The 71,886-nt window shown below is 47.9% G+C and overlaps 1 protein-coding gene across 1 annotated transcript; it reads right to left on the reverse strand.

Annotated features, from left to right (window-relative positions):
* Nucleotides 1–17,346: 17,346 nt before the first annotated feature.
* Nucleotides 17,347–32,325, reverse strand: LOC149357241 (uncharacterized). Its single transcript, XM_089576547.1, has 4 exons — nt 32,257–32,325; nt 30,444–30,606; nt 18,109–18,246; nt 17,347–17,453 (listed from the first exon to the last, which is right to left on the reverse strand). Exons 1-4 carry the CDS (start codon nt 32,323–32,325, stop codon nt 17,347–17,349), a joined length of 477 nt encoding a protein of 158 aa, XP_089432673.1.
* Between the last annotated feature and the right edge of the window lie 39,561 nt (nt 32,326–71,886).

The following is a 71,886-nucleotide window of genomic DNA, read 5'->3' on the forward strand; positions in this document are numbered from 1 at the left end:
CCGCACTTTAGGTTAGCAAAGTGCCCTCCTGAATTTTTTCGTCATTTCAGTCAACCAGTGATCCAAGCTATCACCTAGATTCGCGAGCTTCGCTAATCAACGCGGACACGATTGGTTCTGTGACAGTATCACTGACGTCCATATGACGGTCGACCGTGACGACATCGTTTGGTGGAAACCCAGTTTCGGTTTCGGTTTCCCGGTTTCTGTTCTTTTGAAATACTCCTTGTTTGTATCTTGAAAAACGGTTTTCTCTACCGCAATGAGTGCTCTCTATGGTATGGGCTGTGATTATCAACTCAAACTGTAAAAAAAAGTAGTTGGCCTTTTTTAGTTTTTTAGGGTTGGCCGACTTGCAATATTTTCGATGTCCTGGGATTTTCAAGTTTGGCTGTGCCCTATACTTAGTCTACGGTGTTAATTACGTCACGACCCTGTAGATCGCATTCATAGAACGCAGGGAGTCCTCACTCCACTGCTTGCGCGGTGGTGCAGTGGCTAAGCGATGCGCCACTGCCCGGCAGGCGGGTGCTTCAAACGCAGCCACCGGTGGCGTTTGAGAGACCTAGGTTTCTCTTCCCCAGCTCCCGTACGGCTCATGCACAGGCCACACGAGAATTAACTAACTGCATCGATTTTTTTAATTAACTTCAAAGCCATATACCACGGGCTGAAGGTAACCCACAACCCAGAAGATAGAACGCCACGTGCCATAGTGACCAGGATTGGATGACGTCACAAGATCACGTGACCTCTCACGACCGATCGGAGAATTTCGTGGCAGAACTTCTTTGCGAGATGAGAACCTAAATGCTGTCGCATTGACAGTGTCGAACGTTAAAGATTTTTAAAGCTTACCGATGGTAATCTGTTGTTTGCCCAGCACCTTCAAGGGGCACCTCTTAAAGGTGCACTGAAGAGGATTCTGAACATGTCTTTTTGCCGCGGGAACTCGATCCACACGTTCCTAGGATTCTTAGAAACAGTGACTTATTGCCCTGTGTGGCCGATTTCCTCAATTAAAACGAATTAACGTCCGGCTTCCGCCTTTTTTTTTAAATTCTGCCTCGTACGGTGGGTGGAGTCGACCAACACGTGGAGCGCCTTTCACCCAGTCCCGTGGAGGCTTTGCTTTCGCTTTATTTTGTTTTTTAGGTTTCCATGAATAAATTGTTTCATTCGCAGATAATATAGCCGCAAAATAAGCCCGAAGAAATAAAAATACGCGCGGACTATTTGCTACTACGGACTACTACGTATTACTCCGCCGATGGCAGAGCGGCAAGCCGCCGCGGGACTGGGTGAAAGGCGCTCCACGCGTTGGTCGACTATGCCCATCGTACGAGGCAGAATTAAAAAAAAAGGCGGGAGACGGACGTTAATTCGATTTAATTGGGGCAATCGGTCACACAGGGCAGTAAATCGCAGTTTCTAAGAAAGCTCGGAACGTGTACATCGAGTTCCCGCGGCAAAAAGACAAGTTCAGATTCCTCTTCAGTGCACCTTTAAGTCACGCAAAGTTACTGAGTCTCTGGGTAGATGTCGGAGCCAGTCAAGCACCTTTCAGAGGGACAGAATGATGACACTGATGAAGAGCTGTGTGTAGATGGACAAGTAATTTAACGACGGTAAGATGTGCTAAATGAAAAAAAAAATACATCGCGCAAAAAGGATTACACACGACCTGAACCGGGTGATCAGCTGTGGTGGAGTGTGCTAAAAACTGGCATATGCATCCACCGGGGAAATGTTTTTGGATCGCAAGGTGTTTAATTTTACAAAGCGACTCAGACTATGGGGGAGCCGTAGTGAAGGTAGTGAGGGCCTCCGGAAATTTCGATCACCTGGGAATTTTTAACATGCACTGACATCACACAATACGCGGTTCTCTGGAATTTCGCCTCCACCGAAATCCAAACACCGTGGCTGGGATCGAACCCGCGGGTTTCGGGCCGGCAGCTGAGCGCCACAACCACTCAGCAACTACGGCGGCAACTGAAGGAAACCCCACAAGATAAGGTATTCGGCCCAATACTGGGAATATATTGCCAAAGGCCAATTCTGGAAAGGACTCGAGTGAAACCATCTATTTGCAATAATGAGCCGATTACCTTGCATTTGGGAATGCACTTTTCACTTGGGAGTGCCCTTGGGAAGAATGTCACTTTGTATAGTACAGGGAACTTCAGAAGGGCGTCTAGCATCCAAAAGGGAAGCTCCACACTTTGAAACCTGCGGTTCTAGCACGCCTAGAAGTAGGTTCATGTGCGTCCAACACGCACGGCCTATTCTCAGCCTTCACTCTTCAGTGTTTCCTGCTCATTCTGAGTCAGGCGATCAGCGCTTCCACTTGTGCAAGGGCATCCCGTGTTTCCTGTATGTCTCCGCTCAGATTCTCAAATGAGACATTTTCAATATCTACCGTGTCTCAAAGAGCGGCTGCTACTGCATCGCGAAGAGGTACGCCGCCACCTACTATACTACGATGACGAGAAGCCTAGCAGAGTGTTATTCAGTCTCTACGAATAGCTATCGCCAAATCAATTGATTTAATTTGATTCATAAGCCGAGAAAACGCAGGAAGCCATGAAACAACCACTTCGCGTTTTGTTTATTCCCTTGCGTCGTATCTCAATATTCTTTCGTTTGCATGTTTCTATGAGTGTTGCAATTTTTTTTCGTCCCAACATTGTCGCTAATGTTTATTATTTTATTCTACCGGATTTACGATAATCTTGTTTTAGCACAATGCGGAACGCGTTTGTGGCCCACCGCGCGCAGGCGGCACGCGTCGGCGCACGCCTGTGGTTCAGATAGGCTGCAATGACGTGGTCTCCTGATGTTGCTGATGGCCTTTTAGCCCTGATCGCACTCAATTGCTGTAGCCAGGGTGGTGAGTGCAGTCTTTAGTTGGGTGTGGAAGTGTTCCACTAGGCCGTTCATCTGTGGGTGGTACGCGGTGGTGCGCAGGCGAGTCGTGCCGAGAATGGGAAGAATCTCAGCAAAGAGATACGACTCGAACTGTATGTCGAGGTGCCTAATGATTGTAGACGGATATCCAATAAGGGCCACCCAGGTAGAAAGGAGAAGCAGATGACAGTGGAAGCCGCAGTATCGGGGTGTGGTGTAGCTTCAGGACTGCGTGAGTAAATAGGCAGGTAAATAACAGTATACGCTTGCAAGGTGCAAGTATTCCGGCTAGATTGATTTGTACCATATCAAGGCGTCCTTGGGGGGGGGGGGGGGGAAGAAAATAAGTTTTTTTTAATTCTGATCTCGAGCCGACACTTTCCCTTTACTTCGCTCCCAAATGTATTTACTTATGCTTATTATTTTCGAATAATTTCTTTTACCCATCACCTTTTTGTGTCCTTAATTTTCATTCAAATTTCAGCAAAATCTCTCAAAATTCGTCGCTCGTTTTCAGCAGATTCTTCAATTTTAATTTATGAGCCGCTTCAGATAAGCCTGAATGAACCCTGTTTTATCCTCTTTGGTTCTGCGCCAAACCTTGGCCAATACCCCACCGTGGGTATGTGCCATGGCTTCAGAGGCAACAACTACAACAACCCGAAGCCCGAGTCTTTTTTTCCACGCAGCTCGTGACACTTTCTCTTCATCGCGCGCTCCCATCCTCCAGAGGTGGCGCTGCTACGGAACATTCTGGGCTGCTGCTTGAGTGCTCTGGTCAGGACGAGGAGACGACCGGCAAGGGCATCCTGACTCACCTGGAGGTGCCACGCATCTTGCACCGGCTGCTGGCGGGAGCCTGGGGCGTGCAGATGCCCATCTCAATGCTAGTGGCAGTGTGGCACGACGTGGCGGGCCTGGTGTTCGGCCACCTGCTGCTGCTGTTCCTCATGCTGCGGTCCGGGGCGCTCCCAGACCACCGGGTGAGCGACGGCTGCCTGGCCTACCCGTACACCGCCCTCCACAACTGCTGCCAGCCGGCCACACTCCAGTACTGCCACAACAACGATTTCATACGCCGTGACATAAAACCGGAGAACATCCTGATCGGTTACAGAGGTGTGCTCAAGACAGCAGACTTTGGCTTGTCCATCCATGCTCCGTCTTCAAGGCGTGAAACCCTGTGCGGTACCATGGATTACTTGCCACCCGAAACGGTTGACAACAGCGTCTACGACGAGCAAGTGTATCTCTGGGCTCCAGGTCTTGTAATCTGTGACTTCCTTGTCGGAAAGCCTCCTTTTGTGTCTAGCTCTGCAAGAACTACCTATGACAGGATCCGACGTGTGCACATACAGACCCCTGCTCATGCCTCCGATGATGCCAAGGAACTCATTTCTACTCTGCCAGGGAAGGAACCGAAAGACTGGGCTAGGATGGAGGAAGTGATGTCGCACCCATGGATCACAAAGAATGCAAAGTGCAGTACCTCATAGATGAACCTTCCTAGTGGACTTGTACATGTGTGCTAGCCTAGCAGACTGCTCCATGCTGCATGCGCCTGGGGAGCAGGCATCTGGCGAAGCGGAGACAAGGCATTCAAGAGGAACATACTTGAAAGTCAAATCTGTATGCTCGAACAGACTTTCGACTTCGTTCCAACTGTGGACACGCGTCGGGGATTCATACCGAAAACAATACGTTCGTAATATACTTTGGTAATTAATACGTTTGTAATTTTAAACACAACTTGTATTGATGTATTCACTAAACGTGTAGCACGGTTTATGGAACCATGATTTGGGAGCGTGCACTGGTATGTACTTCGATATGGCATGCATGAGTCATTGCATTGAGTTTCTGAGTAGGTTGCATTGAATTATCATATCGGACTAAACTGATTTAAATTGCAACTACAGCCTTTTCTGGCTCCTATGAATTTATTGTAACTTTTATGGTACTTTCTCCGTAGGTTTCTGGTCCTGTTGTGGAGAGTTCATGAGCGGGGTGAATGAATTTTAAAATTTCCGCATTTCCTGGCCTCCATTGGGGAGATTTCGCAGATAAATGTGCGTGTGTGACGTCGTTTCTCTGGACGCATGGCCATCGATATTATTGTGTTTGCTGCTCAGAATTTAGAGCCGGCTTTTCTTCATTCGAGACAAATACTGAATCGATCTCTCACTTAGAGTCGCTAGTTTGGGCAATCAACGCCCAAACTAGCGGTATCAAGGATGGTTTAAGGGAGTGAACGGGTGGATGCGTACGTATGCTCGCTTCTGCAAGAGAAAGAGTTGAAAGGTGCAGTCCTTCAATTTTTTTTCGCGCCCTTTTCCTCGCGCCTCGGGACGAGTGAACTTGGCGCGTGAACCCACGCAGGCCATACGCAGCGTCGATCTATTCTTCAGCCCGCGCGAACGCAAGAAAATGGAGAGAACTACGTTCGACAGCTTTAAAGTCGTTGGTTACTGGGCGGGTGCTTCCGCCGGTATGGCGGCCCGCTGAAGCTTCCGTTCTTATTGGCTGGGCACGCTTCATATGTTGACAACTAATCTACGCGTGCGCTTTGCACCTTACAGCAGCGCATATCCACTTCCTCGTGACGGTGTAATTGTCTTTTATTGGAGTCTTCCTTTTTCTTGTTCGCCCCAGCGTGACAACACATTTCAAGTTAAGCAAACAAGGGAAGGAGCACCTTTTGGTGACGGAACTGGCATTTACTGCGGAGGCGAATACCGGCTGTGTCACGTTTTAGATTGCCAAATGTTCCTCTCGTCTCAGCGCTTTGTTTGTTTTTTTTTCTTATGTGATGCACGCAGCATTTGTGGAATATAGCCTTGCTACCCAAATGTCGAAAAGCGACGTTGGTCTTTCGGGAGCAGAGGTATGGAACTACGCGAGCACTTATCTGGTCCCCACCCGTGTCAGTAATGGCGAAGGTCATTCGTACTGTCACGGCGTGATCGCAGCGTCGAGATTTCGAGACTTCTGGCTTCTCCATTCTCATACCACGAACAATGATCCTGGATACCTCGGGACCACGTACCGCTGATCCAGGCCATCGTGTAGTATCATGTGAGCGCCTGCTCATCCGCGACCGCGCTTTTAATCGCACGACCGCTGGATACTGAAGAAATGTGAAGGAAACATTGCGTATCGCCGCGCCACTTCGCCCGTGGTCGATGGTAGTGTTTACACCGAATGCATGACGCGGGCGTTTCGGCATGCAGTCAGCCTTCCCTTTGATCGGACGCAGTTAGCCTTCCTGATAGCAGTGGCAACATTACAGTCGTTTTTAATTTGAGGAGCGTGTTAGCGCATAAGGCTACCATTCGTTATACGAGGCTTAACTGTGGTAGAGACGTGTGGAACCGCTGTACAGCCCATACTGGAACATACCAGCTGCAGGCATTCAGTACCAGAGCGCATGCGCAGAGAACTCGGAGGCTCCTGCGCGCAGGCGCAGGTGCTCGGAGCCCGTGCACGGAGGTGGGACGCTTTGTACCGCTGTCAGGTCGTCTGACTGCTGCCAACCTCCAGCGCCGCTAACTTTTGTCCGAGTGCACAAAAAGGCACTGCCGTGTCGTACTGAGTTTCAAGGGGGAAATGGAGCACAATGCCACGAGGTTTTCATTCTGTATACGGTGCGATTGCAGGTCTCTTTGTGACCCCGTCGACATCTCTTCAGCAGCGGGAGACACTTTCATTGCTGGAAAATACCGACGTAACGTTTTTGAGCCCCCTCTGCACCGGTTCAAACTCACAAGTGTGGTGACTACATCGAGTCGTCTGGAGGCTTTGCTTCGGTTTTTATTGGACTTTTGGGTTTTGTTGTCGTCTTCCTTGCGTGATAAAAGTGCACTGGCGCTGCTACTGCAAACCCTATCTTGATATCTGTGTATATCCCTTCATTTTCTTTTCCATCGAAAGGAAGACAACAGGGCTCTAATGTGTTTTACCGCACAAGGCAGGTTATGGTTCCTGGCGGATAGATTTTCCATCGAGGACGGGTGATGTGACCAAAGGCCCTTTTTCAAGCATTTAGCCCCAGGAGAGCCGAAGCACGAGCCCGGGCTGAATTCTGAACCCATTAGAAAAGTGGTGGGACAGTGTTATACGGAACAGTCTCGGAAGGGGTCTGCAGCTTACAATTCGTAGCGAGGTGCTGGAAGCGGTAAGGGAATACGGTCTTTAGGACAGGTAGTGGCCGCAGATGCGCATCACGATATTAAAATAACTGAAATAATAAGAGTGGGGCCAAGCACATTTCGCAGTTTCTCTAAAAGCATGAATAAAAGCTAAGAATATTCATTCAAGAGAAATGTATATAACAGCTGTATCTTACCGGTAGTCCACTCTGGGGAAAAAACCTCGAGGCTAACTAAAAGGATTCAGCTTGCAAAAGTGTGGAAAGGAAAATGATAGGTGTAACCTTAAGAGACAGGAAGGGGACGGAGTGGGACTGGGAACAAGCGCATGTTATGGGTATCCGAGTCGAAATCCAGAGGAAGAGATGGGCTTGGCTAGGGAATGTAATGCGAATGCAAGATATCCGCTTTCCAGGTGACCGTGGGCAAACGTGCGCTTGCGTCACGATGACGCTCTGAAGACGTCTCCCGCAAAGGCTGTCAACGCCTTCGTGAGACCAAAAAGAGAAAGAAGTTTTACAGATAAAGCCTTTCGTTTATTTTCTGCAGAAAAAAAAGGAATGCTTTAGAGCAGTGTCTCGCGGTTCCTGCAGCGCCAGCATAAAAGGTGCGCAAAATAAAAAAAAGCTGCAATTACTGTGCGCAGTGTTCCGATAACAGGAGAGAAGTTAGTTTAGAGATTTCGCAGGCAGCAAGCAATGCCGCTCTTTGCTGACCGGAGGTCGTCACTGCGTCTGGCTGTTTCAGTATACGGCAGCCTTAGTCCACTAGTCGTGTAGCGGGTGAATGCACGCCAAATTATCCTCTCCCGCCTTCTTTCCCCTCGAGCTAAAGGTAAAACGCCGGGCTGGACGAATAATCTGGCCGGCTGTGGTTTGCCATCGGCGATCGGTGGCTGCAGCGACCGTCATTTATCACTGTTATGGGGAGACCAGTTCCGTAATTCAAATTTTTATTTAAGTATATGTCTCGCAAATACAAAGTGCTAAAGGAGTGCACGAAGTATTTTTGTATTTATTTCGAACCACTTCGCGAATGGTGCATATTCACATTGCCTCTTTACTGTGGCGTCTGATGCCCAAGATGCCAGTTTTTTTTTTGTCTTGTTCTGTTTCTCGGCAAAGGGGAAAAGCGTTGAAAAGCCTTTTGCAGCTGCCGGCAGCCCATCTTGCAACTCACTCACTTCTGCTGCCGCTCACTGTCGCAACCCAACTCACCACCGCATTCGGCGTTTCGGCCAATCAGCTGTCGTCGAAAGGGACGTTTTTTAAAAAAATAACTAAAATTTGGAACATGTGCGCAGGTGGCCAGACCAGATTAGGAATTTTGTAGGAATAGGGTTCATAAGGTTAATGGAGGAATATGGGAGAGTCCTCTGTGCTGCAAGTGGATGCACTTGGGTTGAAAATGGCGACAAAGCCCCTGAATGTCTGGGGCGAATTAGGAGGCTGCAAAGGGACCCAGATCATAAGCACTGCAATGGCACCAGAGAACGGCAACACACGACGACGCCTGCGAGGAAATTAGGGAACAAAGCATATGGTGTACGAACTACCTAATTGTTCAGGATGAGAGGCTGGATTATAATGGGTTGTTATCGCGCACTTCACGCTGTTGTTCTACGTACCAAACCTCGATGTATACGATACCAGCTGATCAAATATAAAGCTGATCTAAAGCTGATCAACACCGTACCTTGGCCAAGCCTCCCGCGTGGGTATGTAACCTATGTTTACTGAGGGCAAGAAGAAGAAGTAGAAGTGGACGCGCTTCGCATGGGCTCTGCCAACAAGGCAAATTTCCTGCGAAAGATCCCTTCAATCTAGGAAATCATAAGCATACAACGATACGCTACCCGCCTGGCAGCAGAAGCTGCTCGACTATATCGTTGCTAGTCTTCCAGCTGCGACGCTGCCCCTCCGGGTCCGCACGCAGGCGTCCGGGGAGGGGCAGCGTCGCAGCTGTTTGACTAGCAACGATATAGTCGAGCAGCTTCTGCTGCCAGGCGGGTAGCGTATCTTTGTATACGCCTGCGTGCGGACCCCCCCCGGACGCCTCCGTCCCCGGACGCCTGCGTGCGGACCCGGAGGGGCGCGGGTCTTTTTCTGGCGGAAATAAAGTTTCTTCACTCACTATCGAAACCGAATCGTCTACAACCGGTGATGATCCCGAATGGAACGCTATGGATGCTTAAGCAACCTACCAGGTTTAACCAAAGCTAAACCTTAGCAACTTTTTTTTAGCCGTTTTCTGAGATGTTTTGTCCCATCCACTTTAAAGGAGGTCCGTTTTGTCTGGGTTCCAGGCCATGTAGGTATTCATTCAAACGAGGTGGCTGATTACTTAGCAAAGTCAGCTCTTGACGGATCAGTGACTTATCCCGTCGCGAATTTCAGTCTGCTGGCGATTTCCAGGTTTCAGTGGTTCTAACACATATCAGCCAGGTTACGCGATCCCTTGCTAAATAGCACCGATTATCAGCACTTAGCATATAATTGGAACGTCCGTTCGTGTAAAACTAGCCTGCGTGAGGTATCAATGACGCGGTAGCGGTGCAGGATTCGCAGTTTCTATTTATATCTCTACAGATGGGGGTGGTCACCGACAAACCTATGCTACTCATGCGGGGACATTGAATCTGTAGACCATTTTCTGCTTTACGGTTCAAAGCTCGCACTTCAGAGGAAGATTTACCTCGAAGTCCCTCTCTCTAGGTTAGGGCTCTCGATAACTCTGCCAGTGTTATTATTGTTCGGTGCGAGGGATTTGCATTGGGTTCAATTTGTGGGTTTCTCCATGATTACATAGTTGCAACTGGTAGGTTTATTTGCTCTTTTAAAATTCTTCGAGCACTTCTTTTTCACCAAAATGCGGTTTGGTATTTCGCTTTAAATATTCTTCAGTCGTTTTTCGATACATTTTTCAAATCTCACGCTTGGCGCTAATATCTTGCCGTAATCGCCTATGCAAATTTCCTTCTTTAAGCTACTACACCTTGACCAATCCCCCCATGTGGGTATGTGCCATGTTTTCAGAGGAAAAAAGAAGAAGTAGTGCAAGGGTATGTTACAGTTTAACACATGGCACGGGATCGGCTGCGGCAATAGACTGCTCTTGTACAGTGACCAGCGAACCTCATGTTTTCGCGCCGCGGCTGGTTCGAATGTCAGTCACGGCAATATTTATTAATTCAAAATCAAGGTCAATGTTTCAGTAGCCCGGCTTTTGCAGCTTTGGTCGTGCAGTAGAGGTTTTGGTCTAAAATCACAGCGAAATTTACAAAACAATACATTAGGAACGTTAAAACCAAAACTGATAAGAAGAATAAAAAAATGGCTGCTTGCTTCGGATTCATGCAGTCCCAACATTCCAGTAGGAGGGGTCCCCGATCGCTTGTAATTTCTGGTGACGGGGGAAGGGGGAGGGGGGGAGAGTCCGATACCCATCGAGACCCTCCTGACGTTAAGCACTGCATTAACGAAGTGCGCAGTGCCGCGGCAACACGCAGGATGAAAAAAAGTTGCTAAGGTTCAGCTTTGGTTAAACCTGGCAGGTTGCGTAAGCATCCATAGCGTTCCATTCGGGATCATCACCGGTTGTAGACGATTTGGTTTCGATAGAAGCGCGGTGCGCCCGTCTAGCAGCGTCTTGAGCGCGCCGCTTAGCAAGGCGCTGTTCGCGTTCTTCATCTGTCTGCGAAGCCAGTTGTCGTTTTCTGGCTTCGTCAAGCCGACGTAGCCTTCCTTTCTGTTTATCAGGCGGCATAACGACGGAGCCGACAAGCGAGCGAACGCCTCTATACCCCCCCCCCCCTCGTTCTCCAGCCTCCTCTCCACACTCCGCAGCTGGCGAGAGCGTATCTAGTGAAGCAGCGCTACGGCACAGGGCCAAAGGGGAGAAAGGGACGAACACAGCGCTGAAATAAAGTTGTACAGCATGAACTGGTGGGCGAGTTGGTCTGACATATCTGACATACCTAGAGCGCGGCGATGGCAGCGCCTCGCGCCGCCCTTCAAGTTCAAACGTGCCTCGCGGACGCCCCGACGCGAAGGGCTGAAACCGGTCGTAATATTGCTTTCGCAATAAAATTTGTCACAATCGTTCTCTTGCACAGCCGCCGCTCGGACGTACTCCGATTTTGTTGTCTGGGTCAGTCAACCTTCACTGTTGGTTATTTGATCTTTGCGTCACATGTTGTATAATCTGAATAATGGAAACGCAGGCTGTTTTACAAAGTATTTTGCTGTACATTACAAATGTAAACGTCTTTAGCCTAACGTCAGGGTAAGTTGGAGATAGTGGTAGCTAAGGTTGATGCAGCAACTCCTCCCTGCGTGGCGGGAAAATTGGCAGGTTCCACTGGAAAGAAAAAAAAATCAAAATCATTTTGGCCTTCACAAGAATCTTTCTTGTGTGTTTTCAATGTCATCAGCTCCAGAGTAACAGTATTTTAGTTTTCCGTTTGCGGTAATCTAGCTGGAAATGTTCGCTGTTATAATGTTTCTATTTAGAATGTACCAGTGTTCCGATCAAATTAATTGTATACCCCCCTATCGCGACCTTCAAAAGTGGGCTAACGGTATGAAAAATACATGAGTAAATAAAAAGTCATGAGCACTTTCAATACCACTGTTTTAGATCTAATTCAAGACCATTGCTAGATTGAGCAATTACTCCAATTTATCTACTTGATTCGCTTGCAGTGAGGAACTGAACGACTGGCATTGGCAGAATCTACTTTCCGCCCTTTTGTATGGGCAGTGGTTATGAGACGCCTTAATTAATTTGCTGTTTGCTTTCCAGGATAACGATGTAATCTATGGGCTTCAATGTCAGTGTGTCAGCCTAAAGGAGCCTCCCATAACCTTTCTTCGACGCTTGCTTTGGGTCGTGTCTGCGCGCAGCTTAGCTTCACGGCAGATCAAGAAGATGTTGTGAAGCCGCCCGCACAATGCCCATGGCAGGATTCTCAGCCACTTAAATTGTATGGCACTCCGCCTCACAAGCCTGCTTTTCGCCCAAGCGGTCACGAAATGCTCACTCTCGAAGAGAAAGTTCCGAATCCCTAAGAACAAAACCAATGACGGTACGTCTTTTTCAGGGAGGTAGTGTGGCAATCTCAAGAGCATCTCCGACAGTTTATCCACTTGTTTTCTTCGGATGTGTATAGTAAAGTGTGCCAGTTTTTATATCCATGCTCCGCACCAGGAGTCAACCATTCAATTTCTTCAATTGGGTGTGTATTACATTACATTTTCTTCATGTGCTCTCAGTGACGCGTACACGGTACCATCTTTGCGCAGCTCCACGAATGAGAAAGCGAAGGGGGCTAGTTCCCAAATAATTTGAAGTCTGGTGAAATCAATCGTTTATTAAGATGCCTTTTCTCTCTTAAAAAAAGAAATCCAAGAAGCAAAGATTTCAATCAAATCGAGTGATTGATCGCCCTTTTTATTCATTGGCGCAGTTGTGTGCTGGGTATTTTGGCTTTGTTGAAAAGTTCGGGAGATAGTCTCCTGAAATAAACAGTGCTATATTACACTCCAGAAAACGCAAACCCTCCTGGCAATTTCCGCGGTTTCAATCAAATTTTCGTTCTGCATTCTTGGCTCGTCAGATCACAGCTATTGTGTTTCAACTTTCTGTTCAGTCATTTTTCAGAAAGGAACGGACAGGGTACTTGTTGAGAACTTGTTACGAGGAACGGCTCCTAAAGAGCGGACGGGCAGAGCTTGAATTAACATGCAGAAACCGATCACTGATTGTCAGCTGCTGTCATCAGCTTCAGCCTAACTACGTATACTGCACGACAACGGCCTGTCTCATACTCCCCCACCCCTCGTTCATCCTGTCCTGCGCCTGCTACAGCATCTGCGAAAGCTTCCTGTCTGCCGCACCCTGCTGTGATTGCCTCACCTTGCAATCTATTAGGCTACCCTAAAGGGCCATTGGTTACTTTTTCTCCGCATTGCATGTACTGCTGATGTGCATTGTCTTATCCTGATTTCGACTAGGACATAAACCACCGTTTGTTCTCTGAACCACTCTGCTTTCTTCCGGTTACCTAACGTTACCCCTTTCGCTTTCCTTTCCGTAGGTGGCTGCGTGGACCTCAATTTAATCTAAAGCTTATTTTATAGCTTCCAAGTTTCTGCCCAATATATCAGTGTTGGCAACCTACAAGTGTTACTTGTTTTACTGTTCAGAGATTTTTGCAAGATGTTATTCTTGACCGGAGGGTATTATCTAAACACACTTGATCCTGTTCTTATTTTCTTTGGTTTTTCTCTCTTATCCTCAGGTATGCACTAAATACTTGCCCTAGATAGATGTGTTTCCTCAATACTTCTAATACTTCGCTGCCTATTACAACCTATTCTTCCCCGAATTCCCTATTTGTTGACTATTGCTTCAGTTTTTTGCCATGTGAAATTTTAGCGCCCTCATTCTGCTTTGAGTGCTTAGGTTCTTAATCATGCACTCTACTCATTTGCGCAGTTGCGCAGGAGGGCAATGTCACCAGCAGATCAGAGATTACTAAAATTTCGTACGTTTGCTTTTATCCCCAGCTTTTAGCAATGTAATCCAATAGTAGCTCCTGTAACACACGTACCATAAGACAATGCAGAGAGCGCCCCTTGGCCTGGCGTCCTTTTTGATTGGCTGTTATTACATTTACTATGGAAAACCATGGCCTCTATAGTCCTCAAAGATACTGCAACAGAAGCGAACAGATATATCTTTGGAACGACACGAAGTAAACTAAACACTCCCAGGATTTTCATCCTGACGACTGGCGGCTATGATTTAAAATTACTGTGGAACTGACTGATGAACACTCTTTTGCACTCCCTTCTAATGTGTTCTTCCCTTTCTTTTGAGGCAGGAAAAAAATTGAATCTTCTTTGCGTGACTGCATTCCAATATTTGGTTTAGTTTTAGCGACTCAGGCCATGAACGACGCCGTATCGGAGGGCTCCGGATAAATATTCCGACATTTATAAGAATCCATAGTGACGTAGCTGTGCTCTGAGTTCAAAAAAGAAAGAAGACTTCAATGCCTGAAAGTTGGAGCGCTTAAAGACGAGGCTGGGTGACGCCGCGAAGAGTTCCCAACAAACACAAGAAAGGTGCGCCTAGAAAGGATGGAATGTCCCTGTCCCAGTACGATGTTTCTCAAACGTTTCCAGACCATAGAGGCAAGACATAGAAACACAAGCAAAAAGGCAGTGCTCCCACTAAAGGTCTAGAAACGTTTTTTTCTGGAGTTTTAAGCAGCAACAAAAGCGTGTTAATGGATTTTGGTCCCAGAAAGGTAACTGGGCATAACATTTTCGGGACCAATGATTTTCAACAAGAAACAAAAATCGACTGCTCGCGTTCTTTTCTCTCTCCCTCACGCCACAAGCTGCGGCGAGAGGAGGTTTTGCTCTTTCGCGCGTCGTTTTGAGAGATGAAACGGCAGTTTCAGTCGAACAGGCGAAGGAAGCAGTTAGCCCCGCATCTCTCTCGGCGCATGCGTTTCTTGCACGTGGGCCGTCGGCTCCATGCTGCAGGCTGGTGACAGCGGTCTCCATTTTCATCGCGCCGCCGTAAGCGGCGGTCACGAACTTTCCCGTCTTCTAGCGTTTCCCCTGCTGCCGTCCAACTGCAACATTGTGTGGTGGCCCCTCCAGGCATCTCCGGCTATCGGCGCTCCTAGCTGCGCCGCTGTCTAGCAGAAGTACAGTAATGGCCTCCCGTCGCTCGCCCGGCTTCCTCGCTGGACGGAAGCCATTTTGCGCGCTGTTATTCGCGCTGCCTCAGCCGTTCGAGCACAAGCCCCAGCGCGCGGCCGTTCTTGCTCTTATCACTACGCCAACTGGGCTGTCGTGGACTTCGTAGCTAGGGATTCACGGCAGTTTTCCCGCGCATCTCGGCGTGCCCGTACCATTCCTTTTGGAACTGATGCAGCGGCGGCGCATCGCAAGTTTTTTGCGCAGCTTCACGGCCCTACTGATGCTGCTGTTCGAGGCGGCGGAGTTCGTGGCAATAGGCGACTCCTCATACGCACCTGCATTCCTCAGCGCCTCCGACGACTCCAGCGCGTTGGTGGTGGAAGCGTGGCCCTCAACTACGGTCATAGGCGGGAAGGACCTTCGGAGACCCACCACTCTCTTTCTGCGAGTGCCCATGGATTAGCCTGATCTACCTACTTCGCCACCGCCCACCCATCCTGTCGCAGCGGTGTAGTTTGTGCAGTGTTCGCGTGGCTATATTTACTCTCCCGCACCGGATTAATCGTGCCTTGATCTCGACTCCCACGCCGGACTGTGCCGCATGCGCGGTCTGCCGCACCATGGATGCAGCGCGCCACCGCACCTGCCTCAAGACGTCCCCCCTCCCGCCTAGCTTCAAGCAGTCTTATCCCCACACTTAGTCACAAGAAAATAAAACTCCCAGGATCGTTACGAGGGTGTAACGCGTATGTTTGAGCGTTCGCTGTGCTGTGAGAAGGCGCAGGACAGAAGGCTGCGTTTAATTCATGGTTTCAGCTGTTGCAGCCTCCCATTTCATCCCTGGGTTTCCGTAGGCAAAGTTGTCAAGGTATGTTGGTTTATTTTATTTATTTATTTAAACATACTGCAGGGCCTTTTCACACTTTTTTTTTATTTTCGCCTGGTAGAACTATTTTTTTTCTGTTTTGATAACATGTCGCTGAAGCTTGTTCCGAGAGAGGGGGGTTTCAACTTGAAGAAAATCCATGACCTGAAACTGCGTGCCTGCAGCGTACGCTCATCTCGCCTTTTGTTTTGTCATCCAAGTTGCTCTCTACGTACGTTTGCTTTTGCGTGTGCATATCTGCTTTTGTAGCCCTTAGAATACTTGTTTAAGGTGTATCAACTTCCAACCCATGTTCTGTTTTACTTTCTTCATTTTGCAGATTTCTCAGAGCTAGAGAAAAAGTGGCAATCATTATATGCATGGCGCCGTAGTGTTATGTACAAATTGTGTATTAAAAAGTGCCTACGTTTGCGTCTGCTGTTTGTATTCATTCAACTTTGCGCCGTTGACCGAAAGTTTTGTTCAGCACGTACTTTCAATTCGTCTGTATTGTTTTTCTTTGACTTGCATTTTGATTGTGGTGGTGTATAGTGCTGTTGTCGCCGGTATACATGGACAATAAATAGGCTACAAGTCGCATGGGCGTCCGGAAAGGGTGGCATGGGGGGGGGGGGGGCGGTCGCCCCCCCCCTGGAATTACGGATATTATTTATGCACTAGTTTCTTTTTGGTGCTAACCTACCGCCGCCCCCATCCCCGGACTTCAGGTGCCCCCCCCCCCCCCCCCCCTGGAAAAAGTTCTGCGGACGACCTTGACAAGTCGTGCTAAGAGTACGGCTAGTAAACTGAAATGACTTCTGTGTGGTGCTGCTATTTGTTCTTATATGGGCAAGATGGGGTGACTTTTTGAATTCATATTTCCTTTGTGTGTAAAATGCTAGGACATTTCACAGTGCGGAACAGCCGAGCCAGCACGCATTCACACAAGTGGACAGGTGAATTACATCACCTGTAAAGTAAGTATGCGCCTGAAATTTGGCAAATATGTGCGCTTGGATGCTTGCAGGCTGCATGAAAAAGGAGGAATAATTTTATTGAACCAGAGCCGAGAAATCGAGCATTAACCTTTTGGGGCTTTCCATGGGACGCACAACTTTTTGGACATCGCCAGTTGTGGGGACGTTTTTTGGATGTGTTCGGGAAAAATGAGCACCACCTGGGGAGATTACAAATGTCCCGATGGGTTATTTTTGGGAGATTTTGAGGAGGTTTTGTGTTTGTTGGGGGATTGACTACAGTTTCCACATGCATAGCAGAAAGGATGTCCTCCTCTTCTGCACCCTGCACAATGTGCTTCCTACATTGATCGCCATGGGCAGTTTTTTGTGGTTGTTGCTATTGTTTCCTGTATTTCGGCAAGGCGAGATCTCATCAAACGTCGTTGCTCAGAGGATATCTGCTGTTCTGCAACAGAATGTGAGGTCACATCTTCGATACCAACCACTTCTGCCAGATTTGGACGCAGTCTAAATGCAAAAAAGCTCGTTTGCTAAGGTCTTAACATGCTTCAAAGAGGAGAAATATATGTGTAACAAAGGAGCTGTCCCCACAGTGAAGAGCGTTTGCGGGTATACATCTACTAATATAACAAATCAGCCATTTACTATGATTTACATCGCTGCAGATAATGATGCGCCGAGACAGTTTCATTCTGAATTAAAGTGTACAGAAGCCACCTACTGCACTACACGGACTTGCGAGGCCGCAGAGGGTAGCAGGGGCGCTGGCACTGGAAATACCGCTCGACGCTCTTCTCTTCTCCGCCTTCCAAGTCCTCCCTGCGTTTGCAGGCTGCGAGAAGTTCCAAGGGTTACTGTCTACGCGATCACAGTGGAATGCACCTCTCGGCTCAGCTTAGTGTTCTATCACAGCGGAAAGAAACAATGTGCCTTTCGGTGGAGTTACTTATCCAACGTGCAGAAAGCGAAATACGTTCGTAACGTAAGCCAGCCTCTGCCCCTTCCACGGCCAAGGCTCAGGAGGCCACGGCGCGGCGAACCGAAGCTTCCAGGAGAGATTCTCGCATATTGAAGGAACACTGAGGCCAAAGTGATCTCATTTTTGTTCTAAGGGAAAATCCATTCTGTGGCGCTTTCTGGCAACACTGATGTTTGTCTGCGATTAAAATATGTATTTATTACGGAGAAGATTAAATTTAAATGTGAAACTTTTTTCCTTCCACTCGACTCAACCTAAAGACGTCGTCTAAAAGCGACTCCGTGATCCCCGTTCGAAAGTTAATGGTGGCCTAGCCTAGCCTCTGAGATCCAGAAAAACACTGTCTGGTGGTGGTGCTACCTGTATTTCGTCCTCTGACCTATTCTAGCTGAAAAAAAATCTTCGGGTGCAGTGAAAGTAGTCTGTGTGCCCTTACAACACGGTACGGTGCTCTAGCAACTACGATTTGCCCTCTGTGTCCATTTCCGGTAGGGGAGCATGTGCTCACCAACAATTCGGACGAGGCACCAGTCGCAGCACGTGCACTTGTCGTCGAAAGAAGGCGACTTCATGGCGCACACGCTGTCGTTGAAGGGACCGCACGTCGCCTTGGCGCAGAGGTTCTGTGCACAGAGCAGGTAATTGTCTGAAAAAGAGGAGGGGAGTCGCTTCCTCAACAATGGTTCCCGCCTGTGCAACTGCAGCAACGAACGTTGCCACTGCAGTTACGTAGGTTCTCTTCCATCAGCTATCGGATTCAATGCACCAAACTTTCTCGCCTCTTTGACAACCGTAACCCAAAATTGAAACAGCGAACATTACTACCACTGTGGAAATAACAGTGGGGGTTTACGCTCTAAAATGCAGTTCAGTGCTAGAAAGGCGCCCATTTCCCTAAAGCTTTCTGAAGCCTGGATGTTCTCGAATCCATTTTTGTTTGTTTTAGAGCGTAAGCTCTACTACGCCATGTCTCCCAAGGTAAATCGTCTGCGGCGGGACGACCTTGAACCGGCTCGGAGCGGGAGTGTGTTCGTGACGTCGCGGTGTCACGTGACCGGCGCAGCAGCTGCTCCGCGGGGCTGGCTCCTCAGTCTGCTTCCCCCGTCTTGTTTGTTTCGCATCTCGTTTTTCAGCTTAGGCATAGCCACAATTTTGAGCTGCATTTATATGCTTGCGTTACTGCACGTTGGTGCTTCATAGCATAACGATTACTAAAGACACCTTTCGTCAGTTCTCACGTCGCCCGCGATTGAATTTTTTAAATTACCTCTTCATAGGGCAGTTAAATCCCTAAGAGAACCTTCCCGGCCCTTTCGCTATTTCTCGCCTTAAGTTAGTGAAGACAATGCAATCAATGACCGCTTAATTCAAGAAGCAACAAGTAGTATTAGAGCAATCGCGTTGCATGGTTCATAATAATCGTTCATTTATTCCCTTGCTGCTTCCAATGTTACGCCGCCTTTTGCGAACTTCGGTGCCCTTTCAGATTCTACTGACATGATTTCTTCATATTCACTTTTATACCGTGTGGGGGACCTTCCCCTCGTCTCCCTTTGGTTGGCTTCCCCGCGATGTGCCCTCCTTAGCGGAGTCGGTAGTCTTAAATAACAAGGGAGGGCGCCGGTGTCGCAGCGACACAAGCGCCATGGATGGCGTGATTGCTGTGTGCGCGGTGGAGAGGGCCCTCTTCGGCTCGGGAACTGGGACGTGCTCTGACGCTGACGCGCGACGCTCCGCTCTCCGCCAGAGGGCGCGAGGCCTCGAATGGGGAACATTCTCCCGCCAGCTCGTCCCGTCTGGTCTTGCAGTTTCCCCCTTGCCCCGGCATGGCCGAACGTTCGCTCGTAACCGTGCTAGTGAGTCGGACGTCCTCGATTCCTCAGCGTATTTTGTTGCTATCTGGCGTTATTGTTGTTGCTATGAATGCCTTCTTTGTGTCAGCCAGAGTGTCTTTCCTTTGTTCCCTCAGAGCAAGGCCCGCCATGGTCGGTGTGCGCTCGGTAGCGTGCGCGATCTCGGGGTGAGATCCGGCGGTTTATTTGTGTCAGCCGCGATTAAGCGGGGAGAGCGTATTTCTCCCCCCCCCCCCCTATTAAAACCCCACATCTGGCAGCCCAACGTAGGGCCTGCTCTTCGAACATTGGATGATTGTCTGTTAGGTTAGAGAAACGCTCTTTGTCCGGACTTGACATGTGCTAGGCCTAGAGCAAATCTATAGGAACTGCTGCATGCTTTCTTCAGTGAGAGGTGCATTGCGTTGCAGCATCTTTTAACTTCTCGACATGCTCAGCACGTTTTTTCGTAAAGTCTTCCCCGGAGTTTCTTCAGAATGAGAACCACTTGGTTCGCATCGAGAAAGCGCGAGGCCTAGAGCCCGCGGAGTTGCCGAGCCCGAAGCGAGTGAGTACGGAAACCGGGTGGGTAGCCCGAGTTTTCTGCACATATTTTACTCAACTGTGACGTTTTCCACTCTGGGAGCCGCGGCTCTGGGGGCCGGGTGGCCTGAGGCCACGGGTGCCCCTACGAGCTTGCCGGTATTGCAGCTCGGCAACGGGCGCTCGGACACCATCCGATACGGTGGGCGCCGACCGCTCATAAGCTACTTCGTGCAGTGAGCGGAGTAGGACCACCCCACAGTGCTGATGTCTCCTAGCGGCTGCACGCACGTAACCAGTTTGGGGTCTCTTTTTTATTTACGGTCGTTGTCAGAGTGGCAGTTAGGCTTTTCAGAGCTGTCTGCATCACGTCAGAAGAGACACGGCTACCGGACCGCGGTGCTGAGAGGGGGCGCTTTTTGCTGCCCGACGTTTTGTAACCTCGCACGAACTAAGCAGCCCAGTTCAACACAAGAAAGGGCTTTGTTCATTCGAACTTTGCGTTTGCACAGCGGCCCGAATCATTTTGCTATTGAGTTAAGCATTGCGCCACGATGCTCTTGACGCCGTTTCCCCTCCTGTAACCTACGTTAAAGGCATGCGGAATGTGTTTCGAAGCCTTGCAGATCTCGTGGAGCCGCCCAGGCTTGCTCTTCTATGCACATCGTCTCGCTGCCGCATGCTGCTACAGATCGGCCTCTATCCTGTTTAGCGCATCCATCCGGGGCAGCCGTGGCGACACGACTTGGCATTCACCTCCGGCTGCTGTTATCCTGGCCTGCAGTCTTCAACCGGCCTTCTCTTCGCAGGCCTGCAGACATGCACTCCACGGGCCATGCGAGTCGTTCCAGCGGAGTCCTTCACGCCGCCTTCGGAACACCGCGGAAGTCTGCGTGGTCGGTGTCTGCGTGACCTCCGCCGCAAGACCTGCTTCAAGTGCATGAAGGCCAGGAGACTCCTCCATATCATGTAATTTCAGGCGCGGGGGTCTATTTAAGGTTGGAGGATGTGGGGACCTGCTTCCGCCGTTCCCAAGTGGTTGGCTTCCCCGCGATGCACCCGCCCTAGCATAGTTAGTTGCCTTAACTAACAAAGGAGGGCGCCGATGTCGCAGCGACACGAGCGCCATGGATGGCGTGATTGCTGCGCGCGCGGGGGAAACGGCACTCTTGGCTCGGGAACTGTCACCCGCGCTGACGCTTATGCGCTCCGCTCTCCGCCAGCGGGCGCGAGGAGGGGGGAACATTTAAAGCCCCTGGAAATTTTTAAAGTAACGACAAGCTTTGCAGAACGCCGCCTCTCCCTCTCCTGCGCCCGTCGCCTCTTCCCATTGGTCGATGGTTTCGCGCGCAAAAGTCCTTTAAACCCGCGCTTTTCGCGGCCGCAGACGCCATATTGTCCGCTCCAACCGCGCACCGTAGGTTCGGCAGGCGTCGTTGCGGACACTGCGCTTTTGCTTGCTGTGAAGAACAGCGGCTTTTGTTTTGCTCGGAACGTGTGTCAGTCACCTAACTTCAAGCCGACTATCTGCGCGGCATGACGGGCTGCTGCGCCTTCGGGTGCAAGAACCGTCACGACAGTGGAAAGCGGTTCTACGCGATCCCATCATCGAAAACCGACGCGGGCCGGAGGAAGGTTTGGTTACACAGAATTGGCCGGGCGAATTTTAACGCAACGCCATCGACCAGACTTTGCGAGGTCAGTGACGTGCTTTCAATAGCTGATGGCCGCAGTAAGCTCTACATAAGGGCGCTTGCGTTGAGCGCATCGTGATTGCACGCACGCAAACGTGTAAATGACGCGAGGCACACGTCTAACTGTAGAGTGACGTTCCTTAAAGGGACACTGAGGAGAGCTCTATTATTATTTTTTTTAAAGCAAAATCCGATAGTTCGGCATTTGATGGCTTTGTTGCCACTTGGCAGGCAGTGAAAGATGCATTTATTTCTAAGAAATTTGGATTCGAAGTTGAAAAAGTTTTTCCCGCCGCTCTGATTCAAACTTGGGATTCTCTTATGACGACACAGGACTAAGTGACGTGCACATGACGTAACGCAGACTCCGTGATTTCAGGCTGCCAGCAGTGCGGCCTAGCAGCAGCCGAAAAGAAAGCTACCGCCGGCCGCACGTTGAAGGCATCTATCGCTATTGCGGCCGCGACTACCGTCGCTTCGTTTACGTTTGCAGAGGCGTTTTGCCATCTTTACGATGGATCCCGCTCTCGAAGTCGTCAATGAAGTTCTCGCAAATAGACACCTTTAGCATACCGTGTACCTTGTTACCGTTAGCGGAACACCGGGAGTACAGTGCTCTAGAACCTTGCCGGGAGCCCGCATACGGCGGTGAGCAGGCGCTGATTGGCCCCGATGCTGCAGGCGGGCGCGTAGCTGCCGGGTACGTGGCGCCATCTGGCGACGTCAAGGGTTTGGTTTATGGTTTGGGTTATGGGGTTTAACGTCCCAAAGCGACTGAGGCTATGAGAGACGCCGTAGTGAAGGGCTCCGGAAATTTCGACCACCTGGGGTTCTTTAACGTGCACTGACATCGCACAGTACACGGGCCTCTAGAATTTCTCCTCCAAAGAAATTCCAGCCGCCGCGGCTGGGATCGAACCCGCGTCTTTTGGTACAGCAGACGCGGGTTCGATCCCGGCCGCGGCGGCTGGAATCTCTTTGGAGGAGAAATTCTAGAGGCCCGTGTACTGTCCGATGTCAGTGCACGTTAAAGAACCCCAGGTGGTCGAAATTTCCGGAGCCCTTCACAAGGAGATTTGCGCTTGCATTGGTTGCGCTTCAGTGATTCGTGGCTTCTCGTGTCCTAGTGTTGCTAGAACCATTTGTTCTAGCAACACTGTTTTGTCCTATGACGTCATCATGCGTGTACTTGCGCGTTTGGCCTGTGGCGGCGATACCTGTATTTTGGTTCTTGCTCTTTTCTACGTTACAAGAGCTTTGTTGTCAGTATGAGTGGCGTTTTTGTAATCAGGAGCTGGTATTCTGTCGATACGAGCCAACTTCAATTTCTCCTCAGTGTCCCTTTAAATTTGAGCGCATGCCGCAGTTAGACATACATGCGTACTATAAGCGCAGATAAAACTGCGCTCTGACATGGTGAAGCGCACGCGTTACATTCTGCAGTCGCGCGCGTGCGCGCGTGCGTGCGTGTATATTATATATAGATATATTACAGAAAAAGACAAAAAGAGAATTATCGCGCCGATATGCATCGTCAAAGCACCGTAGGCACCGTTGGTGGAAACACCAGCTAGCGCGCGCTGGCTTGCGTTTACTCTCGAAATATGTATCTATGGGTATGCGTGATAGTGCCCATCGTAAGTGGGTCGCGCGTTTCCTCTCACATACTTTGTAACATCACTTCCGCGTTCTCGCTTCCCCTTGACGCCTAACTAGTTAGGAAGAGACTACGAATGCGAGCAAATCTGTGATAACCTCTTTTATTAATGCTAAAACGTTTTTTTTTGTTAACGTTGCCCACAGTGAGGCCTCCATTATCTCCATTTTAAAAGTTTTGTAGCCGCTTTTTTTTAATGAGATTCGTATAACAAAAGGCTTTGTCTTTACCGGTGTGCATTTAGTACTCGGGCTGTTTCCGAGCCTTAGCCGGGCATGTCTACCTCGCGGGCCGGGCCGGGTTCGGGCCTATATCGAAAAAATCGGGCCGGGCTGGGGCGGATAACGAAAAAGGTTGACGGGCTCGGGACGCGTGAATAATTAAGGCCCGTGCAGTGCTCTAATAGCGACTATACGAATATGGAAGATTATCGGACAGATGTGTTAAAAGCGAGGTAGGTTTTGCTTCTCACTAAATGACTGATGCCGATGAAACATTTAAGTAGAACTTTATTATCCCTTTGCTGGCAGGCGAAGGAAGGGGAAGCATCAGCAAAGTAAAATCACTCTTGAAGAAGATCGGTCTTCCGATCGAAACGTCGAGTCAAATAAATATGTTTCCTTTAACCAAGCGTATACTTCGCTATATACTCCTGTAAGCAGCCAAGTACTTTATGCTCTCGCAACCCATATATATATATATATATATATATATATATATATATATATATATATATATATATATATATATATATATATATATATATATATATATATATATATACATACAATATGAAGCGACGGACTCGTTGATCGTAGGTAGAGGAGGAAAAAAAAACCCGGCAGAGACACTTAACGACTGCTCACGTGTGAGAAGTGTAAGCCCTCTCGCTCACTTTGTCATGTAACGGAATGCCGCGCAGATGGCAATTCTACCTCTGCATGGCTCTACGTAGCCGCCACTGCGACGCCACTGCACCCCTTTTGATCGGCGCGCTAACTTCGTGAAGGCAGTCGCCAACGTACCGCGGGCCGCTTTCCGCCTTAAGGGTTTGACGGGACAGCTAATGGGTTAATGCGCATGCCTTTTTCTACTTAACGTTCATAGCTCCCCGCAAGCCCTAACCCTCCTGGCACAGTAGTGCAGCGGTTAAACGGTGCACCTCTGGCCTGGGATGGCAAGTGCTGCCAGCGGTGGGTCTTGTGCGGTCCAGGTTGTCCACTTGCCCGGTTGAATTAGGACATCTTTTATGGGTACCATTGAGTGCCACGTACACGCACACGCGCACGCGCGCGCACGCGCGCACGCACACACACACACACACACACACACACACACACACACACACACACACACACACACACACACACACACACGCACGCACAAGCGCGCGCGCGAGCACGCACGCACAAAGAAAAAAAGAAAGAAGGAAAGAAAGAAAGGAAGGAAGGAAGAAAGAAATAAAGAAAGAAAGAAAGAAGAAAGAAAGAAAGGAAGAAAGAAAGAAAGACGGGCTTTCGCTCAATGGAGCAAAGTAAAACTTACGCCTTAAAAATGTGTTTCTACACGGCGAAGCACGTTATAGAATGCAAAGCCTCTTAAACTATGGCCTGGCCCATGCTCCGCGCTTTGGGACATCGCCCGCTCGATGAGTCGTGAGGCAGGTGAACTTTTAAATTCTGCGAAACCAGGGTACTACTCCCCAAATTTATTTCAGTCCTTAAGCCATGTTTGTGTTTATTGGTGCTTAATTAATTAATCATGCTTAATTAAAGGTGGTCAGCGATCACCACGCACTGTGCTGGCTCGCCAGTTTGAAGGACTCCTCCGGCCGCCTTGCTGGATGGAGCCTGCGGCTCCAGGAGTTTGATGTAACCGTCGTTTACAAGTCCGGACGCAAGCACTCTGACGCCGACTGCCTGTCACGAGCCCCTGTAGATGCCCCACCACCGGACAACGATGAGGACGCCTTCCTGGGACCCATCACCTCCAGCTCTTTTGTACAACAGCAACGCTCGGACCCGACCAAAAATGCCGCATCGAGTACTTGGAAGGCAATGTTTCTTCACCCCCAGCCTCGTTCAAGAGAGCATTGTCTTAGTTCTGTTTACAGAGTGATGACCTCGTGAAGAAGAACTTTGCAGCGAACAAGACAGCCTACCTCCTTGTTGTACCTGTGAGTCTGCGCGGAGAAGTTCTTCAGGCTTCACACGACGAGCTGACAGCTGGACATCTCGGGTTTTCTCGCACCCACCACCGCATTTAAGAGAAGTATTACTGGCCACGAGTGTCTGCCGATGTCGCACATTATGTGAAAACCTGCCGAAACTGTCAGCGACGAAAGACCCCTCCAACCCGACAAGCAGGATTTCTGAATCCCGTTAAACCCCCCTCAAGGCCCTTTCAGCAGATCGGCAGGTACTTGCTTGGCCCTTTCCTTAAGTCAAAATCTGGAAATAAGTGGATCATTATAGCAACTTACTACCTCACCTGCTACGCCAAGTCAAAAGCCCCAATGAATGGAACAGCAGCAGAAGTTGCCAAATTTTTCGTGGAGTGCATTCTTCTGCGACATGGCGCCCCCGATGTGCTCATCACGGACAGAGGAACACCATTCACGGCGGAACTGACGCAAGCCATCCTGCGCTACAGCCAAACCAGCCACCGGAGGACCACCGCATACCATCCACAGACTAACGGACTGACCGAGCGCCTGAACAAAACCATAGCCGATATGCTGGCCATGTATGTCGATGCCGAACACAAGACATGGGACGTTATCCTGCCTTACATCGTCTTCCCATACAACACCGCAGTGCAGGAGACCACCCAGATGACGCCTTTTAGGCTCGTCCATGGCAGGGAGGCCACGGCCACGCTAGACGCCATGCTGCCCCAATGTTACCAAAGAAGATAACGTCGACGTCGCCGGCTACCTTCAACGCGCAGAAGCCCGGAGACTTGCCAGATTACGGATCAAAGCAGCGGACCGACGCCAGACGCTACAACCTACGAAGACGCGACGCGGAATACAAGCCAGGACACCGAGTCTGGGTTTGGACGCCCATTCGCGGATTGAGTGAAAAACTTTTGCGCCGCTATTTCGGCCCGTACAAGGTTCTTGGTCAGCTAGATGAACTGGACTGTGAAGTCGTCCCTGACCAAATGACTGCATCCCAGCGACGCCGCGTACGACCACAAGTTGTCCATGTCCTCCGTCTGAAGCCCTATTATGAGCGTTAAAGCACGCTGTGTTTACACCCTTGGTGTTCATTTTTACACAATCCGTTTTAGGTGTTTGTGGCCGCATTATGTACTAAAGCATCGGGTCTATGCTTATTGGAAATGGGAGTAATGCCGTGAATATTTGTCAAAGCCGCTGGCACGCCGCTTTATCGCTTTGTTTTAGGTCCCGTCGGTTCCTTCTGTCCCGTCCCGTGGCTGTCCCGTCGGTTCCTTTTGTCGCTGTCCTTGTGCTTTCCACGCTAGTTGCAATGTCGCAGTCACTAACGAATTCACACCAACTAGCCCAACTGTCTTCCATGATCGCTTTGTTTGTGACGCAAGACGCGCCTAGATTTATCTCGATCGATCGCATCCAGGCGGAGCCGACTCTACGCTGTTCCAGAGTGTTCTACTAACTTTCCAAGCTTTATCTCGAAATTTCGCTGCCAGCTTTAAAAATAGCACGGCCGATAGCGGCGGGCATTCTGTTCGACGACAGCCGAGCACGCTTGTTGCTACGCCGCCGCCGAGTGATTCAGTTCTTTGCGGGCGCAAGTCAGCCCAAATAAACAGTTTCGTTTCGAAGACATTCTCGCTGTTTTCCCTTTCGCCGAACTGCAGTCACCACTACGTGACAATATTAGCTTTACACTCGTAAGACCTTCGGTGCGAATGTGGTGTTCCGTGTGAGTGGTGCTGAAGCGTAGGCGCGACACAAGCGTTACAGTATCACGACACAACAATCCTTGGCAGCTCCGTTTCGCTTCGGCGCGACCGCTTCTGTCATCGGCAAGATTGCGCCTCGGGCAACTCGCGCGTCGTACGTGCACACAAAGCTGGTCATGGCCGGACACGAGCGGTGGGGGCGCGCTTACGCTGCCGCCTTCTCCAGCCTGACCGTTAGGCGGCTGCTCCGGCGACGCCCCGACTCTCCGCGGTTCGCCACTGTGGCGCTGGCGTCGGCCCCCCCCCCCCCCCCCCCCAAACTTGAGCTCGGGTTCCCTATACTCTATTGTTCCAAAGAATCTCACGTAAAAACACACGAAAATGACAAAAACTCTGCACATGGCGACGATGAAAGATCAACGACTGTGGGTATATTTTCTTATCTTTTAGAATACCAAGCTCCTTCTCGGACAGTGCTATCGAGGTGATGCTTGCGCATTTGTCCTGAAGTTTGGGAACTTCGTGGGCTTCCATTATTTCTCTTATCGTTTTGGTTCGGCTTTTTGTTAAGATCTCACATACGTCTTTCTTAATTTCCTTTTTTTTCTCCGAACTCTCTGCAGTGGATGCATGCCAAGATGATTGGCCACACAGGCACCATAGCTTTCAAAGATTTTCGGGTGCAGGGAAGGCGACATTCACTTGTGCACACTGATCCACCCTCTTGAGGTTGTCTGGAATTTTATATAGGTACAGTGTAACCGCGTCCTTTCTTTTTCTCCTTTTTGTATTTCAGTGGCTCCATGGCGGCCTGAAATTAAGCTCTCTTTTGAAAGTTTTCTGAGACTGCAAGAGAGACTACGGGATTTTGAGCGAGCGCAAGTTCTGGCTGTGGTGGAGGCACTGAAAGACAAAAAGAAGAAAAAAAAAATTTGCGGACACACTAGTTACATAAAATATCACACATCTTCAAGAGTGTATGGGTTCATGAGAACATGGGAATGTTGATTTTTTTGTGCACCGTAAAGCTTTCAAAGCTGAACTAAACTGTGGACTCGGACTAGGACAACTTTAGAAACGTGGGTTGCGCCAAGAAGCACCAGAACTAATTTATGCCTTGCGCTAGCCGGGTCGTCAACAAGATCCCTTTGTCTGCTGCATGCACTACACATCACAGACGGGCAGATGCAACCTCAGCCCCTTTGTGGCCGCTCATCGCGGCATTCACTGCAGAGACTGCACGGAAAAAAAGAAAAAAAGGAAAAGAAGAAAGAAGGATGCTAGCCGATTCTCAGCCAGTGTGAGGTTTAACAGAAAGTCGTGACAAAACGAGAAGAGAAATAATCGAAGCTCACGAAATTCACAAACTTCAAGACAAGTGCGTAAGCATCGCTTCGATAGCACTGTCCGAGAAGGAACTTAGTTTTCTAAAAGATGGATAAGAAAAAATGTGTACAGTCGATGATATGTCACCATTTCCACGCTAAGGGTTCTTGTCAGTGTTGTGCGTTTCCAACTGAAGCTGTCTGCCACAGTATATAAATAGTGGCAAAGCCTCAATAAAATCTGTTAAACGCCCTGCCTGTGTCGAAATTCACGTCCACGTCTTTGAGCTGTTGCGATAATCGATGTGAAGCCGCTTTACTGGATTGCGTTCCACGCCGAACATGCTTGACTTGTCTCACTAAAGCGGCATCGTATAGGCCATCCCTCTCCTGGAAGCCACAAGCTCATGCTCCATAACACAATTAACGTGACGCTCCATGCACGTCCACCCTATCGTGAACGGCCGAACACACACCGGACAGCTTAATAAGCGTCGAAAGTACCGCGCACACGCCCAGACGTGACCCAGCGGTCTTAAAGGTGCACTGAAGGGGATTCTAAGCCCCTCTTTTTACCGCGGGACCTCGATCCACACTCCCCAAGCATTCTTAGGAACTGCGAATTATCGTCCTGCGCGGCCCAGGTTTTTTTTTTATAAAATCGCATTAAACGTCTAGGCTCTCGCCTCTTTTTGTTTTTTTCTACTGACCACAAGAAGTATGAGGAGCCAGCCAAAGCATGGAGTGCTTTTCAGCCAGTCGCGTGGCGGCTTGCAACTCAGCCATCGGCGGAGTGATACGTAGTAATAGGCGGAGTGACCTGCGAAAGCAAAGAGTCCACGCGTATTTCTACTTCCGTGGGCCCAATTTGCGGCTACATTGTCTGCGGTTGAAACTGTTCATTCACGGAAACCTAAAAAGACAATGAAAGCTAAAGCGAAGCCGCCACGCGACTGGCTGAAAAGCACTCCCCGCATTTGTTGTCTCCTTATACTCTCTCAGGTCAGTTCATAATTTAAAAAAAGGTGGGAGTCGTTTCATCCGATTTATTAAGAAAATCGGCCGCGCAGGAGAATAAGTCGAAGTTTTAAGAATGCTTGGAGCGTGTAGATCGAGTTCCGGCGCTAAAAGACCAGCTCAGAATACTCATAAGTGCACGTTTAAGGTGGGGGTCGTACTTCGACAGGGTGAATGCTCCATTTTAGACTATGCTCGTGCCAGCAACGTACGCGTTGTTCTTTTTCAAACAGTACAATGTAGGCTTCATTCTAAAGCTTATTTTGCACTCTGGCAATTGATGCGCACCCCTATAATGTAGTTGCACTATCAAATGCACAAGATTGGTATTGCAGAGGAGGAATTCGGTAGTTTCATTGATATCACCTCCTTCAGATAACTTTTCTTAAGAAGCTATCTCCTTTACGATACTTTCGTTCGGCTTGAATATAGAACAGATGATTATCTAGTATCACACGGTCTCATAATAATGTGCATTCATTGAATTGCATTTGATCGACGGCCTTTTTAATAGAGGGAGCTTTGTCTATTTTGGGTAGGAATATCCCCAACGTATCGGGGTGCACAGTAAAAAAATTTTGGCACATGATGCGGATAGTATTTATCTTCATCACTTCGTTTTTAATTGCATTTCCAATTTGAATATTTCCTTAATACTGCCTCACGATCAGAAGTCAGCACCGTCTTGTCAAAGTCTCCCTTCTGTCTGTTTGCTGTGCTGTTGTTAATCGTGGATCTATATCAACTAGCCCAGATTTCTTTACGGATGAAGCGTGAGCCAGTTCGAGAAAAAGCCTTAAGGAAGTTTGCGTCTTATCGCGTCTTCGCGTCGCACGTCCGAAGCGCGCGGCGCCCTCGCGCAGTGCCCCGAAGGCCTCGCTCACCCTTGAGGCTGGTGTCGCCCCAGGTCGGGATGTCTCCGCAGCGACGCGCGCCCACCAGCGACTGCTGCGTCAGGGAAACGGGCGCCACGGCGAACACGATGGCCGCCGCCAGGAGCACAACGAAGAGCACGAACACGCAGCCCAGGCACACCAGCAGCCGCCTCTGCAGGCCGCAAAATCAATCTTCAGTGCGACTCCGCCGCGAGTGAACACGGCATGAGCATGCAGCTGCCACCTCATGTGCGGGCCTCCGCTCATAGCTATGCGTGATGCCGACACCGCCGCGCCGGAGATCCGCATTTTGAGCCCCTAACAACTGACACTTTAAAGCCACCGTTTTTTTTTCAGCGGCAGTGTGTCCTGAACGCGATACGTTGCCTTGAGCGGGCTTGCAGTCTCCACCTGCGTCCTTAGTAGGGGTGTGCGACTAATATTCGAAACTTTCGAATAGCCAATCGAAGATTCTCCTACCGATTCGCTGAACGAACCAAATAGTGAACGTTAAAAACTATTCGAAACAACATGAATTAAATCAGAGGCTTCCGAATAGTTTTCAGGTATAACAGGCTCGAAGTTCGAGTAGGATACGCCGTAGCTTTCTTCGACGGCTGTTTCGAAAGCAAGGCCCACTGCGGTGACGCACAGCATGCTGTCTCGATTGTCTACGCGTTCAGCGCCGCGACGAGTTCCATTCGTGTGGCGGCCTTCATGACTTTTTTCTATGAGCATCACATGGCAGTCACACAGTCACAGACTGTGTTTTTCGTGCTCTCTAGCGGAGATCACTGCTGTGTCTTTCGATGGCTACAGCGTTTACTCCACGAGCCATATCGCCGCAGCTACAGTGCTCCGCTCTTTCACACGAATATTCGTTTTGCACGAATAATCGCATAGGTAGTGAAATATTATGCGAATAGAGTTGAAACCAGACTTAACGAAGTGAAGCGCATCCAGGAAATGTTTCGTTAGATCGGAAAATTCGTAAAGTCAAGTAAGATATTTTTCCGCCCTTCGAAATCTGAAATGGCAACCTAGCGGCACCCAAAAGCTATACCGCGTCATCCTATTTGCCGACAACCCGCGCCTGCCCGCGTGAAAAGTCCACGAAAGCGGCCCGAATCGCTTGAGCGTCAAAGCGCCATATGGTAAAATGGATTCGAAGCCAACGTGGGAAGCGCCGCCGACTGCCGAGTCCGTTGTTCTGTGCAGCGGCGCGGGTTGCTGCCCCGTCAAAACAAAACCAGGGCCGTGTCTTGGCCGCCTAGATGTTACTGCTGGCGTGCTGCCAATAAGGTGCGAAACATCGTTGCAAAATAAGCGAGAAATCGAACTTTTTTTACTGAGTTATTCCGGAACACGTCGGGTTTAGTGGTCGTTGTTTCGTTATTTAGGGTTACTGAGAACATTGAACCCTATTAGCGCTTGCCGGGGAATCAAAATTTGTTCTTTAGATCGGGAGCTTCGTGAAATAGGGTTTGATTACATCGAGTTCTGACTATATTCAATTCGTATTCAATTTGTTTTTTAACTGCACTATTCGTATTCGGATGGCTACAGAAGCTGGACTATACGTATTCGATCCGGTTTCGAAAATATCAGTTCGCACACCAGCAGTTCCTAGCCGATTCTGTCGTTTCGGGACTAATGATCATCATTACATCCCAGAGGCGTCGTTTGTGTCATCAAATTGCGGGCCGATGCGTGCCCTGTGCAAATATCAAAGACTAGATGTTTAGCCCCCGGCTTCAGATACCAACGTAGGGACGAACGACATTAGTTTTAGCCCATGTTATTTCAGTGATTCCCTTCCCACTCTGCTGGGCTGCAGGTCATCAACTTTGGTGGCAAGTTCGGCGCTTACCAAATCGCTGCCTTTTGTCATAGAAGTCTGCGAGAGTGTGCAACAACTGCACTCAATGGGCAATGAGAGGTTTACTAAATGACAATAATAGCACCGTCGCTTTCAGCGCAGAGGCCAACAGACTCTGCTGCGTCAAGAAACGCCTGTTGCAATCGGACCTATCGACCGCTGAGAATGAGCGCAGATATCTGCACAACGATGTTCGAAGCGTGTTGTTGGTCAAGTTGCACGAACACGCGTCAATAGTGCGCGAAATTTCCGTTCGTTGCAGTAAATTTTCTAGTTGACACTATGAAAGCAAGGACGCGTATGCACATCTCGTGTACATAGTCCCACGTTCGGTTTATTTTTGTGAAAGCTTCGGATGGCTCATCGACACGGAATCCCGGCCCAGCCGAAACAGTGGCGGTGTTACTAAACACTCCATTTTTCTAAACGGTGTGACGTCATCAATGAAAAATATCAAATGCTAACCAATAGGTCAGTATTGGCACTTAAAATAGCCTCAACTATAAAAATCTAAATAGATTTAGAATAGAAGTGGAATAGAATTAGAAATGAATATCATTCCTTCAGTTGTCCCGATAATTTTTGATGACGTGTTGCCTCTATGCGGAGGGACTCCATTGCTAAGTGCGAAAGTGCTTTTGTTTCCTTTCGCAGTTACTCGAGTGAGGCCCTTGTCAGTGCAACGGCCTATATGTTCGTGATGTTCGGAAAGTCCAGGGTAAGCTTCATTGCCCTCATTGACGACATACTGTTGTCCCTTGAAAAGTTTCTGGATATTTTCTAATTCGCAAGGTAAGCAGCATAGCAGCCATTGCAAGAAGTTTTCTAACACCTGAGTAACTTCTCGCTCTATCGGATCCTAAAAGGTGGTTTTTCAACGCAGCATTTGTGTTGGCCACTTGAACGGTGCATGCAATCGGGTGATATTCTTGCGAATTGTTCCCAGACGCAGCAAGCATATGGGATGGCTGCGAACACTTTGATGTGTATGTTTGTCGCGTAAGGGCGGCTGTTGCCAAGTTGGAAGTTAAAGTACCTCAGTTGTGCTCTGCGGTTGATTTTGTCTAAAACCTGCAATAAGAAAACTGCGGTATGTCCTGTCGTCGAGAGTAGATGTAGGCATAAAATGCACTCAGTAAAGACGCCGAGGCTTTCAGGGCCACTCATAGATGGCGGTAGCCACGCACCGGCTTCGGCCATGACCGTTGGCTGCTGAACGTGTTCCCTCTTTCGGCCACTTCTGTTTTTCGATCTGGGTAGCGCGCATGGTATGCCCGGCTGCTCTCGCGGCTTGAGAAGCCTCCGTGATCAGCCGCTTTTCTACCCGGACTGCGCGCTCGGCTTTCCTTGCCGCTTCAGGTGATTTACATGCATTACGCGCCGCAGCGTTCAGCCACTTCTCTTTTTCGGGCTGGTTGACGCGATCATCGACCCTCGCTGCTTTCGCACCCTGAGGCGCCGCAGCGGTCGCCCGGTCTTTAGCAGAGTTACCGACGACTTCGGCCGCACTGGCCGCCTTCTGACCTTCGTGTGCGGCTACATGAAGCTCCCATAGTGGCACAGGAGAGCCTTTCTATCTCTGGACTGATGCCACTCCATTATACAGCCGTGGCGGCTGTGAAATGCAACCATGCGTTTGGAATAGCATGACAGAACGATGAAAGATGAAGAAGGTGGTTTTCAATGCGCAGCGCGAGAGGCTGCGGCGATGGCCGAGTGTTTTACGTCATCAGGAAACGGGGCTGCTCTATTTTCACTTTTGCTGGTTTCACTCCCCTGTGTGGCTGTAATATGTTTCGAAAAGTTTCGAATATGCAGACATACATGGTCTGTTCTAAAAGTAGTAGGACTGGTTTTTTCCTGGGCGAACGGGCGGAAGAGAGCTGGTCTGCGCGTGCAGGATCGTTGAAGGGGGATATTGGGAATGCTGGGGAAAATCGGCAGTAGGCTCTCGGCCGCTGAAGAGAGGAGGTCGCTTGTACTGTGAACCCCTATCGAAACGTCTCGTCACGCAGAATAGTCGAGCGTTTACTGCATCAGCGATACGCGATCAAATTTTGAGTAAATGTTGTTAAAACGAGCAAAGAGACTCACAACATGATTAAGGAGGCCTACGGTGACGCTTCCATGGGTAGATCAGGTGTTTTTTGAGTGGCACAAGCTGTTCCGAGAAGGTAAGGAAAGAGTGGAGGAAGACGACCGCTCCAGACGCCCTTCGACCAGCAAGACAAACGAAAATGTGTAGCGAGTGAAACATTTACTTAACAGTGATCGTAAAATGAGTATCAGAGATTTGCTGATGACTTCAGCATTCCTCAAACACAAGTTTTTGAGATCGTGACAGAAAACTTATCCATGAGGAAAGCGTGCGCGAAGTTGGTGCCGGGAGTGTTGTCAGAGGAGGAAAAGGCCAACCGGTAGGATCTTCTTCATCATGTGAATGAGGACCCCGATTTTTTGCCCAGCACAAGGCGGCAACGCTGCCTCAGCCCCCCTACAGCCTCGACTTGGCCCCGCCAGACTTTTTTCTGTTCCCAAGAATAAAATCGACGATCGAGGGGAAACATCAGGGATCGGTAGAGGTGGTTCAACAGGCCGTGACGAGGGAGCTAAACAGCATTCCGGTCCAGGCGTTCCTGGAGGCGTACAAAAAATGTAAAACTCATAGGCAGCAGCGTGTAGGTGCGGAAGGGTGCTACCTTGAAAAATGGTAATCGTTTGTAGTATTCACTTGAATAAATTTTGTTTAAAAAAATCAGTCCTACTACTTTCAGAACAGACCATGTATATCGTGTGCATGAGTCATCACCTAGAATATTTGAGTAGATTGCATTGGATTATCATATGGGAATATACTAACCCACCCATAAGGGTCCATAGCGCACAGCAAGGAAGGTACCCAACACGAACGCTATGTGACGTGTTTAGTGAGTGTATTACACTAGGCTGATTTAAAGAGCAACTACAGCGTTTTCTCTATCTTCTCTGATTGTACTGAAACTTTTACGGGCCGTTCTTCGCAGTTTTCTGGTCCTTTGTGACCAATTTCGCAGCGGGGCGGAAGAATTTTAACATTTTTTTTTCGCGGGCAACCTTGTGTGCGTGACGTCACTGAACGTGCGGCTGTTGATATTAACTCTGCGTTTCCTGGCGACAATTTCGAGTTGGCTTTTAGTCATTTCAGACAAATATTGATTCAAGTTCTCACTTACAGTCGCAGGTTTATGCAGTCAACGCGGACACGATATGCTGTGACAGTGTCCGTGACGTCCATAGGATGGGCTGTCGTGACGTCATCGTTTGGTCGAAGCACAGTTTCGGTTTCGGTTTACTGATTTTTGCACTTTCGCTTCGTGGAAATACCCCTTCTTGGTATTTTGAATTTTTTTTTCCATCGAAGCGAGGGGACTCTATTGAATGTGTTGTGATTATCAAACCAAAATGTTAAAAAAAAACCTGTTGTAGACCTCTATTCAATTTTCTGTGGTGGATCCACTTGCAAAATTTTGGGACTCGTCAGATTTCCAAATTTGGCGGTGCCCTATGATTGGTCTACTGTGTTGATGACGTGACGACCCTCTCAATCGCGTTCCTAGATCTCGGGGAATCCTCATACGACTACTTGGGCAGTGGTGCAGCGGCTAAGCGATGCGCTTCAAACACAGCCGCAGGTGGGGCTTGAGAAACCTAGACTGCTCTTCCCTAGTTTCCTTAAGGCTCATGCACAGCGCCACTGTGGGCAGGTGACAGCTGCATTGAATTTATTTGAATTACCTTCAGTTCCACTTACCACAGAAAAGGGGGGGGGGAGGGGGAGGGTAGGTAGCTAACAACACGATAGGCAGGTTGCCAAGTGCCATGGGGGACATGTGATCATGACGTCGCAAGGTAACGTGATCTCTCTCGACCAATCGGAAAATTTCTTGACAGAGAAGCCGGAACTTATTTGTAAGATGACAGCCTGAATGCTATCGCAATAAAAGTTTCTAGCGTTAAATGATTGCTAAAGCTTCCCGATTCGTAAACCTCTTAGTTGCGCAATTGCGCAAAGTTTCTGAGGCTCTGGGCTCATGCCAGAGTTAGTGTTGCGCTTTTCTGAGGACAGACTGGTGAGATGTGAATGAAGAAGGGGTTAACAATGGTAAGATATACTAAATAAAAAAAAATTACATCATGTAAAAATGATAGCATATAGTCTGAACCGGAAGATGCCCTGTACTTGTATGCTGGTACGCATACCTTTCAGGGAAATGCAGTTTTCTACTCTTCTATAGCACAGGGATAACAGGGCACTTGAGAAGGACATCAATCCCGCCCCCCCCCCAAAAAAAAAAAAAAGAAAGGAAGCTGCACACTTTGAAACCTGCGGTTCTAGCACGTCTAGAAAGAGGTGCATGTGCGTGTAATACGTACCACCTATTATCAGTCTTCATGGAATGACTTGCTTGATATTAGTGTACCCTTTCAATCCTGTCTCAGTCTATTAGCGCTTCCACTTGCGCCCTTGCATACCAAGTTTCCTGTATCTGTGTTTCCAGGTACTCAAATGAAACACGTTCAAAATCTGCAGTTTCTCAAAGAGCAGCTGATGCTGCGTTGCAAGCAAGTATCTCGAGCGCAGGCGGCAAGCGTCGGCGTACACCTGTGGCTCAGATAGGCTACATGACGCGGACACCTGATGTGCCATACCGAACTATTCTAGACAAAAACATTTTTGAACGGTGAACCGTTCATGAACGCAATTTTTCATATAATTGTAAGGTTTCACTATGACAATCAATGTATCCACAGATCACCCGACGGCAGTATTGCATTTCGGTTTGGTTTGGTTTGGTGTGGTTAATGGGGTTTAACGTCCCAAAGCCACTGAGGCTGTGAGAGGCGCCGTAGTGGAGGGCTCCGGAAATTTCGACCAGCTGGGGTTCTTAGACGTGCACTGACATCGCACAGTACACGGGCCTCTAGAATTTCTCCCCCAAAGAAATTCAACCGCCGCGGCCAGGATCGAACCCGCGTCTTTCGGGTCAGCAGCCGAGCACCATAACCACTGAGCCACCGCGGCGGCCTAGTATTGCATTTCGTTTTTCTGTTAACGTTTTTTGCTTTCGTAAAAATCGTCCCCACTGGTTTTTTTACGCCAGTTTTAACTGCTCGAGGCGATCGATGGAAACATTTTAAAATAAATATTTTGCTACGGATCAGACGAATGGGCCATTACCGTCGATATTTCCATAACAGCATCTTACAATTTTTTGATTTTCGAAAATTTTGTCCTAGAATGTTAAGAATGATCCGCGCCTCTCACTATAGAGGGGAGAACAAGGGAAACATCGCCTGTGGAGTCGAATCGCCCTGGCGCACGAAGGCTAATTGCTTCTGGAGAGAGCCCGCCTGAGAGCGCTAACTCGACTACTAATGCGTCCCAGCAACAAATTCTGCCCAAAGCTGGTTCCTTGGACGATACCTGACAACTAGTGGGGCAAATTAATTTTAGGCCACAGGGTGGTCCGAAGCCGGTTTTAAACAGCAGGACACTTAAATAACTTAAAAACGGAGTCGTTTCAAATGAAATTTCACCTACGTGTCTTTTGTAGGCGTTCTGCTGCGACGGGGACGCTTCAGGGCTGTGCGCGCTGTATGAGTGCAATGGTGGTGCTCCGTGACCCACCTGCTGTGTGAAAAAAGAAAAAGAGGAATCGATTTATTCGGTAAAAGAGGCTTCTTGTTGCATGCAAAATGAAAGTGGTGTTATTCGCGTTACATTAGGTCCGTTGTGCTGGGACCACACAGTTAATTTATCGATTAGGTCAGTGCGCCTGCTAATAAAGGGAAACTGAGGAAGCGTTGAAGTTGGCCTGCATCAACTGATTGTCGCGTTGTAGTGACAAAGAACTTACTTTCAGTGATATCACAGCTCTTATAAGCTACCAAATGCCTTAAAAAAAAATAAAACAAGCATCACCCCTACTGGCAGATTTTACCGAATGCGGTGACGTAAATTCCTTACTTACTGTCTTTTTGGTGGCAAATCTCTCCGGCTACACCATACACTCTAAACACGAATGCTCCCTTTTTAGTATTTTCTGGTTAAGGTGATACATATACCACCCTACGTCTTCACATGGTGGTCAAGGAGTCCTTTTCATCATAAACGCTGCTTGTTTGATTGACGTCACGGCAAAAAAAGTGTCAACTTTTTACTGCAATTTTCTCGTAAATAAGCGCGCCTTTTCCAGCCCAACAAACTTCAGCACAGTCACAAAAACTCAAACAATTCATTTATATTAAGAGCTAATATTGAATGGAGGTGCCCTCACCATCCGTTTAAGGCATTTGCGTAACGAGCAGAAATTTTTACAGTGCAATCGCGGGCGTCTTTAATAACTTCATTCGATTTTACCATAGTAACAGCATCATTTCGGAATGTAATAGAACAGAACGACCTCCTAAACAGCTCTATAGAAGAAGGGTGATCACTTTTGATCCATAGATTCCACACGACTGCTATTCATTGGATAGGATATAGATAACTTCCCAGCGTTAAAAGCTTCTGGACAAATATGCTATGGTCGACACAGTAATGCACCTTCGAGATGACGATGAAAAGATCAAATATGTATATATATATATATGCTAACCTATATCTCTACTTCACAATATGCTGTCTTTTGCAGGTAAATAGCGCAATATAGGTGCATCTACCTATTATAAATCGCAGAAATTTTAAATCGATAATGTATTATGAAGTCCTCGTGCGAGGACCTGCCAATACTGCAACAGAGAACGATTTTGAACCAAACTGTAAGCACGGAACTGGAGGCTATGGCCCCCGTCACCTTCACCCCTTAGTCGGCCGACGCTACGAATTCCCTGATTCAAGACGTCGTTCGCCAGGAGTTCGCGAATGTGAGCCTCAAATCTGATTGGCCTCAGTGGCGGCCTGTTTGCAACCCGCGCTCCACTGACTGCTGCTGATGCACTGCCTCCGACATTCCCGACGAGCTTCCGTAATCCTGCGGAGCGGCGCACCTCGCAAGACCTGCCCATCTGTTTCACTGTTCGCGTGCCGGCCACATTTCCCGCTGCTGCCGCTGCCGCTGGTTCTCGCCACCTCGACCCAGCTCATATCCCGATCGCAGTGCCGACTACGGAACCCGCCAGATATCGCCCAATGCTGAGACCACACACGTCTCCGACACTCCGATGCCGCGCAGGTCTATAGCCGCTAGTCTTCACATGTGGTCCGCCGTTTCCGTTTGCCGCAACCTCGCCGCCCGTCCTTCTCGCTCTACTCTGGCGCTCGCTCGGAGAACTAACCAATGTAGCTCCTGGAGGTGACGCTGCCTTGACGACCCAGCCCGAAAATCCTCTCCTGAACCTCGCACATCGCCGCGACCTTCTCGATTTCTGCGTGATTGGTTTATTGGTTTATTGGGGATTAACGTCCCAAAGCGACTCAGGCTGTGAGGGACGCCGTAGTGAAGGGCACCGGAAATTTCGACCACCTGGGGTTCTTTAACGTGCACTGACATCGCACAGCACACGGGCCTCTAGAATTTCGCCTTCATCGAAATTCAGCCACCGTGGCCGGGATCGAACCCGCGTCTTTCCTGTCAGCAGCCGAGCGCCGTAACCACTGAGCCACCGCGGCGGGGCGATTCCTGCGCGAATGGTGTCCCTGTTACCGCTCTGATTCACACTGGCGCCCAAATTTCTCCCGAGCACCTCCTTTCGCCGCAGTGTCAACAAGGTTGTGACACCCGTCGTCTCCACAGCGGTTCGTGTTGCCGATGGAAGTGCCGCTGGTTACGCTACGCCTGTTCTGTTCACTGTCATCGACCTCTGCCCTCCCCTCCTCCACCTCCCCACCCCCTCCCCTATGCGTTCCTCGGCATCGACTTTTTAACGACCCACGCTGAGCTCATAGATTGCTCTAATGGCCTTATTCGACTGGACTTGCCGCTCTGCTCTAACAACACCGATGCCATGCCCCCCCCCCCCCCCGCCCCCTACATTCCGCTGAGTTTATTGGGCCGCCGCGCGAAGTGGCATTGCCATGCCCAAGACAAGCTCTCATAAGTATAGTAAAACACTGAAATTCAGTCCTCATTCGTGTTTTGGAGTTTAATGCTTCCATGGAAATGTTGGAAAGTGATTTTAGCCAATTACAGAGTGAACCAGATGTCTGTTATGCAATGTTTTGTTACATACTGTTTCCAGTATCTCCGCTTATTATGTCCGTATTGCTATTCAAAGCCGCTCCTGTTTGGGCCAAAGTGTTGGCCTCCAGCAAGAGTAAATATATAAAAAAAATGTTCCACCAAGAACTTTATGTTCATTCACATATTTTAGATGGTTTTACCATCACCGTGGGTACCTTGTTCAATAGTCACTGATTTATTTTTTGCGCGAAATAAGATGCCTTTGCTTTTTGTTGGCGTATTGTTCTTGGTTTAATCTTGAGTCGGCCAAATGAATACCCAAGAAGAGGTGGCAAGGCGACGTGGAAGAGGACCTAATTGTCGAAATGGCGTTGCAATCTCGGGAAACCGATATTTAAAACCATGTGAATACTTCTTTTCATTCGTCTTCACGTCCTGCCGGTGAGAGATTTTCATCTTTCGCCGTGTGACGCAAATAAGTGACATTTTCCGACATTACTGTTACGCTTGTCATTTACCTTGAGCAGGTCAAACAAAAATTTATTGGCACCAGATATTGTAGTCAGACCCTTCAGGTATTTCATAATGGTGACAACGACACCTCATGGATCCTATCGGATAGAGAAATCGTTTTAACAAAAGCAGACCGCCTGAGCATAGTGTCGACCATTACTTGACTGTCATTTGAATTCACAGTGCAGCAGGCAAGAAAAAATATAGTATATTGCATCTTTCTGTGTGTGCGTGTGTGTGCGTGCGTGTGTGTGCGTGCGTGCGTGTCTGCTGCTTTTATGAATCTTAGCCGTACTTTTTTTAATTTTTTTAAACTGAATTTTTTCCCTCATGCTGTTTCGGTTTCAACAGCAGAATGACGGCTGAGCCGTAAACGACAGTTTGAGATCACGTGAGGCGTACAAAGACGGTAGTACGGTGGCTGCTTTCTAAGTTTGAATTCATGTGAACTATTGCGCAAGCCCGCCCATGAGTTAGAATGACAAAAAATGTGTAAGCAGCGATTATATCGCAGTTTATGCATGATTCACGTGCCCTCAAATCGGCTGTTGCTTCGCAGCTGTCGTTCGGCTGTTGAAAAAGTTAATTATAAATTATTCTGCTGATGTAGGTGAATTGCACGACGTGGCTCGTGTGCAGTGTTATATCTGGCACCATTCAAAAAAAAAAAAATAACACACATCCGAAAATTTCGTTTTTCCACTCATTTAATATCTAGTTTGCCGCGAATTCGCGGCAAGGGTGATTTTCAAACCTTTGCGTCGGTTGAAGGAAATATGTGGACATGCACTTGGTGCGGAAAGCGTAAATTACTACCCGGCATCAGGCAGGCGGTTCACTTGTGGTCCTCAAATGACAATGGCCGTTACGCGACAGCGCCAGGACTTCATCTACTCCTCTCAAATCAACTACGCGATACCTAATAACACCTGTTGGTGTTATATATTCCCTTATAAAGCGCCTTATAAAGAAGCGGTGTGATGCTGCCCACATTGCAGGGAAGCTAAGGAGCACAGAGAAAACACCAACACATTAGGTATAAAAACCAGCACTGAGTCAGAACTGAAGAACGCCCAGCCGTTCGCTGGCCTTTATTTCATGTCCGAAAGAGCCACTCTAGGCACTTCTCAAGATATACACGAACTACTGCAACAGATGCTGAAACTTTTATGAACCATTTTATTTCAATCAATTACCTTCTGATGTCCTGACTATGAATTCTATCAAGCAAGGAAATTTAAGAATTAATTCATGGCTCTTTAAACACGTAGGCTATTTCTTTAACGACCACGTTGTTTAAGAATTAATTCATGGCTGTTTAACCACGGGGGCAAATTCTTTAACCATCACGTCTTTTCGCGTCTTTAAGAATGTTCAGCTTTTTTTTTTGTATCACCCCATTAATGCAAAAGCGTACACAGTTGGTCCAGTTGGCAGTCCATCGCTCGTGTTGTCTGTCTTCTTTTTGTGTCGTCTTTCACACTGTTTCTCAAGATGAAATCCCACTAATGTTGGACCTCATAATATTTCACCGAGTACAAATTTGCGCGACGATATTGCTGTTGTTCCTCCTCGTCTTTTCTCTTGGTTGCGTGATGTAATGTTAATGTATATAAACATGCAATATATACAGGTGTTTTATGTCTGTGTCAGTACCCCGACTTTTAGAAATCGCCAGTCCAGAGTGCCGTATTTAAATTTCTTCTCTACATGCAGAGTTTTTGTGTTCCTACTTTTCTAGATGCTAATGTTTCGTTCCACCGCTCCACCCTGTGTACTCAGTGTGCCAGGCAGCGTATGCCGTGAGGAATTCGCGTGTCGCCCTGCCATCCTTTACGTCTTATGTCACCGCATTCTATTTACCAACTGTGTAGACATTTTCATACTTACCATGGCCTTTGTATTGCTTACTGAGCTACTCGCTTGTCGTGCTACTTTTCAAGTAGATAAAAAAGCTAACTTACCCTATTCGGCATTCCTGTGTTCCCAATTCGGCTCTTATCATGTTATTACCTTTCATTTCTACCCTCGAAAAGACGTTACTGGTCGTCTAAAGATTTGTGATTCACCCTATACGTTCTCCTCTTTTTCTCTTTGAGCTTTTCGTGCACGTGTTTCTTTGTGTTCGCGTTTGTGTTGCATCCAGCCGCCGTACTCTCTCTTCTTGCCCCTGCTTATACTGCAGTCGCAAATGTTTATGGTTTTGTATTGTGCGTTCCTCAAGTTCTTTGTTCTTGATGGTGTCTTTCTAAATGTTTTCGATATTCTATCTCTGCATTTATGGAGAATGAGGCACTGTCTGTCGCCGTTCTTTGCCCGATTCCCAACGGTGCCAATAACGGCACCGACAAGTACGTGCCCCATCCACGAGCGCTCGACGCTGCCGCGGGCTCAGTTCACTGCTGTACAGTACGCTTTGCAGAATAAAATTGTATCGTATTGTATTGTATTGCAGTACATTATACAGTAGTACGGCTTAAGACGCACAATGTGCACAATGCCAGGGGTCGGCTGTAGGCCTTTGTCCGGAAGAACTTCATAGTTGACATCACTGCCACGTGGCAAAACTTTATAAGGCCGCAATGGCGGCAAAGTAGGTTTGCGGACAAGCCTTGGTGACTGGCAGATGCCCACACACAGACTTCTACGGTATCCCGGTTTGTGGTCCGTCTGTCGGCGGCGCGCATCAGGGCCCTGTTGTGCACGAGAGCTTCTCCAGCATTCTCCAGCATGCTGGGGGAATGGCTGGGAGCTTGCAGTGAACTGGGCACCGGATCATAGCAACGAGCATGTCCTGGACTTCTCGCCCGCTTCAAAGACGAAACGGCGTAAAACGCCTAGTTTCCTGCAGGACCATGTTGTACGCGAAAGTAGCATACGGTAGCAGCTTACGCCAAGTTTTGCAGTGGACAATATCGAAACTAATTGCGCTGAAGAATTTACGCGTTTCTTCAGATTCCTGCACCTTTAACAGGCGCATTTTATGATCTGTTAAAGGTACAGAAGGCGAAAAGAAGCGACGTTTGTGAGAAAATATCGGACAACTGCGCACGAAACAGGAACTTGAACGAAGGGAGGGAGGAGATGACCTCAAGCCGCTCACCAATGGACACTCATACAGATTATGGACCTAACAGATCTTCGTTATTACGGAGATAAAGGTGGCGAAAGCCAACGAAAGCCTGGGTTTTCTTTTGCAAAAGATGAAAGATAACATGCGAAATAGATGTGAAGAGGCAGTCCAGAAAGCGTCAGATTGCCAAATAAGAGGCAGAAAGCGGCTGCGCTACAATGGCCAGGTTTATATTACTGTTCCAAATGTAACGTGCGCCTCGCTCTGAGTGAGAACAGCTGTTCACACGACATTAATTACGAACACGCCTTCGAGTTGGTCTCCCACACAGCTCAGACTAGTCACGCAAAATGGAACTAATGCCCACTTTTGCGAATTCGTGGGCTGCTGATTTCCCAAATTTCATCGGCGCTAAGAAGTAGTTCAACTTTCTTTGTCTATGTTGGTGCTGTAGGCCGCATAACCAGCCAATTTTTATTTTGTATTTCTTCATAATGTGTTAGTTAAAGGGTTAAAAAAACATTTGCGACATAAACTGCTATGACGCTAGGATGAACAAACTCAATTTTAAAAAATCTGTCGCTAAAAGGGTACAGGGTGCATCCTTTCACAGATGATCAAACCACGTGCCGTTCTTTCAGTTAAGATGTTAAGACGCGACCGGATAAAGCTTACAAAGACATATACATTAGTCCACCAACTTATCTGTATCCTCAAGTCGATCCTTCAGTAAAAATCTGTAAATTAACCTGTATGGAAAATACATGTAAATATATTTTTCTCCAAAAACTATCCATGACTGGAAAAAAAACTTTCAGGACATATTGTCACTGCTTCCCTTTCGTGATTTTCTACAAACCTACAACCTTTCATGTCGAGCTCTAATAATTCTTAGTGTATAAACGCGTTGCTTTGTCGCCGAGGCGTTTGGTGCATTTTTTTCTCCAATGCCTCCATCTTATCATACTCTGTGTATATGTACGCGTTACCATCACTGCCTCCTATTTTTCTGCTCATTTTTCCGCTCTACATTAGTGTCCGATTTTAGTCGTGTAGGTATTGAAAATAAATAATGACTTCATCTCAAATGCGTTTGCTCAATGCGCGGTCATTGTAATGATTTCTATGTGACATAAGAAGTGACATTTAAGGATCGGCGCACGCAGATATAATCAGCACTGCTTGTCGCCAAGCCGTAAAAAGTGTGATATGGTGACGAGAGGCGGAAAAACTACAGGGCAATATTCCGAGAAGAAATCTGCCAAGCTAATCTCAAGCAGAAACCAGCGCTCTGTCACCACGAGCCAAAGGGACTGCGACAAAGTACTAGGCTTCTAGTTGATGACTGCGTCTTAGGGACTCAACTATCTCACCATATGCGACTTTGAAATAACTGCCGCTTTGAGCTGTACTAATGCTCCGTTCTACCTGTTTTTTTTTCTTTTTATTGCGAAAGCAATACTACGCTCATGAATGGCCTTTCGCGTAGCGGCGGCCGGTAGCCACGTTTGATCTTTAGAATGACCTCTGACGTCATACCAGGGTGAGAGATGGGCTACCACGTCGAGTCGTCGCGCAGCGGCGTCCGGTAGCCACGCGGGACATTTAAAAGGACCTATGACGTCATGACATGCATAGTGACGTCATAGCGTGACGTCATACAATGGTGAGAGATGGCCTGCCAACTCGAGTCGTCGCGCAGCGGCGGCCGGTAGCCACGCGTGACACTAGGCGCCATGCCTAGTGACGTCATAGCGCGACGTTATACCTGAGTGATAGATGGGCTACCAAGTCGAGTCGTCGCGCAGCGACGGCCGGTAGCCACGCGTGACCTGTAGACGCGGCGCACTGCGTTCCTTCTTTAGACGTGGCGCGCCGCGTTCCTTCCGCTAGAGGCGCTGCGCTCGCTTTCGCAACCTACCAAGCTTAACCAAAGCTAAGCCCCCCGCCAATTTTTATGTTCAGTCGAAATAACAAACCATCATAAATATTCCAAGATTGCTGTCATAAACCTGCTCACCATTTTCTTTTTTTATAGTGGTTGGGGATAACCGGGCAAAACTTTCAATAAACGCATCCATCCTGGCGCCTAATTTTAAGGCGAAAGCCTTTAATGCCTCACACGGTCGTGACCAACGTGTTGGCAAATGTGTGCGCGTTTCGGATGCATGCCTTATAAGGGCATATGCCAATCAACAGCCAATCGATACTAAATCGGGTGAAATCGAAAGACATCGGAATATTATATAAAGTGATTTCATGATTATATCATTGTGCTTAATGACTAAGTGACTAATTGGTAATTAGTAGTAGTTAAGAAGTGGCATGTGGGACTCAGCACTGCGCCTGTACCTTAACTAACACTAATAAATTAGTGTACTAGTTAAGGTCACGTTAACAATCACTAACCATACATTAACTAGTATCGCGAAATGTGCAAGTCATGTTTAACTATCATTAACCATCATTCATGGTTAGACGTTTCTAAACGTTTCATAGCCATTGTGTCCAACATTCCAGAGTTCCATCACTTGACAGGTAAGTGAAAAGACATGACGGATAGCAATAGAACTATAGTAAAGACCAATTAACCTAATTAACCTTTCTAGTCAGACCAGAAAAATAAATAAAACCTAGTAGGAAATTGGTCGAGTTGGAGAATCGAACCTGGGTCTCAGGAGTGCGATAAGAGCACGTTAACCCCTCCGCCATGCCATAGCTCGATGGTTTGGAATGAACAAAGGCGCGTCTAGCTAATACGGCGACGTCGTTCACTCCCATCTTCCTCTCTTCCCTTACGGCGAGGTTCATGTGTTCACCGAGATATGCTAGACAGATACATTTCCTTTCCTCAAAAAACAATTTGCCGCCGAGCAAGGCGTAGAGCCGAACGGGCGATAGCGTTCTGTGGACTCGCTGGCAGCGTTGCAAGACGCTGTCGCGTTCCACACTCAGGGCGCGAAGCCTAACATCTTAACCACTTATCAGTGACACAAGCAACAACACTGCGCTTAAGGCTTTCGCCTCACCGAACTTTAGGTCAACAAAGTTCCCCCCTGAATTTTTTGTCCTGGGCATACTGAATCTCATTCTGTGACCTAGCATGTGCCGAATACCAAATCAGGTTTTCAAACTTACCAAGTGGCTCAAAGATGACGGGCTAGACGACATGCTTCACCTGCAAGAAAGATGAATAAACGCAACATTAGAAATGCCATGTTCCAGCAAACTGCGTTAATGAAGGTCATTTCCGCGGTGAGGACGAAAACTGCTTTGGACGCGAGGGCATGACAATTGAGAAGCACCTGTTTTCCATCTAATTGGAATGTGTCACGGCCAGCACTGCGCCTGCTACATGGGAGGGCAGAAATAATGGTTATGAATTCAGTATAATGGGGCATTTGACACATAATGTGTCAAGCGGGATTTTGTACAAGCCTTCGGAAGTGATATGCTTATGCGCTGTTCACTCTTACGCTCATCGCAAGCCGCTGCTTTGCCTCGACTGCGCAGCTTACAGTGAAGAAGGAAAGCTCAGGAGAGTCCCTCGCTATCCTGGCTGCATGCCAGAAAGTGTGCCGGAAGACACGTGCTCAGTTCGCAAGGACTTCTGGGAGTCTTTGGCCGACGGCGCCGCCAATGGTAACGCTGGGCGCAGCGGCGTCATCTGCTACAATGTCTGCTACGCATGCGCAAGCGCGCTGAGACAGCGGCCAAGTAGGGGGCACCAAGGGGGAGCGGCTTCAAAAAAATGTGACGTAACCGCCTCTCCTGGGTGCTTTCCTTCCTCCGTGGCCGCTTAGCTGCAGCTTCCCAACGACGTGAGTGTTAATGCTTCATCCAGGATCAATGCTTCATTCCCTTACCCATGCTCCTCAATCCGTAAACAGCTTAACCGCAATGTACCACTTGGTCACTACCGCAACGATGCGTGCATTGTTCTGTGACTGGTATTTGTAGCGTAGATAGCGCCATCTACTAGCGACTAAACTGGCGCATAGCAGCAGATGGCGCCACACTCAGTGCTCTGATAGTTGCTGCGTGAAAGCACAGACGAGGTTGCCTATCACGCTGAGGCAAAGGGAATATGTCCTTGTCATCATCAGCACCCGTCGCCCTTCATGCGTGGTACGTTCGTTCTGCGTTTCCTCGGCGCCAGTACAGGGCCGTAAAGAAACTGGTAAGATGACCGAACGTGTCGCCAAGGTCAAAGCGAATCGGACCGACGCCTCGGCGTCTCAGGCAACGAAAGCACCGAGGGACGCGGAGCTCGCTGCCCATAAAAAAGAAGCGGCTGAAGGCGGAGGCACGCCAAATGGGAGTACGCCTATCGACAACTATGACCCGCCCTGGATTGTGATGCCCCACTATCATGCCGCGAAGGACCAGGAAAGACAACCGTCACTTTTACTCAGCCGATTAATTCGGTTTTTCCACGTGGTGCAACAATAAAAAAAGAACAGACTGCAAATCTGCAAACACTGTACCCGAAGGAATATGCGACTAATTTCCTAACTGATAAGAGATGAAACGTTTTTAATCTATATAGAAGACATGCAGCACTTCGGAGCTTTTCTCTAAGTATCGTCATGCGAGTGTTCCATGGGGTATCATAGCCAACGTGTACTCCAAGGTACTTCACATAAGAGACGCCGGTCACTGGCCAGGAGAAACAAGGCGTACACACATATGGGTGCAGGAGAATGGAAACTATCAATTGGTTCAATTTTGTGCGGATTTTGAAACATAGCAAGTGTAGTTTTTCAAGCATTATTTGTATCATATTTTCTCTGAATCAGTTCCAGAGTAGAATCGTTTCCTCTAGTAGATTAGAAAGGCCATCTGAAAAGTTTACATGTCTTGATACGAGTAGCGAATCATCCGCATATTGATAGAGTATAGACGACTTCATAACTGTGCCTACATCATTCGTATACAAATTAGAGAGAAGGGATGATAAGATTGAACCTTGTGGGACTCCCGAGTTTAATTGTACCGATGAACTGTGCACAGTACGAAGAGTCACTATTTGCGAATGGTCTGAAAGGTAATTTTCGAGTAATGCCAAGAACGGCCCACGAAATTCATAGCATAAAAGCTTGTAGCACAATATCTCGTGATTGACAGCATTGAAAGCTTTTTTTAAGCCCAAGAATACACCATATGGAACGTCGCTATTCTCCAAGGTGCAGTGAACGGCACCTGACAACTTTTCTAATAAAACTTGCACCCCATGCTTTCATAGGAATGTATTCATCACACGTACAAAGTGTTTTTCTAGTATCTGCTAGGTACAAGAAATATTAGAAATCGGTCAGTAGTAAGCGATATCACGTTTTCTTCCACCTTTAAATAACGGGATGACAAGTGCCTGTTTCAAAGAACACGGTAGAGCACCCACCGCTATATATTATATGATTTAGCTAGAATAACGAGATGCCGTGCCCTGCAAATGTTCCATTTTGTTGCAGATATCATCTATGTAAAAGCTATCAATTCCGGCTGTCTTATTGCACTTCTAGCCTGCAGCTATATAGTGAAGATCTTGTTCAGTTAACGGTGGGGAAAAGCTGAAGACAGCATATAAGGTGTTAGGAAGGAGCGAATGCACTTTACCGTTACTGCTGCGTTGTTCGGCGTAGAAATATTCATTGAAGTCACCGGCGAAACAGGTGCCGAAGGGGCGCCGAAATTTTGTTCATTCATGCTGTATATGGAGTGACATTGACTACCCCGGAACTCATTAACAATCGGCCAAGCTTTCTGCATACTACGGGAATCACGAAGCCGATTAGCGTAATGTCTTCTTTCTGACGAGCGAATGAGAGCCCCTGCTATTCCTCTCTTCATGGAATATTTCCCGTAATGCATCATTTTTTGGCGCTTCTCGGCATCTAGACCACATGAGTTTTTTCTCTTTAGTGGCTACAAGAACATCTAGAGTTCACAAGTAATTATTTATGCTTCTTATTTTTACGGTTACAGCCTTTCGACATGAGTCATTTGTATTGCTAAGTGTGGAGGCAAAATCATCATACAACCACCCATTACTGCGTTCATGCACAAACGCTTCCTAGTCCAAAGAGAATACTAAATGGACAGATCTCCTTCGATCAAGGGCAGTGACTGTGCATCCTTGAGGGACTTCCTACTTTGAGTGCTGTGTTCTGTGATACGGCAAATAATAAAATAATGATCTGCAACTTTCTGTTTTGTATGACTGCCACTTCAATGGCTGATAGATCAGACGAGCGCAAATTGATGGGACGCACATTTTGTAAATTTTATTGTTTATGACCTCATCTCTGGTTACTTCCTAGATGAGTGTCTCGATGCCATGATGGGCGAGGGCATTAAAAACATTTTCAGCGACTGATCGTTCGGGCTTCAGTAGATCAATATTTAAGTCCCCAACTATGCGCAAGTTACCATGACTGAAGTGGCTTGTACAGGCAGCACGTAGTTCCGAAATAAAACATATGTTTTCGGATGGAGGGCGGTAAATTAAAAGTAGCTTAGTAGAAATGTGGCGACATGTGACATCAAAGCACAAAGCCTCAGCAGCAGCGAAAGATTAAAGTTAATCTTTAACGTAAAGTCCTATTGCTCCGCCTTAATTGTTTTTACGCGTATAAAAGAATTCAGTGAAGCCTTGAAAACGGAATAAATGCACAGACTCTTCAGTAATGGTCACCTGTGTGAAAGCAAAAATGTCGACCAAGTCAGCTAAATTTTTAGCAGTGGCTCTGAATTCTTATCTGTATTTTCTAATGCTGCGAATATTGACATGAACAGCAGTACAAGAATGCCCAGAATGGGGTTGAAAGATTTTAAAACAAGCGTCAAAAGCATACAATGAAGTCATGATTTTGATAAGAATTGAGATAATCTGGTCAAGGTTAGGGAGTGGTCTTATGCTTTCATTGCCTTCTTTCGAACGCCGGTTCTGCAACGCATTTCTTGCTTGCACGTATTCTCGACGAGGAGTTAGGCTGTAAACTCTTACTGGCAGTCTCGCCGCGAAACACATGACGTGTTAGAAGTGGGCTACATTCCGTGGTAAGGACAGAATCGGGAAATGAGTGACTGCTAAGGAAGCAGTGGTTGCTTTCATAGAGATAAGGAGGGAAATGATTCGTGACTACTCGGCCGGGAATGAAATGGAGAAGGTGGGTACTATATAGGTACAGAATGGAGGCAGGGAAAAAAAAACGACTCTCAGACTTATGGCCCTGCTTGGGAGAGGGAAAATCACAACTCCGTCCTCTCCGACAGCTTCAACGATTCCCCCACACCCACCTGGATTACCTGAAACGACACAATATCAAGAGCGCCCAGCCTTCTGCCGGAATGTCCCTAACCTACCACAGATAAGATTCCCATTGGTCGGTAGTCATGCGCGGTAGCTTTTTTGGTTCCGACACACGAAACCATCGCCGATTATTCCAGAGAAAGTTCCTCGCGCCCCTGCAACCGTAAAAGCTTAACCCGACAGCCGATGCGATTTAAAAAAAAAAAGTGTTTTGCGCACTGCCATGACTCTACCAGAGCACGCTGTTTCGGAAAGCTATAGCAGCGCGGAACTGCTCAAGTTGCGGCTAAGCAGGGAAGCGAAGCAAAGTCAAAACAGCGAGGAGCGGTCAAATTATTCTCACCTCAACAAGGGCAGCAGCTCACGTTCCTTCGTCTCCCTCTTCTTCTTGCTGCGCTACTAGTACAATAAGTCCGAGCGCACCAAGCGTGATTTTTTTTCTGTATTCAAAACAAGACCACCGTATCATTTCGGATGGCTGTCGTCGGAGTGGCAAGTTGATACAACTTCTGTCTGTGCCGTTGTCACCCACAAATTACCGCTATATTCACGTCACCGAATGCATATTACCTTAAAATTTACTGACACGAGGAAATGCTGCTTCATTGGTCGCAAGTGAGATTATCAAGGTTTTTGACTATGTCTTGCAGTCACTGCAAGGTATGAAGGTTTATTTTACGTTGCCACCGCAGACAACTACGCGGTTGCGCTTAAAATTACCGTGGGCACTTACATCCCATTGCCCGCTTTCGCAACGGTTCACAGAGCAGTCATTAACACAGCACTGATTATGTAGGCGTGCTGCGACCTTGGAAAGTTGATTTGCAAGCCGCTATTTACTCCGAATTCTGTGGGCCGTTCCACCAGCCGATAGCGTGCACTGCTCGACGACGGCAGTGCCAAGGTATTGCAATTTAAACACTGCGCTTTTTTTTTTGGTCTATAGTCTCTCTCGCTTTTTCTAGCCACCTGCACATGGCAATGTCGTTTTGTTTCGCTGCGAAAATTATCAGTTAAAAATGTTTCATAATACGACTAGTTTTTTTCAGAAAGACCAAATCCATGCTCGAGGACGGCTTTGTTTATTTGTTTTTTAATTTAATTACCTTCCATTCAAGAGGACATTCAAGAATAACGGAATATGTTTCATTAGAATGTTTTTGAGCAAGCAACAGGTAATATTGGCAGACTCGAGACCGCAAACAGTAACAGTAAAAATGCAGCAGAGATCATGACAAAGAGGCACTTTTGACAACAAATAACAAAAACACAGTAAAGACAATTGGAGATAAAAATTATGGAAATTACTATAATTAGTAATCTATGCCGGGGGAAGCGGTTAAAACTTGCAGAAATGCTGGGAATTGTTTTATATTTTTTGCTTTCTATCTATTGACTCTTACTCATTAGTATATGGTCGTAAGGCGATGCATACATTAGGTTCACCTTTATTAGCCCAGAAGCAGCGCTGCCTTGTGGCCCCCTTTCGCCTGTGCCAAGACATTTTTCTAATTATCCTCACAGAGAGACACTGCCCGTTAAAATATGGCAAATAAAAGGTTATTTTTGTGTCCACGGTAAATTGCCGCTTTCGTGATGCTCCGGAAACGATATAGCATTGTTTCCTCGATTGCAAAGATGCAATACACTTTTGGGATTTCTCGCAACGGACATTGAAAAAAAAAAGACAATTTTACGCCGCATTCTGTGCGGTATCGCGCTGCGCTGCCATTTGTTGGTGAACTTTTGTGCATGTTCTTTCTGATTGTACTACACAGCCTTTGGAAAACGCGCATGGTGGAGCGACATTGTGAAGCTGTTGTTTCTACAAGAGAACACTGCAGCAGGATGATTGTTCATCGGAAGGAATTGTATGCCCGGACTGAACTTGAACCAGAGTGGCTGCCACTCCCAGTGCTGTGCTCTTCACTGCCCTTTTTCTAGTGCATCGCTGCTTAGGTGTGTCACGTTAGAATGTAGCAGTGATGTGCCCTGTGTTCCGTCTTTTGTCGTGCTTGGTTGTTTAGGTGGGTCGTATTATACATTGTGTTGATTTTTTCATTTATTTTCTCCTCAGACTGTCTCTGGCATGGTTTGTACCTATAGTTCGTATGAACAGAACATTACGTCTCTGTATTAAATAGTATGTTTTCAAAAAGGCTAAAACATTGTGGCCTATGGATTGCTGCTCGCCTCGCAATCTTTTCTTTCTGATGACGTCATTTGGGGTTTTCTGCATCCCTTTTCCTGGACGCTGACAACGACACCGGGTTTCGTTGCTAATGGACCATATCAGGCTTTCTCTTTTAAAACATTAGCTTGACTAAATCAGGGAGGAAATACGCAGAGGCATCTAAAAGATAGTGGCATAAACATAAAGGCTACGCTACTCTAGGGCAGTTTTTTATTACGCAAGCTAATATTGCCCGAAAGAATTGACGGGGGCTTAGCTTTTCTTAAGCCTGGTAGGTTGCGAAAGCAGGTTATATTGCATATGCAGCGCCTCTAGTGAGAAGAGCGCGGCGCGCCGTACCATGCGGCCGCCGTTACCCGACGAGCCGAGTTGGTAGCCCGCCTCTCGCTCCTTGTATGACGTCACGCCATGACGTCACTAGCGCCTCTAGCGGGAGGAGCGCGGCGCTCCGTGCCAAGCGGCCGCCGTTACCCGACGAGCGGAGTTGGTAGCCCGTCTCTCGCTCCTGGTATAACGTCACGCCATAACGTCACTAGCGCCTCTAGCGGGAGGAGCCACACCAGTTAGTCTAGGTGGTGGTGGAGGAGCGCGGAGCGTCGTGCCAGCGGCCGCCGTTACCCGACGAGCCGAGTTGGTAGCCCGTCTCTCGCTCCTGGTATGACGTCACGCTGTGACGTCACTCGGCATGGTATGACGTCAGGGGTCATTCTAAAGGTCAAACGTGCCAAGTGGCTGCCGCTACGCGAAAGGCCGTTCTTGTGAGTAGTATTGCTTTCGCAATAAAAATTCCACAATAGTAAAAAAAAAGCGTATCATATTTTACGAGTTATACAAGCATCTACTACTTAGCAAAGTCTCCAGAGGTTCCGAACAGAAATCTGCGCATTTTATTATGAAGTACTTCATTGTCTTACAGAAACTTGTGTTTGTCAAAAGTACACCAGGTCAATTATGTTAGCAGTCTTCGTAAAACGACTCTAAGATTATTTTTTTTTGTTTAAGGAGTAGGGACACACAGTTTTGAGTCTCTGTTTTAGCCAAATAGAGCAATCGTGGGCATGCGTATCAGCCATCCGATTATTATGGTGATGTGGCTGTCCCCTTTCCAGCGGCTGGGCGCAAGCGCCTCGTTGCGGTCGCGGCATGTAGCAGCGAAAGGAAAGAAAACTGTCCCACGCTCTTAGACACGCCGTGGGGCTTCACACAGCGAAAAGAAAGGATGGGCAGTCCGAGTGCGAAGTTGCAGCATTGACGCCGATAGTGCGCAGCAGCTCTCAACGCTCCCACGATGAGGCCAGGCGCTTTGAATGAACGTGAAACGACATGGTGTACTTTAATATACCCGAAAAAAAATTTCTGTGCAGCTTCAGCGGGAATCGAAACCGCGACGGCGCAGAGCCAGCATCCTGCTTGGCGACCACTCAAAGCCATTCGGCTATCGTCGCAAGGTTGCGGGCGATGCATCTAGCTTGTATCTGTATGCATGAATCGCATCTATGCGTTCGGCAGTGGTACTGCTGCAACAGGTGGACGGGGTTGGAAGATTCGAGCTCCAGCAAAGGGCTTCGGATGCCGGAAGACGATGAGGGTTCTTTGACGCCGAGAGAGAGAAGCGCTCGGCGACGGCACCGTTAAGGCCGACCCACATGGAGCGAACGGACGCTGCGAATTTCATGCGGCGCGGCGGAACGCCGACGCGCTGTCGCCGTGCTGCACCACATACAGGGAAAAACAGGCGACCGCCGCCTGACCGCAGCCGTCTTGATTTCAGTGTAGCTAACAATGGCATGGCCTTAATCTTAGTAAACCGCAACAAAAAAAAAGATTTTTAAACTTACTCTAAAGCCATTGCTTATTAGAGGGCGGCAAAGGAAACAAATTATTATTTAGATTTGTTTCAATTTTATAAATTTTGTCTTTATTTATCAGACCGTAGGCTAGAGTAGGCGTTCACCCTTGTTCAAAAATCCGGCGAGCGAAGCGGATCTGCCCGCCGCAAAAACTAGTGCACAGGGTAAAACGCTTGTCTAGAACACGTTATGGGCGTGTTTCGGGCTTAACACCTGATATCTAGCGATAGTATTTGGTTAAAAGTGGTTTTGATGTAAACATGCGCATTTAAACTTATACTATTTCATCGTCATTTTGTTCCTCCCTGGTAGCGGCGGCTTTGGGAGCTGCGGAGCACAGAGTTCGGTCGTTTTAGACAAACGTTTTGCCCTCTGTACCTGTTCTCATCTGTCGACGCCCGGGCGAGGCGGAACCGCCGCGCCGCTGCTGTTTCTCGGTTTTCTACACCACGTCGCCGCTTGCGGCGTACACAGATACAGTGAGAAAAGAACATAAATTTACGCTGTCTACGTACCATAAGCGTATGCATGCTTACATACGCTAAGCGCAGGCGCATTCCCACTTTTTAGTTCAGCGTATGCTAGCAGAGACGCAAAAATGAACTCATACTATAGTGGCGCTATCTAGTTCCGAGGACGCGAACCTCTACTGTAAACAAACCGACTCTCCTCTTAAGCCTAGAAGTGGGAGAATTGTCACTCTAAATAAAAAAATAAACCAAATTTATCACTTATACGTTTTCTTATAGGCAAGGTGAGACGAAGCGAAAGACCGGTGCTCCAATTACGGCCAGTGAACGCAGTGAAAAAGGCAGCAACAACGAGAATTCAGTCCGAAGCAAGGGGTCCGGCTTCGAAGGGCGCCGCCATGTTTGTCGCTGAGCGGCGGAAATCGAGCGGAAGCTATGGATGGATGGATGGATGGATGGATGCATAGGAGCGCCCCCTTTGAAACGGGGTTGTGGCAATTGCCACCATGCAGAGCTTTTCTTCTTTATTTTTTTTGTTTACTGTGTTGGCAATTCTCATTAAGAATCGCCACCATCTTTACCTACGGTTTCCTACAATTCTAACCTTATGCCACATCTCTGCTTTTCAGCCAGAGATCAGCCAGCATCTGCTCCAGCTAGATGCTGGAGCAGAGCGCCCTCATTAGTCCGCGCTCAAAGCTCGCATTCGCCGCTTCCGGTGAGCGGCTGATCGCCGGGCGAACGTATCTAGCACTGATTGGTCGGAGGCGAACGGCCGCCGGCGGCCAAGCGACCGCCGCCGGGCGGCCGTTCGCAGGTTTTTCGCGAGAAAATCGCTCCATGTGGGTCGGGCTTGCGCCCAAACGCGACCGCAAAAGGCTCAACAATCACGACGTTTACGCTTGTTGCGTAAATCACGAAATTGGGCGAGAGCTACGTCAAGCGATGTAGCTTCTTATAAGTCTCGGTTCCTTTCACCTCTTCCTTAATTCCTCTAGAGGCCCGTGTACTGTGCGATGTCAGTGCACGTTAAAGAACCCCAGGTGGTCGAAATTTCCGGAGCCCTCCACTACGGCGTCTCTCATAGCCTTAGTCGCTTTGGGACGTTAAACCCCATAAACCCAAACCCTTAATTCGTTCCTTCATGGCACGGCCGGCAGCATTCTTAGCGCGTGCTCACTGTGTTTAGTCCACCGGAGCCTCTATCTTCCCGCCTACGTGCAGCGTTCGAAATGCACTTGGAGTCGTCTATACGGCCGCGTTCCTCCCCCGTCGGTGACAAGGCTTGCACGAAACCCGACGCTCTGGTTCGTCACGTGATCACGGGTGAGCGCTCGCCCCACCCAAAGACGACAAAGATAGGTGGAGGAACCACACCTTACACCCCATGCTTTACCCATTCTCGGTGCGAGGAAGAGCTACGTGTGACCGGCGGCCGAAGGTGCCCCGTAAGGAGCTCTCACGTTGTAGAAAAATATCCAACTGCTGCCACTAAGCACAAGGCTGAGGCCAATTCAAAGAGGCGACATCAGCGTGTCCAGACTGCTGCAGTGAGCAGGCTGCCAATCCAGTTGCTGTAGGCGCCGATGTGAAGGGCGTCTACGACAGTCTACGTGCGTGGTGACTTCTTTGGAGAAAAAAGACAGCGCCCAGATGAAAAGGACACTAGAGAACACTATCACGCTGTCTCCCTTGTGTCCCTAATTATCTTCGTTTATCTGCTTTTTTTTTTTTTCAAAGCAGTAGTAAGTCACCATCTAGCCCCAGCTGTAATTGTTGCAGTCCTCCGGGTGAAGTGTAACACGATAATCAGTGATTATCAACGTTGCAGGTGGTAGCCCTAAAATACACTTAATTACCACTTGAACGCATTCGAGAGCACTGTCTCGCATATCTCGGTGGACACCCGTCATCCGTTTGTAGAGGAAGGGAGGCAGCGGGAGGGAAAGAAGAAAGAGAAAGAGGGGCCGTAATGAAGAAAATGAAAATTATATTTGAGGAAAGGAAATTACGCAGCAACTGTCTCGCATATCTCGGTGGACACCCGTGATCCGTTTGTAGAGGAAGGGAGGCAGCGGGAGAGAAAGAAGAAAGAGAAAGAGGGGCCGTAATGAAGGAAATGAAAATTATATTTGAGGAAAGGAAATTACGCAGCAACTGTCTCGCATATCTCGGTGGACACCTGCCATCCGTTTGTAGAGGAAGGGAGGCAGTGGGAGGGATAGAAGAAAGAGAAAGAGGGGCCATAATAAAGAAAATGAAAATTATATTTGAGGAAAGGAAATTACGCAGCAACTGCCTCGCATATCTCGGTGGACACCCGTCATCCGTTTGTAGAGGAGGGAGGCAGCTGGAGGGAAAGAAGAAAGAGAAAGAGGGGCCGTAATGAAGAAAATGAAAATTATATTTGAGGAAAGGAAATTACGCAGCAACTGTCTCGCATATCTCGGTGGACACCCGTGATCCGTTTGTAGAGGAAGGGAGGCAGCGGGAGAGAAAGAAGAAAGAGAAAGAGGGGCCGTAATGAAGGAAATGAAAATTATATTTGAGGAAAGGAAATTACGCAGCAACTGTCTCGCATATCTCAGGGGACACCCGTCATCCGTTTGTAGAGGAAGGGAGGCAGCGGGAGGGAAAGAAGAAAGAGAAAGAGGGGCCATAATAAAGAAAATGAAAATTATATTTCAGGAAAGGAAATTACGCAGCAACTGCCTCGCATATCTCGGTGGACACCTGCCATCCGTTTGTAGAGGAAGGGAGGCAGTGGGAGGGATAGAAGAAAGAGAAAGAGGGGCCGTAATGAAGAAAATGGAAATTATATTTGAGGAAAGGAAATTACGCAGCAACTGTCTCGCATATCTCGGTGGACACCCGTCATCCGTTTGTAGAGGAAGGGAGGCAGCGGGAGGGAAAGAAGAAAGAGAAAGAGGGGCCGTAATGAAGAAAATGAAAATTATATTTGAGGAAAGGAAATTACGCAGCAACTGTCTCGCATATCTCGGTGGACACCCGTGATCCGTTTGTAGAGGAAGGGAGGCAGCGGGAGGGAAAGAAGAAAGAGAAAGAGGGGCCGTAATGAAGGAAATGAAAATTATATTTGAGGAAAGGAAATTACGCAGCAACTGTCTCGCATATCTCGGTGGACACCCGTCATCCGTTTGTAGAGGAAGGGAGGCAGCGGGAGGGAAAGAAGAAAGAGAAAGAGGGGCCATAATAAAGAAAATGAAAATTATATTTGAGGAAAGGAAATTACGCAGCAACTGCCTCGCATATCTCGGTGGACACCTGCCATCCGTTTGTAGAGGAAGGGAGGCAGTGGGAGGGATAGAAGAAAGAGAAAGAGGGGCCGTAATGAAGAAAATGGAAATTATATTTGAGGAAAGGAAATTACGCAGCAACTGTCTCGCATATCTCGGTGGACACCCGTCATCCGTTTGTAGAGGAAGGGAGGCAGCGGGAGGGAAAGAAGAAAGAGAAAGAGGGGCCGTAATGAAGAAAATGGAAATTATATTTGAGGAAAGGAAATTACGCAGCAACTGTCTCGCATATCTCGGTGGACACCCGTCATCCGTTTGTAGAGGAAGGGAGGCAGCGGGAGGGAAAGAAGAAAGAGAAAGAGGGGCCGTAATGAAGAAAATGGAAATTATATTTGAGGAAAGGAAATTACGCAGCAACTGTCTCGCATATCTCGGTGGACACCCGTCATCCGTTTGTAGAGGAAGGGAGGCAGCGGGAGGGAAAGAAGAAAGAGAAAGAGGGGCCGTAATGAAGAAAATGAAAATTATATTTGAGGAAAGGAAATTACGCAGCAACTGTCTCGCATATCTCGGTGGACACCCGTCATCCGTTTGTAGAGGAAGGGAGGCAGCGGGAGGGAAAGAAGAAAGAGGGGCCGTAATGAAGAAAATGGAAATTATATTTGAGGAAAGGAAATTACGCAGCAAGTGTCTCGCATATCTCGGTGGACACCCGTCATCCGTTTGTAGAGGAAGGGAGGCAGCGGGAGGGAAAGAAGAAAGAGAAAGAGGGGCCGTAATGAAGAAAATGGAAATTATATTTGAGGAAAGGAAATTACGCAGCAACTGTCTCGCATATCTCGGTGGACACCCGTCATCCGTTTGTAGAGGAAGGGAGGCAGCGGGAGGGAAAGAAGAAAGAGAAAGAGGGGCCGTAATGAAGAAAATGGAAATTATATTTGAGGAAAGGAAATTACGCAGCAACTGTCTCGCATATCTCGGTGGACACCCGTCATCCGTTTGTAGAGGAAGGGAGGCAGCGGGAGGGAAAGAAGAAAGAGAAAGAGGGGCCGTAATGAAGAAAATGGAAATTATATTTGAGGAAAGGAAATTACGCAGCAACTGTCTCGCATATCTCGGTGGACACCCGTCATCCGTTTGTAGAGGAAGGGAGGCAGCGGGAGGGAAAGAAGAAAGAGAAAGAGGGGCCGTAATGAAGAAAATGGAAATTATATTTGAGGAAAGGAAATTACGCAGCAACTGTCTCGCATATCTCGGTGGACACCCGTCATCCGTTTGTAGAGGAAGGGAGGCAGCGGGAGGGAAAGAAGAAAGCGAAAGAGGGGCTGTAATGAAGAAAATGGAAATTATATTTGAGGAAAGGAAATTACGCAGCAACTGTCTCGCATATCTCGGTGGACACCCGTCATTCGTTTGTAGAGGAAGGGAGGCAGCGGGAGGGAAAGAAGAAAGAGAAAGAGGGGCCGTAATGAAGAAAATGGAAATTATATTTGAGGAAAGGAAATTACGCAGCAACTGTCTCGCATATCTCGGTGGACACCCGTCATCCGTTTGTAGAGGAAGGGAGGCAGTGGGAGGGAAAGAAGAAAGAGAAAGAGGGGCCGCAATGAAGAAAATGGAAATTATATTTGAGGAAAGGAAATTACGCAGCAACTCTCTCGCATATCTCGGTGGACACCCGTCATCCGTTTGTAGAGGAAGGGAGGCAGCGGGAGGGAAAGAAGAAAGAGAAAGAGGGGCCGCAATGAAGAAAATGGAAATTATATTTGAGGAAAGGAAATTACGCAGCAACTGTCTCGCATATCTCGGTGGACACCCGTCATCCGTTTGTAGAGGAAGGGAGGCAGCGGGAGGGAAAGAAGAAAGAGAAAGAGGGGCCGTAATGAAGAAAATGGAAATTATATTTGAGGAAAGGAAATTACGCAGCAACTGTCTCGCATATCTCGGTGGACACCCGTCATCCGTTTGTAGAGGAAGGGAGGCAGTGGGAGGGAAAGGAGAAAGAGAAAGAGGGGCCGTAATGAAGAAAATGAAAATTATATTTGAGGAAAGGAAATTACGCAGCAACTGTCTCGCATATCTCGGTGGACAGCCGTGATCCGTTTGTAGAGGAAGGGAGGCAGCGGGAGGGAAAGAAGAAAGAGAAAGAGGGGCCGTAATGAAGGAAATGAAAATTATATTTGAGGAAAGGAAATTACGCAGCAACTGTCTCGCATATCTCGGTGGACACCCGTCATCCGTTTGTAGAGGAAGGGAGGCAGCGGGAGGGAAAGAAGAAAGAGAAAGAGGGGCCATAATGAAGAAAATGAAAATTATATTTGAGGAAAGGAAATTACGCAGCAACTGTCTCGCATATCTCGGTGGACACCTGCCATCCGTTTGTAGAGGAAGGGAGGCAGTGGGAGGGATAGAAGAAAGAGAAAGAGGGGCCGTAATGAAGAAAATGAAAATTATATTTGAGGAAAGGAAATTACGCAGCAACTGTTTGCATATCTCGGTGGACAACCGTCATCCGTTTGTAGAGGAAGGGAGGCAGCGGGAGGGAAAGAAGAAAGAGAAAGAGGGGCCGTAATGAAGAAAATGGAAATTATATTTGAGGAAAGGAAATTACGCAGCAAGTGTCTCGCATATCTCGGTGGACACCCGTCATCCGTTTGTAGAAGAAGGGAGGCAGCGGGAGGGAAAGAAGAAAGAGAAAGAGGGGCCGTAATGAAGAAAATGGAAATTATATTTGAGGAAAGGAAATTACGCAGCAACTGTTTGCATATCTCGGTGGACAACCGTCATCCGTTTGTAGAGGAAGGGAGGCAGCGGGAGGGAAAGAAGAAAGAGAAAGAGGGGCCGTAATGAAGAAAATGAAAATTATATTTGAGGAAAGGAAATTACGCAGCAACTGTCTCGCATATCTCGGTGGACACCCGTCATCCGTTTGTAGAGGAAGGGAGGCAGCGGGAGGGAAAGAAAGAGAAAGAGGGGCCGTAATGAAGAAAATGGAAATTATATTTGAGGAAAGGAAATTACGCAGCAACTGTCTCGCATATCTCGGTGGACACCCATCATCCGTTTGTAGAGGAAGGGAGGCAGCGGGAGGGAAAGAAGAAAGAGAAAGAAGGGCCGTAATGAAGAAAATGGAAATTATATTTGAGGAAAGGAAATTACGCAGCAACTGTCTCGCATATCTCGGTGGACACCCGTCATCCGTTTGTAGAGGAAGGGAGGCAGCGGGAGGGAAAGAAGAAAGAGAAAGAGGGGCCGTAATGAAGAAAATGGAAATTATATTTGAGGAAAGGAAATTACGCAGCAACTCTCTCGCATATCTCGGTGGACACCCGTCATCCGTTTGTAGAGGAAGGGAGGCAGCGGGAGGGAAAGAAGAAAGAGAAAGAGGGGCCGTAATGAAGAAAATGGAAATTATATTTGAGGAAAGGAAATTACGCAGCAACTGTCTCGCATATCTCGGTGGACACCCGTCATCCGTTTGTAGAGGAAGGGAGGCAGCGGGAGGGAAAGAAGAAAGAGAAAGAGGGGCCGTAATGAAGAAAATGGAAATTATATTTGAGGAAAGGAAATTACGCAGCAACTGTCTCGCATATCTCGGTGGACACCCGTCATCCGTTTGTAGAGGAAGGGAGGCAGTGGGAGGGAAAGAAGAAAGAGAAAGAGGGGCCGCAATGAAGAAAATGGAAATTATATTTGAGGAAAGGAAATTACGCAGCAACTGTCTCGCATATCTCGGTGGACACCCGTCATCCGTTTGTAGAGGAAGGGAGGCAGTGGGAGGGAAAGAAGAAAGAGAAAGAGGGGCCGTAATGAAGAAAATGGAAATTATATTTGAGGAAAGGAAATTACGCAGCAACTGTCTCGCATATCTCGGTGGACACCCATCATCCGTTTGTAGAGGAAGGCAGGCAGTGGGAGGGAAAGAAGAAAGAGAAAGAGGGGCCGCAATGAAGAAAATGGAAATTATATTTGAGGAAAGGAAATTACGCAGCAACTGTCTCGCATATCTCGGTGGACACCTGTCATCCGTTTGTAGAGGAAGGAAGGCAGCGGGAGGGAAAGAAGAAAGAGAAAGAGGGGCCGTAATGAAGAAAATGGAAATTATATTTGAGGAAAGGAAATTACGCAGCAACTGTCTCGCATATCTCGGTGGACACCATCATCCGTTTGTAGAGGAAGGGAGGGAGTGGGAGGGAAAGGAGAAAGAGAAAGAGGGGCCGTAATGAAGAAAATGAAAATTATATTTGAGGAAAGGAAATTACGCAGCAACTGTCTCGCATATCTCGGTGGACACCCGTCATCCGTTTGTAGAGGAAGGGAGGCAGTGGGAGGGAAAGGAGAAAGAGAAAGAGGGGCCGTAATGAAGAAAATGGAAATTATATTTGAGGAAAGGAAATTACGCAGCAAGTGTATCGCATATCTCGGTGGACACCCGTCATCCGTTTGTAGAGGAAGGGAGGCAGTGGGAGGGAAAGAAGAAACAGAAAGAGGGGCCGTAATGAAGAAAATGGAAATTATATTTGAGGAAAGGAAATTACGCAGCAACTGTCTCGCATATCTCGGTGGACACCCGTCATCCGTTTGTAGAGGAAGGGAGGCAGTGGGAGGGAAAGAAGAAAGAGAAGGAGGTGCCGTAATGAAGAAAATGGAAATTATATTTGAGGAAAGGAAATTACGCAACAACTGTCTCGCATATCTCGGTGGACACCCGTCATCCGTTTGTAGAGGAAGGGAGGCAGCGGGAGGGAAAGAAGAAAGAGAAAGAGGGGCCGTAATGAAGAAAATGGAAATTATATTTGAGGAAAGGAAATTACGCAGCAACTCTCTCGCATATCTCGGTGGACACCCGTCATCCGTTTGTAGAGGAAAGGAGGCAGCGGGAGGGAAAGAAGAAAGAGAAAGAGGGGCCGTAATGAAGAAAATGGAAATTATATTTGAGGAAAGGAAATTACGCAGCAACTGTCTCGCATATCTCGGTGGACACCCGTCATCCGTTTGTAGAGGAAGGGAGGCAGTGGGAGGGAAAGAAGAAAGAGAAAGAGGGGCCGCAATGAAGAAAATGGAAATTATATTTGAGGAAAAGAAATTACGCAGCAACTGTCTCGCATATCTCGGTGGACACCCGTCATCCATTTGTAGAGGAAGGGAGGCAGCGGGAGGGAAAGAAGAAAGAGGGGCCGCAATGAAGAAAATGGAAATTATATTTGAGGAAAGGAAATTACGCAGCAACTGTCTCGCATATCTCGGTGGACACCCGTCATCCGTTTGTAGAGGAAGGGAGGCAGCGGGAGGGAAAGAAGAAAGAGAAAGAGGGGCCGTAATGAAGAAAATGGAAATTATATTTGAGGAAAGGAAATTACGCAGCAACTGTCTCGCATATCTCGGTGGACACCCGTCATCCGTTTGTAGAGGAAGGGAGGCAGCGGGAGGGAAAGAAGAAAGAGAAAGAGGGGCCGTAATGAAGAAAATGGAAATTATATTTGAGGAAAGGAAATTACGCAGCAACTGTCTCGCATATCTCGGTGGACACCCGTCATCCGTTTGTAGAGGAAGGGAGGCAGTGGGAGGGAAAGAAGAAAGAGAAAGAGGGGCCGCAATGAAGAAAATGGAAATTATATTTGAGGAAAGGAAATTACGCAGCAACTGTCTCGCATATCTCGGTGGACACCCGTCATCCGTTTGTAGAGGAAGGGAGGCAGTGGGAGGGAAAGAAGAAAGAGAAAGAGGGGCCGTAATGAAGAAAATGGAAATTATATTTGAGGAAAGGAAATTACGCAGCAACTGTCTCGCATATCTCGGTGGACACCCATCATCCGTTTGTAGAGGAAGGCAGGCAGTGGGAGGGAAAGAAGAAAGAGAAAGAGGGGCCGCAATGAAGAAAATGGAAATTATATTTGAGGAAAGGAAATTACGCAGCAACTGTCTCGCATATCTCGGTGGACACCTGTCATCCGTTTGTAGAGGAAGGAAGGCAGCGGGAGGGAAAGAAGAAAGAGAAAGAGGGGCCGTAATGAAGAAAATGGAAATTATATTTGAGGAAAGGAAATTACGCAGCAACTGTCTCGCATATCTCGGTGGACACCCATCATCCGTTTGTAGAGGAAGGGAGGGAGTGGGAGGGAAAGGAGAAAGAGAAAGAGGGGCCGTAATGAAGAAAATGAAAATTATATTTGAGGAAAGGAAATTACGCAGCAACTGTCTCGCATATCTCGGTGGACACCCGTCATCCGTTTGTAGAGGAAGGGAGGCAGTGGGAGGGAAAGGAGAAAGAGAAAGAGGGGCCGTAATGAAGAAAATGGAAATTATATTTGAGGAAAGGAAATTACGCAGCAAGTGTATCGCATATCTCGGTGGACACCCGTCATCCGTTTGTAGAGGAAGGGAGGCAGTGGGAGGGAAAGAAGAAACAGAAAGAGGGGCCGTAATGAAGAAAATGGAAATTATATTTGAGGAAAGGAAATTACGCAGCAACTGTCTCGCATATCTCGGTGGACACCCGTCATCCGTTTGTAGAGGAAGGGAGGCAGTGGGAGGGAAAGAAGAAAGAGAAGGAGGTGCCGTAATGAAGAAAATGGAAATTATATTTGAGGAAAGGAAATTACGCAACAACTGTCTCGCATATCTCGGTGGACACCCGTCATCCGTTTGTAGAGGAAGGGAGGCAGCGGGAGGGAAAGAAGAAAGAGAAAGAGGGGCCGTAATGAAGAAAATGGAAATTATATTTGAGGAAAGGAAATTACGCAGCAACTCTCTCGCATATCTCGGTGGACACCCGTCATCCGTTTGTAGAGGAAAGGAGGCAGCGGGAGGGAAAGAAGAAAGAGAAAGAGGGGCCGTAATGAAGAAAATGGAAATTATATTTGAGGAAAGGAAATTACGCAGCAACTGTCTCGCATATCTCGGTGGACACCCGTCATCCGTTTGTAGAGGAAGGGAGGCAGTGGGAGGGAAAGAAGAAAGAGAAAGAGGGGCCGCAATGAAGAAAATGGAAATTATATTTGAGGAAAAGAAATTACGCAGCAACTGTCTCGCATATCTCGGTGGACACCCGTCATCCGTTTGTAGAGGAAGGGAGGCAGCGGGAGGGAAAGAAGAAAGAGAAAGAGGGGCCGCAATGAAGAAAATGGAAATTATATTTGAGGAAAGGAAATTACGCAGCAACTGTCTCGCATATCTCGGTGGACACCCGTCATCCGTTTGTAGAGGAAGGGAGGCAGCGGGAGGGAAAGAAGAAAGAGAAAGAGGGGCCGTAATGAAGAAAATGGAAATTATATTTGAGGAAAGGAAATTACGCAGCAACTGTCTCGCATATCTCGGTGGACACCCGTCATCCGTTTGTAGAGGAAGGGAGGCAGTGGGAGGGAAAGGAGAAAGAGAAAGAGGGGCCGTAATGAAGAAAATGAAAATTATATTTGAGGAAAGGAAATTACGCAGCAACTGTCTCGCATATCTCGGTGGACACCCGTGATCCGTTTGTAGAGAGGAAGGGAGGCAGCGGGAGGGAAAGAAGAAAGAGAAAGAGGGGCCGTAATGAAGGAAATGAAAATTATATTTGAGGAAAGGAAATTACGCAGCAAATGTCTCGCATATCTCGGTGGACACCCGTCATCCGTTTGTAGAGGAAGGGAGGCAGCGGGAATGAAAGAAAAAAGAGAAAGAGGGGCCATAATGAAGAAAATGAAAATTATATTTGAGGAAAGGAAATTACGCAGCAACTGTCTCGCATATCTCGGTGGACACCCGTCATCCGTTTGTAGAGGAAGGGAGGCAGTGGGAGGGAAAGAAGAGAGAGAAAGAGGGGCCGCAATGAAGAAAATGGAAATTATATTTGAGGAAAGGAAATTACGCAGCAACTGTCTCGCATATCTCGGTGGACACCCGTCATCCGTTTGTAGAGGAAGAGAGGCAGCGGGAGGGAAAGAAGAAAGAGAAAGAGGGGCCGCAATGAAGAAAATGGAAATTATATTTGAGGAAAGGAAATTACGCAGCAACTGTCTCGCATATCTCGGTGGACACCCGTCATCCGTATGTAGAGGAAGGGAGGCAGCGGGAGGGAAAGAAGAAAGAGAAAGAGGGGCCGTAATGAAGAAAATAGAAATTATATTTGAGGAAAGGAAATTACGCAGCAACTGTCTCGCATATCTCGGTGGACACCCGTCATCCGTTTGTAGAGGAAGGGAGGCAGTGGGAGGGAAAGGAGAAAGAGAAAGAGGGGCCGTAATGAAGAAAATGGAAATTATATTTGAGGAAAGGAAATTACGCAGCAACTGTCTCGCATATCTCGGTGGACACCCGTCATCCGTTTGTAGAGGAAGGGAGGCAGTGGGAGGGAAAGGAGAAAGAGAAAGAGGGGCCGTAATGAAGAAAATGGAAATTATATTTGAGGAAAGGAAATTACGCAGCAACTGTCTCGCATATCTCGGTGGACACCCATCATCCGTTTGTAGAGGAAGGGAGGCAGTGGGAGGGAAAGAAGAAAGAGAAAGAGGGGCCGCAATGAAGAAAATGGAAATTATATTTGAGGAAAGGAAATTACGCAGCAACTGTCTCGCATATCTCGGTGGACACCCGTCATCCGTTTGTAGAGGAAGGGAGGCAGTGGGAGGGAAAGAAGAAAGAGAAAGAGGGGCCGCAATGAAGAAAATGGAAATTATATTTGAGGAAAGGAAATTACGCAGCAACTGTCTCGCATATCTCGGTGGACACCCGTCATCCGTTTGTAGAGGAAGGAAGGCAGCGGGAGGGAAAGAAGAAAGAGAAAGAGGGGCCGTAATGAAGAAAATGGAAATTATATTTGAGGAAAGGAAATTACGCAGCAACTGTCTCGCATATCTCGGTGGACACCCGTCATCCGTTTGTAGAGGAAGGGAGGCAGTGGGAGGGAAAGGAGAAAGAGAAAGAGGGGCCGTAATGAAGAAAATGAAAATTATATTTGAGGAAAGGAAATTACGCAGCAACTGTCTCGCATATCTCGGTGGACACCCGTCATCCGTTTGTAGAGGAAGGGAGGCAGTGGGAGGGAAAGGAGAAAGAGGGGCCGTAATGAAGAAAATGGAAATTATATTTGAGGAAAGGAAATTACGCAGCAAGTGTCTCGCATATCTCGGTGGACACCCGTCATCCGTTTGTAGAGGAAGGGAGGCAGTGGGAGGGAAAGAAGAAAGAGAAAGAGGGGCCGTAATGAAGAAAATGGAAATTATATTTGAGGAAAGGAAATTATGCAGCAACTGTCTCGCATATCTCGGTGGACACCCGTCATCCGTTTGTAGAGGAAGGGAGGCAGTGGGAGGGAAAGAAGAAAGAGAAGGAGGTGGCGTAATGAAGAAAATGGAAATTATATTTGAGGAAAGGAAATTACGCAGCAACTGTCTCGCATATCTCGGTGGACACCCGTCATCCGTTTGTAGAGGAAGGGAGGCAGCGGGAGGGAAAGAAGAAAGAGAAAGAGGGGCCGTAATGAAGAAAATGGAAATTATATTTGAGGAAAGGAAATTACGCAGCAACTCTCTCGCATATCTCGGTGGACACCCGTCATCCGTTTGTAGAGGAAGGGAGGCAGCGGGAGGGAAAGAAGAAAGAGAAAGAGGGGCCGTAATGAAGAAAATGGAAATTATATTTGAGGAAAGGAAATTACGCAGCAACTGTCTCGCATATCTCGGTGGACACCCGTCATCCGTTTGTAGAGGAAGGGAGGCAGCGGGAGGGAAAGAAGAAAGAGAAAGAGGGGCCGTAATGAAGAAAATGGAAATTATATTTGAGGAAAGGAAATTACGCAGCAACTGTCTCGCATATCTCGGTGGACACCCGTCATCCGTTTGTAGAGGAAGGGAGGCAGCGGGAGGGAAAGAAGAAAGAGAAAGAGGGGCCGTAATGAAGAAAATGGAAATTATATTTGAGGAAAGGAAATTACGCAGCAACTGTCTCGCATATCTCGGTGGACACCCGTCATCCGTTTGTAGAGGAAGGGAGGCAGCGGGAGGGAAAGAAGAAAGAGAAAGAGGGGCCGTAATGAAGAAAATGGAAATTATATTTGAGGAAAGGAAATTACGCAGCAACTGTCTCGCATATCTCGGTGGACACCCGTCATCCGTTTGTAGAGGAAGGGAGGCAGCGGGAGGGAAAGAAGAAAGAGAAAGAGGGGCCGTAATGAAGAAAATAGAAATTATATTTGAGGAAAGGAAATTACGCAGCAACTGTCTCGCATATCTCGGTGGACACCCGTCATCCGTTTGTAGAGGAAGGGAGGCAGCGGGAGGGAAAGAAGAAAGAGAAAGAGGGGCCGTAATGAAGAAAATGGAAATTATATTTGAGGAAAGGAAATTACGCAGCAACTGTCTCGCATATCTCGGTGGACACCCGTCATCCGTTTGTAGAGGAAGGGAGGCAGTGGGAGGGAAAGAAGAAAGAGAAAGAGGGGCCGCAATGAAGAAAATGGCAATTATATTTGAGGAAAAGAAATTACGCAGCAACTGTCTCGCATATCTCGGTGGACACCCGTCATCCGTTTGTAGAGGAAGGGAGGCAGCGGGAGGGAAAGAAGAAAGAGAAAGAGGGGCCGCAATGAAGAAAATGGAAATTATATTTGAGGAAAGGAAATTACGCAGCAACTGTCTCGCATATCTCGGTGGACACCCGTCATCCGTTTGTAGAGGAAGGGAGGCAGCGGGAGGGAAAGAAGAAAGAGAAAGAGGGGCCGTAATGAAGAAAATGGAAATTATATTTGAGGAAAGGAAATTACGCAGCAACTGTCTCGCATATCTCGGTGGACACCCGTCATCCGTTTGTAGAGGAAGGGAGGCAGTGGGAGGGAAAGGAGAAAGAGAAAGAGGGGCCGTAATGAAGAAAATGAAAATTATATTTGAGGAAAGGAAATTACGCAGCAACTGTCTCGCATATCTCGGTGGACACCCGTGATCCGTTTGTAGAGAGGAAGGGAGGCAGCGGGAGGGAAAGAAGAAAGAGAAAGAGGGGCCGTAATGAAGGAAATGAAAATTATATTTGAGGAAAGGAAATTACGCAGCAACTGTCTCGCATATCTCGGTGGACACCCGTCATCCGTTTGTAGAGGAAGGGAGGCAGCGGGAATGAAAGAAGAAAGAGAAAGAGGGGCCATAATGAAGAAAATGAAAATTATATTTGAGGAAAGGAAATTACGCAGCAACTGTCTCGCATATCTCGGTGGACACCCGTCATCCGTTTGTAGAGGAAGGGAGGCAGTGGGAGGGAAAGAAGAGAGAGAAAGAGGGGCCGCAATGAAGAAAATGGAAATTATATTTGAGGAAAGGAAATTACGCAGCAACTGTCTCGCATATCTCGGTGGACACCCGTCATCCGTTTGTAGAGGAAGAGAGGCAGCGGGAGGGAAAGAAGAAAGAGAAAGAGGGGCCGCAATGAAGAAAATGGAAATTATATTTGAGGAAAGGAAATTACGCAGCAACTGTCTCGCATATCTCGGTGGACACCCGTCATCCGTTTGTAGAGGAAGGGAGGCAGCGGGAGGGAAAGAAGAAAGAGAAAGAGGGGCCGTAATGAAGAAAATGGAAATTATATTTGAGGAAAGAAAATTACGCAGCAACTGTCTCGCATATCTCGGTGGACACCCGTCATCCGTTTGTAGAGGAAGGGAGGCAGTGGGAGGGAAAGGAGAAAGAGGGGCCGTAATGAAGAAAATGAAAATTATATGTGAGGAAAGGAAATTACGCAGCAACTGTCTCGCATATCTCGGTGGACACCCGTCATCCGTTTGTAGGGGAAGGGAGGCAGTGGGAGGGAAAGAAGAAAGAGAAAGAGGGGCCGTAATGAAGAAAATGGAAATTATATTTGAGGAAAGGAAATTACGCAGCAACTGTCTCGCATATCTCGGTGGACACCCATCATCCGTTTGTAGAGGAAGGGAGGCAGTGGGAGGGAAAGAAGAAAGAGAAAGAGGGGCCGCAATGAAGAAAATGGAAATTATATTTGAGGAAAGGAAATTACGCAGCAACTGTCTCGCATATCTCGGTGGACACCCGTCATCCGTTTGTAGAGGAAGGAAGGCAGCGGGAGGGAAAGAAGAAAGAGAAAGAGGGGCCGTAATGAAGAAAATGGAAATTATATTTGAGGAAAGGAAATTACGCAGCAACTGTCTCGCATATCTCGGTGGACACCCGTCATCCGTTTGTAGAGGAAGGGAGGCAGCGGGAGGGAAAGAAGAAAGAGAAAGAGGGGCCGTAATGAAGAAAATGGAAATTATATTTGAGGAAAGGAAATTACGCAGCAACTGTCTCGCATATCTCGGTGGACACCCGTCATCCATTTGTAGAGGAAGGGAGGCAGTGGGAGGGAAAGAAGAAAGAGAAAGAGGGGCCGCAATGAAGAAAATGGAAATTATATTTGAGGAAAGGAAATTACGCAGCAACTGTCTCGCATATCTCGGTGGACACCCGTCATCCGTTTGTAGAGGAAGGGAGGCAGCGGGAGGGAAAGAAGAAAGAGAAAGAGGGGCCGCAATGAAGAAAATGGAAATTATATTTGAGGAAAGGAAATTACGCAGCAACTTTCTCGCATATCTCGGTGGACACCCGTCATCCGTTTGTAGAGGAAGGGAGGCAGCGGGAGGGAAAGAAGAAAGAGAAAGAGGGGCCGTAATGAAGAAAATGGAAATTATATTTGAGGAAAGGAAATTACGCAGCAACTGTCTCGCATATCTCGGTGGACACCCGTCATCCGTTTGTAGAGGAAGGGAGGCAGCGGGAGGGAAAGA

The sequence above is a fragment of the Amblyomma mixtum genome, chromosome 3 (assembly GCF_055824585.1).
Source record: "Amblyomma mixtum isolate Tamu chromosome 3, ASM5582458v1, whole genome shotgun sequence".
NCBI classification, from domain to species: domain Eukaryota; kingdom Metazoa; phylum Arthropoda; class Arachnida; order Ixodida; family Ixodidae; genus Amblyomma; species Amblyomma mixtum.

Coding starts and splice junctions, on each gene's coding strand:
- LOC149357241 (XM_089576547.1), bottom strand. CDS start 32,325: ATGACAAAAGGCAGCGATTTGGTAAGCGCCGAACTTGCCACCAAAGTT. Junction 18,247..30,443: donor GGGCGACACCAGCCTCAAGG/GTGAGCGAGGCC, acceptor CCTCTTTTTCAG/ACAATTACCTGCTCTGTGCA. Junction 17,454..18,108: donor GTGCCTCGTCCGAATTGTTG/GTGAGCACATGC, acceptor AACTTCTCGCAG/CCTGCAAACGCAGGGAGGAC.